We start from the raw sequence: 72,089 nt of genomic DNA, 5'->3' as shown, positions 1-72,089 counted from the left end.
CGTTCTACCATTCCTAGACCGGCAAGGGAACTTGCTGTTCCAACAGGACAATGCACGTCCGCATGTATCCCGTGCCACCCAACGTGCTCTAGAAGGTGTAAGTCAACTACCCTGGCCAGCAAGATCTCCGGATCTGTCCCCCATTGAGCATGTTTGGGACTGGATGAAGCGTCGTCTCACGCGGTCTGCACGTCCAGCACGAACGCTGGTCCAACTGAGGCGCCAGGTGGAAATGGCATGGCAAGCCGTTCCACAGGACTACATCCAGCATCTCTACGATCGTCTCCATGGGAGAATAGCAGCCTGCATTGCTGCGAAAGGTGGATATACACTGTACTAGTGCCGACATTGTGCATGCTCTGTTGCCTGTGTCTATGTGCCTGTGGTTCTGTCAGTGTGATCATGTGATGTATCTGACCCCAGGAATGTGTCAATAAAGTTTCCCCTTCCTGGGACAATGAATTCACGGTGTTCTTATTTCAATTTCCAGGAGTGTATCATCTGCAGAAGTTTAATACTTTCAGAAACTGCTTTTGCCAAATTGTTTTCGTAAAGAAGGTTCAACAGAGTCAAAGCACCTGATAAACATCAATTGAATCTAATTATTCCGGCTGTAGACCGCATTCAGTTCATGACGTAAGTTTGAATATTGTAATTTAAACAAACTGGCAAATGCTTTCAGTTCTTTTTCTGGGAAAACAATTTTGTGTTTGGAAAACCATGACGGTTCAAAGAGTTGTGTAACTGACAAGTAATCATTAAAATTGAATCAATCAGTGATCTGAGTCGTCATGCGGTCGCAGACGTCCCGTGCACACACCATTCTTGATTTAGCGAAACGTCCTCGTTTTGCAGTTGGTTCTTCCTGTTGCCAGTGATCGTCAGTGCCTAGTGGGGCCCTAACAAGCTGAACAGAAGCTGCAAAGTGAGATACGTATTCAACAGCTTTCACTGCAGCAGTATTCCTTTGCTGGAGTTGATTGAACAGAATGTCACAATGAGGCATGATCTTATGTAGCCAGAAGAGGAACTCTTAGTCTTGCAGGACACCCTTGAGTCCCAGGGCCTTCTTTATTGTCTTGCAACCATTAGCATCATCACCACTGATTTTTTTCCTTGCGCACAGCAATTTCCTTTTGGTACCTGTGTATAGATGTTACGCTCCGTGATTTGAAAGTCCATTTGGGGGACTGAGGACAGGTAGATTCCGTAGTGCATGCATTTGTGACTATTTTTGGGACCAGTCACTATTCTCAATAGCATCATTGTAGAAGCTTCTAAAAATTGTAGATGACGATTGCTTCATGTACAGTTACCCACAGTCGTTTAATGATCGAAGTAAGAGCATGTGGACTATCAGACCAATTGTGTGATTGGATTGAGGAGTTCCTAGATAACAGAACGCAGCATGTCATTCTCAATGGAGAGAAGTCTTCCAAAGTAAGAGTGATTTCAGGTGTGCCGCAGGGGAGTGTCGTAGGACCGTTGCTATTCACAATATACATAAATGACCTGGTGGATGACATCGGAAGTTCACTGAGGCTTTTTGCAGATGATGCTGTGGTGTATAGAGAGGTAGTAACAAAGGAAAATTGTACTGAAATGCAGGAGGATCTGCACCGAATTGACGCATGGTGCAGGGAATGGCAATAGAATCTCAATGTAGAAAAGTGCAACGTGCTGCGAATACATAGAAAGATAGATCCCTTATCATTTAGCTACAAAATAGCAGGTCAGCAACTGGAAGCAGTTAATTCCATAAATTATCTGGGAGTACGCATTAGGAGTGATTTAAAATGGAATGATCATATAAAGTTGATCGTCGGTAAAGCAGATGCCAGACTGAGATTCATTGGAAGAATCCTAAGGAAATGCAACCCGAAAACAAGGGAAGTAGGTTACAGTACGCTTGTTCGCCCACTGCTTGAATACTGCTCAGCAGTGCGGGATCCGTACCAGATAGGGTTGATAGAAGAGATAGAGAAGATCCAACGGAGAGCAGCGCGCTTCGTTACAGGATCATTTAGTAATCGCGAAAGCGTTACGGAGATGATAGATAAACTCCAGTGGAAGACTCCGCAGGAGAGACGCTCACTAGCTCGGTACGGGCTTTTGTTAAAGTTTCGAGAACATACCTTCACCGAAGAGTGGAGCAGTATATTGCTCCCTCCTACGTATATCTCGCGCAGAGACCATGAGGATAAAATCAGAGAGATTAGAGCCCACACAGAAGCATACCGACAATCCTTCTTTCCACGAACAATACGAGACTGGAATAGAAGGGAGAACCGATAGAGGTACTCAGGGTACCCTCCGCCACACACCGTCAGGTGGCTTGCGGAGTATGGATGTAGATGTAAAGCGACGATTACGCCTCGCATCTACATTCATCCATTCTACGAGATCGTTAGTCCGTATGCTATATCTTCATTCACTCATTCAAGCTCATGTGTTACATTTCATGGCGAATTTCAGCAATACTACGTCCCCTCGCGCTTGTAAATGTAGATCGAATTTTACAACCAGTTTGATTTGTTAAGGGGAGACGCTTATGAAATACACACACTATTTAAAAGATGCACCAAATCCACAATATTGAAGGTATGGCGATGAAATTTTGTGCCACGCTACACATGAAAGTAACACAGTTACTGTTAAGTTCTTTGGATTATATATACTTAAATTTGAGGGGAATTAAAAACTTTGTTTTCAAAGAATAATATACAAAAACTAAAGGACATATAATAAGAGTGACAACAGAGAGCATCAAAAAGAGGCCCAGAGAACTTCCCAGAGTGCCCCAGAGAGCTAAAACACTAAGAAGAATCGCTTCTCGGCTTTTGGCAAGATCAATGTGTAGCATTGTTTAATATAGAAAAAAAGTAACCCACCCACCTCCCCAGGAGTCAGAACTCCTGCAGATACAATCAATCAAATGATATAATCATCATGACTAATTAAATAAACTGCATGTTTTGTTACGGCCATGCAGCCGAGAAGCGACTCTTCTTAGTGTTTTAGCTCTCAGGGGCGCTCTGGGATGCTCTCTGGGGCACTCGGGGAGGAAGAGATTTCTGCAAAATTTTCGGTGTTTAATCTCTTTGCACGTAGTAGTCTTGGATTTTTTGGATATATCGAATAGCAGAATTTTAGTTAGAGTTTAATTATAATTCTGTTAGTATAATATAAAACTCATGCAACATTCACTCTTGAAGCACCTCTTTTTGCTTTTATAGAAATTAGTGTACAAAATTTCGTAGTTTTAGCCGTCATAGGTTCTGAGAAAACCGTACATAAGCTTTAAAAAATATAATTTTCTGGAACGAAATTCAAAATTCAAGCTAACGTTTTTTCTTCCGTCACTTGTTCAGAAGGCCCCAGACCAGTACTCAGTGTCCTCTTTCACTTCATGTTAGCAGAGTAATTTACGGGCGGTTTCTGACTGGAACATTTTATTAATATATTAAACAAGCTACATGATTTACACACATAAAGCTCAATACACGGAATAAAATGAATAATAGCGTCCGTAGTTGCCCATAGCTACACAAAAGATATTCTCACACAAGGGAGGCATAGATTCTAAAATCCCACACCCTCACTAGAATTATGCCTGCAGAAAAGACACACACACACACACGCACACACACAACAAAAAACTACTTTCTCAGTTAAAAATCTTGCAGTAGCAGATGATGGGGTGCCTTCGTCAGAGATTTTATCATCATATCTGCCAGCATTTGGTCTGAAGGTATGTGCTCCGCAGTAATTTGTGCTGACTCTGTTTTTTCCCTTATGAAGTGGTGTCTTGTATCTATATGTTTGGTTCGACTCTTATACCCACTAGTCTTAGACTGGTCAATTGCTGCCTTGTTGTCACATAACAGTTTGACAAGGTCGTTTTTGGGGTTTGGTGATATTTCATTGCGTAGCCTTTGAAGCTGTAGAGCCTCCTGACATGCTGAGGTCAGAGCCATATATTCTGCCTCAGTTGTGGATAAGGCCACTGTTGGCTGTTTCTTACACTGCCAAGATATCACTGCTCCTTGAGTTTAAAGAGATATCCAGTTGTTGGCTTTCTGTCTTCAGAATCTCCGGCCCAATCTGCATCACAGTAACCTACTATGTGGCAGTCCTCTGATTTAGAAAACAAAAGTTTCATATCCTTAGTACCTTTTAGATATCTGATGATTTCTTTGACTGCTTGCCAGTGCGGTATGCTTGGATTATTACAAAAACGGCTAACAATTCCTATCGGAAAGGCTAGGTCCGGCGTTGTTTTCAATTAAAAATGCATTAAACTACCTATTGCTTCACGATAGTGTATGTTCTTCGTAGCTTCTTGCGCTTGTTCTGTCTTCGGACACATATCATGAGTGATCATCTGATTACTGTCCAGTGATGTATATATTGGGTTACACTCTTTCATACTAAATCTGTTGAGAATGTGTTCCACATAGTGTGTCTGATCCATCAACAATTAACCTTCTTTGCGATTCCTAGTAATTCGGATGCCTAAACAGTTTGTAACTTAACCAAGATCTTTCAGGTTAAATTTTTCTCTGAGTTTCTTTTTAAAAGCATCTCTGTCTTGTGAATTGCTCCTAAAAATGAGCATATCGTCCACATAAACAGCAACTATTAAAATGTCTGAACTATGATTTTTATAACCGGGATCAGCTGTTGACCTTTTGAAGTGTAGATACTATAGTGTACATCTAATTTCAAGTTCCAGCAGCGACCACCTTGCTTCAGTACGTATACTGCCTTGTTCAGTCTTTTTACACCATTATCTTTCACTTCTTCGTTGAACCATTATCCATTATTTTTCACTGTCTTTGTAACTGGATCTACTTCTGGAACTTTCATATAAATTTCTTCATGTAAGTTATTTTGTAAGAAAGTTGTGGCAACATCTAAGTGTTCAATGTCAAGATTATATTTAGCAGCCATAGCAAATAAATACCTTAATGAGTTATATCTTATGACTGGCGCAAATATTTCATCATAGACCAGGCCTTGCTTCTGGACACAACCTTTTATTACTAGCCTTGCTTTATAGCGTACAATGAGACCTTTCATATCTTTCTTTATTTTAAATACCCATTTTGCTTGTAATGGCTTTTTATCTGAAGGTAAATCAGCAGACTCCCATGTGTGGTTCTCTTTGTGAGATTGTAATTCGTCTTGTATTGCCTTCAACCAGTTTTCAGCGTGTCTGACATCATCGCTTCTTGTAATGTCGAAGGATCGGAGTCAGTTGACTGTTTAGACTGATAAGTTACAAAGTCATGCAGTTTCTTTGGCTTTGGAATTCTCGATGACTTTGGATTTGCTGCAGTTGCTCTTTATCATTAACTGGGTCGTCTGGACTTGTTTCGTCATTGCTGCTAGTATTCATTGAACTATTACTTGATGTTACACTCTCAGGTTCAGGTTCGATTTCTTGTAATTCAGTTGTAGTTACTTCATCTAGCTTCTACTCTGTCAGTGGGAGAAGCAGTCGACTTGGTTCCTTTGACTCAGTTCGCTCTTTACACTGTTTCAAAGTATCTTTATCAAAAATCACATCTCTCGTTTTTATGATTCTCTGACAGTTAGGTTCAAAAAGTTTGTATGCTTTTGAATCTTCGCAGTATCCTACCACAATATACTCAACACTTTTTTTGTCCCATTTTCGTCTGTTGGCTCTTGGAACGTGAGCATATGCCTTACTTCCAAATATTCGAGGGTGCTTAAGATTCGGCTTCTTGTTTGTTCAAGGTTCCTCTGGGGTCTTGTTCTTTAGTGCATCAGTCGGGGACCTGTTAATTAAATAAACAGCAGTGGAGACTGCTTCTGCCCAGAATTTATTTAGCAAATTTGCTTCAAAGAGCAGGAATATTGCTTTTTCTACTATTGTACGGATGTAACGCCCAGCCACTCCGTTTTGTTCTGGTGTATATGACGCTGTAGTCTGATGTCGGATTCCGAAAGATGTTATATACTTTCCTGGAGTAGTCATCAATTAGAGTAAGGAAGTATTTGCCGGCCGTTGTGGCCGAGCGTTTCTAGGCGCTTCAGTTCGGAACCCCGCTGTTGCTACGGTTGCAGGTTCGAATCCTGCCTCGGACATGGATGTGTCTGATGTCCTTAGGTTAGTTAGGTTTAAGTAGTTCTAAGTCTAGGGCACTGATGCCCTCAGATGTTAAGTCCCATAGCGCTTAGAGCCATTTGAACCATTTTTGGAGGAAGTATTTGGCTCCTCCAATGGATCTAGTTTCCATCGGCCCACACAAATCTGAGTGAACTAGCTCGAGGATTTCTGTGGCTCTTGAGCTAGCTCGTGGAAAAGGAAGTCTTGTTTGTTTTCCCTATAAGCAAATTGCATAGGGAGTATTTATTGTTCCCTTATATGAAATTCCACTAGCCATGCCATTACAAAGTGCATCCATAGCTTCAGAATGCAGATGACCTAGTCCTTTATGCCACAAGTCTGCACTATTTGCCTGCAATACGGATTTTGCTTCAAAATTTCGATCATATGGTTGGTCTAGTCGGTACATTCCGTTTGCTAATGACGCACCAGCAACCATATTTATACATGAGTCGTAAATACGACAACCTTGTTTGTCAAATAAAATCGAATGACCTTTTTACTACAATTTTACTAACAGACAGTAGATTTTTGCTTAGTTGAGGCACGTACAGAATATCCTCTTCTTTGATTCTAGCTTTCTTGTTACCAGTGAGAATATCTACAAATGAAGATCCTATACCTTTTACGGGTAAGTTTTCATTATTTGCTATTAAAACTTGCGAGCCTGTCAATGCTTTAACACTATTTCCAAGACATGCGCACTGATGCGCCTGAATCTACGTACCATTCTGTCCGTGTACCTTTACGTGCAGCTGCTGTTGTGAGAAACGTCTGCTACCTGGCTGTCTTGGCCGAAGTTTTTTCGTCGTTTTTCTTCTTGCTGCGACAGTTTTTAGCCAGATGCCCTTACTTGTTGCAGTTACAGCACCTGGGACCCTTTTTGAATATTACACCGCTCTTTTTGTTGTTGACTCGCAGAACAGCATCGCTAATCGATTGTTTATTGCAAGCTTCATCGTTTATTTGTTGCAGTACTTTATTATTAATGGAGTTTCCTGAGATCGGCACGTTTGAATTTTCTAAGCCCATAACCATAGGCTTATATTCGTCTGGTAATCCTGCAAGCAGAATACACCCAATCCATTCTTCTTTAACTTCAAAATTCAAGCCATTTAATTTTTGTGACGCGGAAATTATCTTTGACATATATTCTTCTACTGAAGAACAATTCTCCAGTCTGGTTGACAGTAACATTTTTAATAGCCCTATCTTTCTGAAGAGACCAGAATCTTCGTAGACTTGTTTTAACTTGTCCCACGCTTCTTTTGGTTCAAATGGCTCTGAGCACTATGGGGCTTTATATCTGAGGTCACCTGTCCCCTAGAACTTAGAACTACTTAAACCTAACCAACATAAGGACATCACACACATCCATGCCAGAGGCAGAATTCGAACCTGCGACCGTAGTGGTCGCGCGGTTCCAGACTGAAGCGCCTAGAACCGCTCGGCATCACCGGCCGGCCAAGCTTCTTTTGCTGCAGATGTACACTCCTGGAAATTGAAATAAGAACACCGTGAATTCATTGTCCCAGGAAGGGGAAACTTTATTGACACATTCCTGGGGTCAGATACATCACATGATCACACTGACAGAACCACAGGCACATAGACACAGGCAACAGAGCATGCACAATGTCGGCACTAGTACAGTGTATATCCACCTTTCGCAGCAATGCAGGCTGCTATTCTCCCATGGAGACGATCGTAGAGATGCTGGATGTAGTCCTGTGGAACGGCTTGCCATGCCATTTCCACCTGGCGCCTCAGTTGGACCAGCGTTCGTGCTGGACGTGCAGACCGCGTGAGACGACGCTTCATCCAGTCCCAAACATGCTCAATGGGGGACAGATCCGGAGATCTTGCTGGCCAGGGTAGTTGACTTACACCTTCTAGAGCACGTTGGGTGGCACGGGATACATGCGGACGTGCATTGTCCTGTTGGAACAGCAAGTTCCCTTGCCGGTCTAGGAATGGTAGAACGATGGGTTCGATGACGGTTTGGATGTACCGTGCACTATTCAGTGTCCCCTCGACGATCACCAGTGGTGTACGGCCAGTGTAGGAGATCGCTCCCCACACCATGATGCCGGGTGTTGGCCCTGTGTGCCTCGGTCGTATGCAGTCCTGATTGTGGCGCTCACCTGCACGGCGCCAAACACGCATACGACCATCATTGGCACCAAGGCAGAAGCGACTCTCATCGCTGAAGACGACACGTCTCCATTCGTCCCTCCATTCACGCCTGTCGCGACACCACTGGAGGCGGGCTGCACGATGTTGGGGCGTGAGCGGAAGACGGCCTAACGGTGTGCGGGACCGTAGCCCAGCTTCATGGAGACGGTTGCGAATGGTCCTCGCCGATACCCCAGGAGCAACAGTGTCCCTAATTTGCTGGGAAGTGGCGGTGCGGTCCCCTACGGCACTGCGTAGGATCCTACGGTCTTGGCGTGCATCCGTGCGTCGCTGCGGTCCGGTCCCAGGTCGACGGGCACGTGCACCTTCCGCCGACCACTGGCGACAACATCGATGTACTGTGGAGACCTCACGCCCCACGTGTTGAGCAATTCGGCGGTACGTCCACCCGGCCTCCCGCATGCCCACTATACGCCCTCGCTCAAAGTCCGTCAACTGCACATACGGTTCACGTCCACGCTGTCGCGGCATGCTACCAGTGTTAAAGACTGCGATGGAGCTCCGTATGCCACGGCAAACTGGCTGACACTGACGGCGGCGGTGCACAAATGCTGCGCAGCTAGCGCCATTCGACGGCCAACACCGCGGTACCTGGTGTGTCCCGCTGTGCCGTGCGTGTGATCATTGCTTGTACAGCCCTCTCGCAGTGTCCGGAGCAAGTATGGTGGGTCTGACACACCGGTGTCAATGTGTTCTTTTTTCCATTTCCAGGAGTGTATATACCTATTTCTTCGCTTCATGGGCTGCCTCATGTTTATATTTTTCCGGTAAATACCTTTTTCAGTGATGGTAAGCAACTTCGAAAAAAATCTCTTCATTTCTAATGAAATCACGAAGCGAAATCTTGAAACCTAGATAAAGTGCGTTACGTCAGAGTGATAATAGTGAATACAACACTGAGAATATGGTTATTATGCATGCGTAGGCTTTACCTGTACTCAATATAAAATCGAAAATGAGATGGAGATTCAATAGAGCTAGCGAATATGTTCCTCTAGTATGTATCTCAGATCGCTGTACAGCGTTATGTCGTGTTTCTCTACCAGCAGTTCTCTGTTCAAGACCTCGACGAGTCTAGAATCCTCTATGCGATTTCCTCCGCTGTTCTCCGACAATCGCTAACAGAGTTAACGCAGCTATTTTACTTGCGTCCATTGTCGTAAAGAAACTGTGTGATTTGCTCGCCAGATGCAGCCAAGAACTGCCGCCGGTCAGCGCTGCGGTCGCAATTCACGCTAAGCAACACTTTGTGTTCCGTGAGATGTTGCAGATCGTTTCAGAGCGTGCAGCGGCCACGCCGCAAACCACGCCCCGTGTGAGAACGACTTAAGGGTTCCGTGACAGCTGCCTGAAGTGTCCCCAACGGCCGACATCCTTGCCCGTTCCAGCTGAGACGGGAAGTCCATTGCGTTCTGCTTCTCTTCTGTGCCGTGCACAAAACTAGATCGGGTGTACGAGGTGGCACGCTGGTTGGAGGCGTTCCTAGTAAACTCGCAGGGTGAGGGCTCGAGATCTCGTCCGACCATCCAGACTGAGGCCGCCCGTAGGTCCCGTAAACAGCCGAGTCCTGCATACACACTCCACAAGTCACTGTGCAGTAAGTACCTGAAGACAATTCGTGTAGTATCTGCGAGTTTCTGCCTATTCCATTTGCGTACTGCGCGGGGGAAAACGACAGTTTGTACAGTTGGTTAGAGCCCTCATTCTCTGATTTCACTGATGTGGTCTGTATGCGAGATATACGATGTGGTCAGTGGTACGGAGCGTTATTCCCTTAAGCTCCTTCCATTTTAGACCAAAATCGACTGGAGGCGCCCGATTAACCACGGAAGATCCGCTACACTTGGCAAACTGGATGTGCTTTTTAGATCCGCTTAAGCGGAGTTCAGGATGATTCTTCGCCTCACATCTACATTTACGACTGAACTCTTCAAGCCACCGTACAGTGAGTGGCGGAATCGTTCCCCGGAAGAACGATTCTTAGTAAGCTTTCCGTGTGGGTTCGAGTCTCTCTATTTCGTCGTCATGATCTGTTCGCGAGATATAAATAGGGTGAAGCAACATGTTGATTGACTCTTGTAGGAACGCATGTTCTGGGAACTTGAACCGTAAACCACACTGTGATCCAGCGTGCTTCATTTGCAGCGTCTGCCTCAGGTAAATAGCTCATGAGCAGCTGCAGTTCACACGATTCTGATACAAATGGTATACACGACATTTCTCCCAAAAAAAAGATACCTGTGGTTATAATTAAAGTGCATCTACTCACAGATGTCCACCGTTGGCTGTAATTATCACGAGGCCGCGGAACTTGGGAGATATCCTAATGCGGTAATGCGGAACCGATGTACACTGAAGAAAAAAAAAAAAAAAAAGTTCCAAATTTGGCCACCAGGTGCAGATCTGGCGCTGTGAATGCAAGATAGGCGTATACAAAGCTTCCACATCCAATAGATTAGAAACACAGAAGTGGTCAGACAAGTGAGAAAGGCATAATGTCGATTTTATTATTAACAGCCGCTTACGCAGTTCGTTCAATATTAGTACCGGAGACGTCGATCATATAATGTACACCTCCAGATTTGCTCCTGGTGTCCAAAATTGGAACTGATTTTTTTCCAGCGTTATTAGGTTCCACATTAACTCGTTGGCATATCTACCAAGTTTCGCTAACGTACGATAATTACAGCCCACACTGGACCTCCATGAGTACCTGCACTTTAATTAAAATCACTGATCAAAATGAAAGTTTTCAGCCACCAAAGGCTGGACAGGTGCAGAGGGCATATCGAAGAAGAACAAGACGACCATGATGGTGAATTTCTTTTTTCTTTATTCTGGCAAAGCTATTTTTCCTTTGTCTTCCGCCACGGATTACTTAAGAAACGTGCTTCATCGTTGTTAAGATCTTATAAATCAACGCAAATAATAATTAAATGTTTCCTTATCTGTTGCAGGTAAGATGTGGTTCATACCAGGGAACTCGCTGAGCTAGGTGCGTTCCCTTCCTTCCATCTCGCTTGTTATAGGAGGCGTGAGGTGCTGGTAAGTAACGACTTTCTTTTTATAGCAGAGAACTTAAACAGAGTGGAAGGACTACCGTAGATCCTAACTTTCAGGCTCTGTGATGGGTATGCTCCAATGGTTTAGTGTCCAGTAAATGTTGAGGATTTTCCAGCTGACAACGTGTTTGTTGCCATAGCAGTGGATAGCTCTGGATTAATGTGCTCTACTTATTACCGTACCGGTTGCTTATTGCCTGGTCGTCTTTGCTGTGGTGAGGACAGTTGTGAACATCCTGATGTCCTTAGTTGGTTGCAAAAGAGATTACGCAAGTGAAGTATCGCAACGATTTCTTTAGTCTGTAGAAGAGACCCATAAAAGAGGTAGCGCAATAACGCACATTAAAATTTGATGTTGCCGACAGCTAAGTGTTAGAGAATGAGCAAAGTTTAACTAAGAAATTATTTACCTAATTTCCTAGAGTCATTCAAAGGAAACAAGGAAACAGTAAATAACAAGTACCAAGGAGATATTTCAAAATGTTTCCTACAGACTAGGACTACAGTGGCTTGTCAGTATATCTACATCTACGTGATTACTCTGCTATTCACAATAAAGTCCCTGGCAGAGGGTTCAATGAACCATCTTCATGCTGTCTCTCTAGCGTTCCACTCTCGAACGGCACGCGGGAAAACGAGCACTTAAATTTTACTGTGCGAACCCTCATTTCTCTTATTTCATCGTGATGATCATTTCTCCCTGTGTAGGTGGGTGCCAACAGAATGTTTTCGCAATCTTGTTTCAAGAAGAAAGAAACAGAACTAAAGTTTTCCAAATTTGGACCACTATTGCTGGTGGACGAATTCTCCGTGGTTGTATATCAGAAGCCCATCAGAACTGTCACCTAGATTGTTACCATTTGACTTCAGATGATTAACAGAGCTTTGCGAGAGAGTTATGTACCACCACGAGAAGTGCAAGGAAGTGTGTTAAATGTTTGAGAGTGCATGTTTGCTGCTTCATTATTATTTTTGACTGTTCTTAATGACGCACCAATTTTATAAACTTGATACTGGAACAATGTAGTCACGAAACACCTGTTATATATCACATATTTTGGACGACAGGTGGGTGAAACCTCCGTATTTCGTAGTGCTAGAACACAGTATAAATTCTAAAACCCTACCACAAATCGATGTCAAAGCGCGAACAGCCGCCTTTTGCAGACAGAGTGTCAGAGAGGTTCTGGATGCGGGGCCAGGCCGGCTCCAGTGCACTCACCCTCTGCGCCAGGTTTCTCGGCTGAAGATACGTGGCGCCAAAAGCCCGAACCAACTGGTCGCTCAGATTATCGTTTGGGTTTAAATCCGGGGAATTTGGTAGCCACGAGGCTGCGGTAAATTCTGCCTGGTGCTCTTCGAACCACGCACGTACACTCCGATCTGTGTGACACGTCGCATTGTCCTGTTGGTAGATCCCATCGTGCCGAGGAAAAAAAAAAGCATGTAGCTGTGGGGATGGTCCCAGAGGATAGATTCGTTCTTTTGTTGATCCACGGTGCCTTCCAGAATAGCATCATCCAGGGAATGCCGTGAAAACATTCCCCAGTCCATAATGCTGCCTCCTCCAGCCTGGTCCCTCACGACGGCTGTCTGCCGGATGGAGCACGAAACGTGGTTCATGTGGAAAGACCGCCTGTCGTCAGTTAGCGGACGGCCAGTTGCGGTGTCGGCGTGCAGACTCCATCCCTCGCCGCCGATGGACGGAAGTCAGCACGGGTGCACAGACCAGGCGCCTGCTGCAGAGCACCACACGCAGCAGCGTTCGCTGAGGAGGCACTGGTTCACCTGTGCGGCCAGTTGCTCAACAGTTGCACCTCTATTCGCCCGTATTCATCTTTCTAACCGTAATTCGCCCATGTCATCTGTGGTCCACGGTGGCCGTGGGACGTGCAAATAGTTTACAAACTTAGTCGTTATGGAAATGATTCACCCTTCGCTCCAAAGCCATTAATCGTGTCCTCTTGGACGTCAGATAAATAGCTCTGTTTCCGCATCATGACAACGGCTGCAGTGTTTTTCGCGTCCCCCGAGACGCTGTATATACCCTCCACGGCTAGTGTTGCCGCCGGTCGTCTGTGTGTGGTTATTCCACGTCGAATATCCGTGGTGGTCACACGAATGTGACTAAACTATTTATTTATTATAAAAAGTGTAACGGGAACGTCACATAATGACACAAATACGGCGAAAAATCCGGCCGGAGTGGCCGAGCGGTTCTAGGCGCTACAGTCTGGAGCCGCGCGACCGCTACGGTCGCAGGTTCCTGCCTCTGGCATGGATATGTGTGATGTCCTTAGGTTACTTAGGTTTAAGTTTTTTTTTTTTTTTTTTTTTTGAACGGTGAAAAAATAGCGGTGTGGAGACAACCAGTGGAAAGTGATTGTGGACTGCAGATTATCAAGCTTTTTTATCACCTGAACGGTGGTCTTCGAAGCATATGTTCACTTCCTACTAGATACTGCCGAAAATTGGTATGCAGACATCCGCTTCCACACATTACATTCGCCGGGACTGAATTTCACCGTTTTGGTTACACAGAGAGAACACGGACGCTGTGAAATTAAAGTCCCTTAAACTGTTCTGCACTTGCGCGCTGTATCTCTACTGATTATCTGGAGGGGTTTAGCTCACCTGCCCTCTTCTATAGATGTCTCCTGGACGCCGTTTGTAGATACTGACGTCCCCACCGGATTCTTCTTCTCAGCAGGTCGCGAGTTCGTTACTCCTGTACTGAATGGTGCGAGGACGAGCAGTGGTTCAAAATAAAGCAACGGACACTGACTTAGGATGCCACAGAAGCCTCTCCAAATTTATTAAACTTTGCCGTGAATGGCCTGCAGACGCACAGAGCCAGTAAAAGTACATTTCGAAATTCGAAATATTCCCTGAACAACGTGATTAACAGTCTCTTTGCAGGCAATATGCTCTAACTTACTTTATATACTTTCCGGTAATATGACACTAAACATTTCCGTGTCACTCAGTGTCCTATCACTTACAACACACATATTTACACCTTTCAGTCTGGGTCGTGACTTTTGCAGACGCTTAACCACCGTTACGCACTTGCCTCCCCCTGCTCCCTTCTGATTGGTCGATCTCAATATCTAATAAAACGTTAAAATGTCAAACTTTTATCATAAAAATTATTAAAGTTGTTGAAATTATTGAATGATTGTTATATGTACAAGCAAGACCACCGGTACGGTTGGAAGTTAAAATTTAATAGTAATCTGCAAAAGCAAATTGTGAGCGGTGTGCGGCTTGGTGCCCCGTCCGAACGGTTACTCCCAATTGCTCCTTCATAGGGAGCCTCTCGAATGTTCCGTCTTCCCACACTACGTGACCATCTGGCGTCGCGTGGTGTGAGGTCAGCTACCGATTACCAGCTACTGATGCAGCTTCGCATAAATGCCGCAACTTGTTACACGAGACGAGACGTTGTACGAATCATGTCGAGAGCTTACGGAAGACTAGCACAACTTCTAAGGTCTAAGCGGCTCTGCTCCTGAGAGATTCTTCGTCTCTTCCTCGACGTGAATGTCGTCCGAAACTGGTGCCAGACCCCTCGCGTCCACAGGGGGCAGTGCGCGCCAGCAGGCGGCCGGCGCCGGCCACGTACCAGCCACTGGTGACTACGTGGCACAGTGATCGGCAGCCGTAGAGAAAAAGCTCTACCAAACCAGCAGCCGGCCGCGTGGAACGGTGGCGGCCGGTGACAGGACAGTCCCAGCAGTAGCAGAGTCATGGTCGAGCCAGTTGTCACGTGTTGTGAGCTCACAGTGAATGAGCTGTCTGTAGAATTTGTCAGTAAGCGAAGCCGAAATGACGAGGGAACGGTCAGGTTTCTCTTACCGAAACCTAGCGTCATTTATTTTCCACTTGTGATTAACGGCGCACAAAGTCCACATGTCAACATTCACCTCCCAATATAATCACGCCCCGTGCTTGAAACTGAAGGATCGATACTCCCAATGATGTCGCAGTGCCCACTGAAGAGGAATATCGTTTTGTAAAGATAGCTAATATCCGGTTATTGTGGCTCTTTCTTACACATCAGTCAGGACATTGTATTGTGTGGTATTGTATTGTATTGTATGTTAACCGGGGGCCTAGAAACGACGGAGAGGCTCCGTCCCCGCCGCAGCCACAGTGGTCCACAACCCCACGACGACTACCGCAGTCCACCCCTCCGCTGCCCCTCTCCGAACCACTCTTCCAGGGTTATTGTGCGGTTCGGCCCCCGGTACCCGTGGAACCCCTCCCAGGGAACGTCAAGCACCACACGAGTTTGCGTGGTAGAGTAATGGTGGTGCACGCGTACGCGGAGAAGTTGTTTGCGCAGCAGTCGCCGACATAGTGTAGCTGAGTCGGAATAAGGGGAACCAGCCTGCATTCGCCGTGGCAAATGGAAAACCGCCTAAAACCACCCACAGACTGGCCGGCTCACCGGACCTCGACACAAGTCCGCCGGGCGGATTCGTGCCGGGGACCAGGCGCTCCTTCCCAGTCCGGAAAGCCGTGCTTTAGACCGCACGGCTAAATGGATGGGCTCAGTCAGACCATACGTGTTCAGCTGCCAGCGATACTGAATGTACAAAATATTTTTGGATCTTCCAAAAATATTCTGTACATGCAATATCGGTGGCAGCTGAATATTTGCTCAAAAAATTTTCTAAAAGTAGGCCATGAGTGAAAAAAATTAAGTCAGCTGATTCTGGTTCACTATTCTCAACCACTCTCAACACGGTGGCTCATTGAATGGAAGACTACAGATTGGAAGATCTGGAGCCTGAGCCCGAATCAGTCTTAGGATTTCATATTGCTTATCGCTTGTTTGACCCCTGTCAATGGTCTTTTTATCTGAAAAATGCGAAGTTGCCTCGTGGTCCGGAGTTCATTTTAAACTGCAGTTTCTCCAGTAACTGTCTCGGTAAGTCATTTCAGACATCGGAGGAAGGTAATACTACCACGTTTTGGTAGACACTGCTCTGTTCAAACCACCTTTCGACTTGAGGACCACATTCCTTTGTTTAAGCACTTAGGAAATTTGTTTTATTCTCTGATACACTCGTTGCTTATGTGGTCAATTTCTGAAGCAGCCATTAGCGGCACGAAGGATCCTCCTCCTGCCACTTGCATCTGAGAATGCAGTTCTGCATTTTAGCTACACTACTGGCCATTAAAATTTGCTACACCACGAAGATGACGCGCCACAGGTGCGAAATTTAACCGACAGGATGAAGATGCTGTGATATGCAAATGATTACCTTTTCAGAGCATTCAAACAAGGTTGGCGCCGGTGGCGACACCTACAACGTGCTGCCATGAGGAAAGTTTCCAACCGATTTCTCATACACAAACAGCAGTTGACCGGCGTTCCCTGATGAAACGTTGTTGTGATGCCTCGTGTAAGGAGGAGAAATGCGTATCATCACGTTTCCGACTTTGATAAAGGTCGGATTGTAGCCTCTCGCGATTGCGGTTTATCGTATCGCGACATTGCTGCTCGCGTTGGTCGAGATCCAATGACTATCAGCAGAATATGGAATCGGGGGGCTCAGGGGGGTAATACGGAACGCAGTGCTGGATCCCAACGGCCTCGTATCACTAGCAGTCGAGATGACAGGCATCTTATCCGCATGGCTGTAACGGATCGTGCAGCCACGTCTCGATCCCTGAGTCAACAGATGGGGACGTTTGCAGGACAACAACCTTCTGCACGAACAGTTCGACGACGTTTGCAGCAGCATGGACTATCAGCTCGGAGACCATGGCTGCGGTTACCCTTGACGCTGCATCACAAAAGGAGCGCCTGCGATGGTGTACTCAACGACGAACCTGGGTGGGTGCACGAATGGCAAAACGTCATTTTTTCGGATGAATCCACGTTCTGTTTACAGCATCATGATGGTCGCATACGTGTCTGGCGACATCGCTGTGAACGCACATTGGAAGCGTGTATTCGTCATCGTCATACTGGCGTATCACCCGGCGTGATGGTATGGGGTGCCATTGGTTACACGTCTCGGTCACCTCTTGTTCGCACTGACGGCACTTTGAACAGTGGACGTCACATTTCAGATGTGTTACGACCCGTGGCTCTACCCTTCAGTCCGCAGCTCGTGGTCGTGCGGTAGCGTTCTCACTTCCCGCGCCCGGGTTCGATTCCCGGCGGGGTCAGAGATTTTCTCTGCCTCGTGATGACTGGGTGTTGTGTGATGTCCTTAGGTTAGTTAGATTTAAGTAGTTCTAAGTTCTAGGGGACTGATGACCTTAGATGTTAAGTCCCATAGTGCTCAGAGCCATTTGAACCATCTACCCTTCATTCGATCCCTGCGAAACCCTACATTTCAGCAGGATAATGCACGATCGCATGTTGCAGGTCCTGTACGGGCCTTTCTGGATACAGAAAATGTTCGACTGCTGCCCTGGCCAGCACATTCTCCAGCTATCTCACCAATTTAAAACGTCTGGTCAATGGTGTCCGAGCAACTGGCTCGTCACAATACGCCAGTCACTCCTCTTGATGAACTGTGGTATCGTGTTGAGGCTGTATGGGCAGCTGTACCTATACACGCCATCCAATCTGTTTTTGACTCGATGCCCAGGGGTATCAAGGCCGTTGTTACGGTCAGAGGTGGTTGTTCTGGGTACTGATTTCTCAGGATCTATGCACCCAAATTGCGTGAAAATGTAATCACATGCCAGTTCTAGTATAATATATTTGTCCAATGAATACCCGTTTATCGCTTGCATTTCTTCTTGGTGTAGCAATTTTTATTGCCAGTAGTGTACTATTAAGGGTAACTGGAACCTCTACTAGGCATGTACGTGACTTAAAATTCCAGTTATCGGAAATGTGTGCCCTATTTTCATATCAAATTAGCGATTTTAATTTTTAATGGAAATGCCGTCATTAGGTTTTCCTGTCAGTATTTTGCCGTTATATCTTTCAGAAATTTTGTTTTGCTTATGAACTGATTTATGCAGATGATCTTTGAGGCATATGAAACCTCTGCTCGCCTGTGAATAACCGGACACTTAACTTTCTTCATTATTTCACAATTATATATCCTAAAGGAACATGATATTACAGTAGAAAGTTTAGAAAAGAAGAAAATATAACGTAAAAGTAGAGCCAGATTGTCACTTAAGCTACTAATTCAAGGGGAATATAGTTTTTTTAGCAACTCTCATAAACTACCTGATCATTCATATTCAGGAATTGGAAATAGTTTTCATAGTACCTAGTAAAGGAGGATTGCTGTTTATAAACACACATGTTAAAGTGTGTGCTTACTCGAGGTCACTTCACAGTTATCATTGTGCTACCGTAAATAGTAAACACCCAATTATAGATTACCAGCAATCAATGACGAAGGAATTAACTTTTAAGATACTAGTAGTTTTGCTTCTGATTGAGTTTTTTTTCGTTTATTGATAACTGAATCACAAATAAAGTGTAACTGAAATACATTCTGCAGGAATAGGTTCTAAAAGTTTCATCTTCGTGTTCTTTTGGTGGCAGGGTGTCAGTAAATGGATCACCAAGAAAACATACATATGGAAAACACGAACCAGAAGGAGGGACAGGATGGTGTGACATGTATTAAGACGTCAGGCAATCACTTATAGGACACTACCTGTAGCCGTAGACGGGGAACATTGGAGGGAACATAGAGACTGAAGCATACAGAACGGACAATAAGAGACGTCGGGTGTAAGTGTTACTCTGAGAGAAAGAGCTTGGCGAAATTGTGGCGGGTCGCGCCACACTAGTGCTGGTCTGCTGTTGCGGTTAACTGGCGTGTAAATCAGAACATCTGACTCCTTCGGCTGACCGTCGTGGTATCATAGGAAACGTGTCATACAGAGAAGCAGGTACATTTAAGTTTAGATGAAGTCGGGAATTCTTCCAGCAAACGTACTTTATACGAGAATATTATCACGTTTCTAATCGAAAAATATTGATTTAATTATGTCTAAACTGAGATTGGATATGTAGCAGTTTTTTAAAGTGCATAGGAGCAAAATCAATGTAGCTCGCGTGGGCGGTTCTAGAAATAGTCTCCTCATCCCATGTGCGGGATTCAGAGAAAGGACTCTAAACCGAGACTACAGAGGCCGTCTGTTTGAAATTTCCTCGCTCCCTATTGAAACGGAACCAGTCGCACGCTACAACTGAAATGGAGCTAAAGCTCCTCTTCCGCGAAAACCACTCATTGACCAGCACGACATCAAACCAGTCAGAAGTCACATGACAAAAAGGAGAAAAATAAAAACAAAGAGCATGGACGCATTACTTATAAGGTGGTAGACATAACACTATTTACCTGTGTGTCCTATAAATTTGCGCGCTGTAGACTGCACGGACAGTTGAGGTGGAGGGCTGAACATGCACTCGTATGGGAAATACAGAATTTTTTGTTGTATTCCAACGGTAGAGTTGCACTGCATAAATACTACGGTTCGTTAGTTTTGGTTCACTACATAAATGAGGTAGTAAATGCTAGAATTACCTGTAGTATTGGTAGAATTGGTAAGGATAGAAACATAAATGAATACGTAACAAAAAAACCTGGGAGCCGACGCCTTCTCTTTGTGTTTTTATTTCTTTGGTTGTTTGTTTTCACACAATTAGAACCGCACATCAATCAATGTTAGTCCATTGTGTATTTTATACCCTTACAGAATGTAAATAGCATTTTATAACAATGGCTCTGAGCACTATGGGACTTAACAGCTATGGTCATCAGTCCCCTAGAACTTATAACTACTTAAACCTAACTAACCTAAGGACAGCACACAACACCCAGCCATTACGAGGCAGAGAAAATCCCTGACCCCGTCGGGAATCGAACCCGGGAACCCGGGCGTGGGAAGCGAGAACGCTACCGCACGACCACGAGATGCGGGCAGCATTTTATAAGTAACAACTAATCTGCGCTTTTCTGTAACTAAACAATTACTTTTGATGCAAGTACAGCTTACATGCAGAAACATAATATTTTTTTGTTACTTCGTACTTAGTAGTACATTTTTCATCATTATCAAAGGCAAGAGTTTCCTGTTATTAAGTTGTTTGTGAATGACATAAATATGTTTTGTATAAATGCGACGAAATTTTGAAGTGATGTATGATATATATTTTTGTTTTGCGGTTTTTTGTTTTACCTTTTTGTTGAGGAAATTGTGTTTTCTAATGCTACATGATAAATCTGTATCGTTTTCTTTATTTTTAGTCAAACATTCGTCTGTTTCACGTTACAAACCAACAATTTCCAAATAAAATTTGAGTTAAACATTGACAATTTCAGTTTTGCTGAAAATAATGTTCATTCTTAAGTAACAGTGTGGAGGATAACAATGTAGAACAGTTTTCGCTAGGTCACTGGCCTTTCATATACCCTCACTCAGTTTGTAGACGGTTCAGCGCTTCTGCTTTTTAGGGGAATCTAGTAAGACACTGTCGCATACGTAAGGAAAGCGATCGTAATGAGGTAACGACCGATAGGTATGCAGCACACCTGACGTACAGGCGTTGCGTGTAAGATCTTAACTGACCAAAGCGACAAGGAGAGCTACAGTAGTCAACGTTCGCTTGTCGTAGTCTTTGGCATCGTACACTAGTCTTATAACTAGATAGAACACCCCAGGCCGTCATTGAGAGAGTTTGTTACACTCATGGCCCAGTGTTCCATTTTGTATGTAAAACATGCGATTGTAGCAATTCAGGATCTTGTTTATTGCACAGCCTTGAACACAATATCATGGTAAATTGTTTTAATATCGCAACGAGTTTCGCAGAGACATTATTGGAATTCATAATAGCTTGTTGTGTAACAACTTTTTACAGATTTGTGATTTCTTGTAACGGAAGAGACATCCAGCGGTAGTAAGGCGAATGCGTCATCGTACGAGTGCAATACACGAGATGTGTGCGCGCTTCGAGAAACAAACGGTGTACAGGGACGGGCGTTGCTCAGGCGGCGACGGCCCCCCAGTCCTGCTTGATCATGTCGGCCCCCTTCTCGCCGATCATCACGACGGGGGCGTTGATGTTGGCAGTGACGATGGTGGGCATGACGGAGGCGTCGACGACGCGCAGCCCGCGCACGCCGTGCACGCGGAGGCGCGCGTCCACGACGGCGGCGGGGTCGGTGTGGGGGCCCATCTTGCAGGTGCCCACCGGGTGGTAGATGGTGGTGGCCAGCGTGCGCACCACGCACGCCCAGTGCTCGTCCGTCTCCCAGGCGAGGTGCTCGCACCCCGGCACTGGCTCGCGGCTCATCTGCACCTGCACAGTGCCAGCACAACACGCACTCACACAGCGGACATTTAATTAGTCATTTGTTTTTTGCAGGTATACTGTGATGACTGACGCCTTAGTATGTACCCACTTCAGTATGAAAATTGTTTTTTCTCTGCATCTGTCTGCCCACAAACACGTCACACGATTTACTACGTGATGTCTTCTGCACGGTCGTAACTGCAGCACTAAGTGGACTACACCTGCCAGTAAAGACTAACTGTTTTGGGTGCAAGTGTCCACAGTTCGACACTTGACCTGTTGCCCAGGAGAAAATAAGTGTTAATGGCTTGCTCTACCCACATATACTTGGAGATACTAACCAACCTAAAAACATTCTACAGCTATAATTATTAGCCTGCAAGTAAAGTAAATACTGATGTAATGCTACGATACTGCAGTGCCTATGTCGTTAAGAAAAACGAGGCAATGTTTCCTTCAGAAATGCACAGATATCCAAAGGAACAGCCACTGCGGCGACAACAGCCGTTCCGAAATACGTGACATGCCTTCACTGTTGCGAGTACTAGTATCCGTCAGCTGTATAAGCGAATGATGAGAGTGAAAACTTTTGCCGGACTGGGATCTGAACCCGTATTTCCGGCTTTACGAGAGCGGTCGCCTTAACCGCTTTGACTTTCAGTACATTAATCGTGGCCCAGACCTGAGCTTCAATATATCGTCGTTCCTGCGTGACAACACGTACGCTAAGTAATTCCCGCACAAAGGAGGACAGTTTAATTGAAATTCGCTACCTGGTATCAGCAGATTAACGTGATACTGATGCATATCTGAAGGAATATTGCATTGTTCTTCTTAAAAGGAAAGCGCCTGCAATATCGTTTTTACCCCCTGATACCAGGCAGCGAGCGACTTTCAATTAAAATATCCTCCCTTATACACAATTTACGTAATGTGTATACGATAACAGGTTGTAACACAAGGACGACATATGGAAGTTCGGGTCTGGCCACGAATCGTGCACGAATAGCCAAAGTTTTTAAGGTGATCTCTCTGTAAAGCGGAAATTCTGGGTCCGGGTCCTGGTCTCACACAAATTTTCGTTGCCGTCATTCCCTTATACAGCTGATGATTGTTCGTATCCGTAACAACGAGTATATCTCATGTGACGTAATGTTGTTCAGTACACCAATAAAATCATCTGCACATATACCCCTAACACCCTGTATGTCTGCAACTCTCGTACACACTGACAGAGCCGCGCAGAGTGGCCGTGCGGTCTGAGGCGCCATGTCACGGATTGCGCGGGCCCTCCCGCCGGAGGTTCCAGTCCTCCCTCGGGCATCGGTGTGTGTGTGTGTGTGTGTGTGTGTGTGTGTGTGTCTTGTTCTTAGCATAAGTTAATTTTAGTAGTGTATAAGTCTAGGGACCGATGACCCCAGCAGTTTGGTCCCTTAGGAATTCGCACACATTTGAACGTTTTGAACACACTGACATCCCCCACGCCACAGTACTGCAGCAATCCGCTACAGGAGCCAAAACAACATGGTGCAGCTCTTTCATAAAGTGGAGTTTTGTACGGTAATTTCTTTTCTACATTGAATGGTAACAATGCTGCAACAATCCATACAGTGTAGGTGGAAGTGTATGTCGACAACGTACCATCATATCACACAGCAGATGAGTGTCGCAGATCTTTCCAGAGTGGTCAAGTAAATCTGAATGATGGAGAATGAAATGGCAGAACACCCATCCGTGAACGAGGAACTGCAAGAGGAGCGCAAGCTCTGGTGAGCGAAGACCGGTGTACCACAATCGAGGCGATAGTGGAAAAAGTGAAAATCAGTCACAGATCAGTTGTAAACACCTTACACACCATTTTGAATTTGATGAAGGTCGTCAAACCTATGTAGCAGTGGAAACGTGGCAACTCTGTCATGCTAAGGACAAGTGCTGGGAGTATCGCTGTAATTCGAGGCAAAGGAGCGAAGCAAGCAGTGGACTTAGGAGTATTCACCAGTACCTGAACGGGCAATGACCCAACAGTCTTCCGAGAGAGTGAAAGATTGCTTTTTTGGGACTGGCGTGGTGGCAACAAATTATGCTCGTGAGGGCTAAGTGTGTCACCATGAGGGGTCAATATGTAGAGGACTACACCGTCACCAAGTTTAATGGAGGCAGCTTGATATTTTTGAGATGATACTTAAAGCTTCGTGACTACCTATTATATGCTTGATGTCGTGGGGAATTACACTTGTAAGGGAACTGCAAACGTGTTCACACAACTTTAAAAAATAGTTTTAGCGTTGGCCATAAGTAATCACTTTCGATCTATTTCTCATTTTCGTTCGAATAGTCATCATACAAGCTGACACTCCATGCCGAAGTGTCACGTGGAAATTATGAGATCAAGGGATTGATGACTTCAGATGTTAAGTCCCATAGTGCTCAGAGCCATTTGAACCATTTTTGAACCTTCTTGCTTCCCATAGTTGAAGGGCAAGTCGGGAATTGCGACTGCAACATTCAGCATGATCGAGCACTTTTTCATAATGCAGGCCTGTGGCGCTATGGTTACACGACAGTAACATCCCTGTAATGGACTGGCCTGCACACAGTCCTGACCTGAGTCCTATGGAACACCTTTGGGATGTTTTGGAACGCCGACTTCGTGGCAGGCCCCACCGACCGACATCGGTACCTCTCCTCCGTGCAGCACTCCGTGAAGAATGGGCTGCCATCTGCGAGAGTGGAAGCTGTCATCAAGGCTAAGGGTGGGCCAACACCATATTGAATTCCAGCATTACCGATGGAGGGCGCCACGAACTTGTAAGTCATTTGCAGCCAGGTGTCTGGATACTTTTAAACACATGTCTGGGTTCTCCTCCCAAAGCCTTTGATCAATTTCAACCAAATTTACCACATAAACACGAGACCTCACGACTATCAGCACTGTGGGGTTGATAATCTCCTGGCTCCATAAGGAGTGGAGATATGGGCAGGAACGTGCTTTCTCAGTCTGTGGTGTACAGGCTGCCCTGCACAAAAGGTGTATTGTGTGGAAACGGTATCGTCCTGTCAAATCAAAACTGCTTTGCAGTGACACCTATATGTCAGTGACAAGAAACGGTTTTCTGGGCTCTGGCATGTAGGCTGCCTTGTATGTGAGGTACTTTGTGTGGTAGTAGTATGAGCCAGCTTCATCGACCTTTGCCCTGCACATTGGCAGCAAATAAATAATTTTCAAGCCCCTGTGTGACAGGCATGTTGAGAGAGTAATATGAATGGGTATGGCTGGGGACTGGTTGGAATGGATAGAGGAGGGTATGCACAGAGTGAGGGGAGATGAAATGAATGGAGAGAGAGAGAGAGAGAGAGGGAGGGAGGAGGAGGAGGGAGGATGCAGGATGAAGGTGTAGAAGGGTAGTGGCAGGTGGAAAAGGAAGAGAGGGAGACAAATGGAAAGAGAGAGTGGGAGGAGAAAATGGTCATAGTGAGGGAGGAGGAAGCTATGGTCAGAAAGAGGTGGAGGAAGTGGACAAAGAGAGCGAGAGGAGGAGATGAAGACAAATGGTTCAAATGACTCTAAGCACTATGGGACTTAACATCTGAGGTCATCAGTCCCCTAGACTTACAACTACTTAAACCTAACTAACCGAAGGACATCACACACATCCATGCCCAAGGCAGGATTCGAACCTGCGACTGTAGCAGCAGCGCGGTTCCAGACTGAAGCGCCCAGAACCGCTCGACCACAGCGGCCGGCAGAGATGAAGACAGAGGGAGGGAGGAGGCAAGGAGGGATGGACGTGGGGAGGAAGAGGTGGTGGTGTGTATGTTGAATGCATGTAGTGGGTGGAGCCACAGGGAAAGGCATATGTATGTATGTGTGTGTGGGTGTGTGTCTGTGTGTGACAAGAAATGGATGACTGTGTGAAATAAATACCGTAACTGTAAGACATTGAGGCACTTCCAGAAATTAAGACTGGCAGTGGGACGGTGAACTCTTGGAACATTTTCAAATTATCGTGATACACATTCTAGATGAACACTTTTTGCACGTTACATGTAGTCAGATGGTGAAACCATCAGTGTATAGTTCCGAATGGGATTATCTTTCATCGTGGATGTCTTCTTAGTAGAAAACGTAGCACGTAATTTGTAGGTAGTGATTTAGCACAGGAGGCACTGACCTCGAAGTCCTTGGCGAGGGCCTTGGTCTTGGCCATGCGGGCGCTGAACTTGGCTCCCTCGACGAGCACGGCGACGTCGTGCGGGTGTGTGAGGTACCGGGGGTCGATGACGGGCGGCACCAGCGGGTCCGCCGAGCGCAGCCTGATGGAGCCCCGGCTGCGCGGCCGCTGCAGCACCGCCAGCTGCACGTAGATCTCGGACCGAGACACCGGCCGCCCGAACACCGCCTCGTGCACCTGCAACACGCCGCCACACCGTCTCGTGTGTCCCTGCATCCTGCTACTGCTCGCACACTTGCCTATAGCCATACACTGGCTGAAGAGGAATAATAGCCGCAAGTTCAGAATGTCCTCTAGCAGCAACGCTAAGGTGACATATAAAAAAGGACTAACCTACAACTTCTTCCGAAACATTGAACCATTTTCTGATGGGTCATGTAAATTTCTTATGGCGAACCAGAAGTAAAGAGAGAAACTAATTTGCCTTTGGAGAAGGCGGCTCTGCATAGTACATTTCTGGGAATGCCCATTGTGTGCTGATAGGGCTAGTGACGGGCAGCAACAACTGACTCAGCGTCGAATACCAGATGTTAAGGAGATCCTTGACACAGTGTCCTAAAAAGGCGTGGTAAGCACAACGATATTTGAACCAACATGCTCCCCTGTACAACGAGAGAAGAAGCACCGTCGAAGCAGTGGTCTGCCCATCCGACGAATCTGACAGATCTGGGTAACGCGGTCTTTATCCGGCGACCGTCGACACTGAATATAGCAACACACACCACTATCAGGGAATTGTCTGCTGCGAAGAGGAAGCACAGGAGCAAATTGTGCAGAGGAAGACTACTGTCTAAACTGAATTGGACGAAGGAATCACTTTCGATCACAAAGTCATTTGCAGTGCTCGTAGAACTGTGCTCCTTTCCGGCTTGAGCTGCATCATAGGCAGCTTATGTCCACCTAAGTAGCCCGTTGTGGGTGGCGAATTCCATTGGGTTTCCATCGATTACTGATTTCGAGAGTCAGTACTAAGCGATAAGGCTGGGCAAAATTTGCAACATACAGGCCGTTTATACCAATACCTACAGATTCCTGGACAGAGTGTTGGACAATAGGGTCGGGAATGTGTCTTATAACAGTGGTGCAGTGCGTGGTCCGCCGTCTATAAGAAAATGTCAGTTGCTGATACAGTTCCTCGATATGAGATTATGTTGCATATGGTCTTCTCAATGATCTGTCTGACCAAATCTAAAACAGTGACAGACATTATCTCTAAATTACGTAACACGGTCTGTAGAACTGAAGCTTCACGGGTTCCAAAAGCATAGTAACAACAAACTTTTCGCCAAAGTTTCGATAGCAGAAAAAGTAATTTTAGACCAGGCACCCACATTTGAGCTGCAGTGCGCGTAGCTGACTGCGACAGTCTTCGATTATTTGCTGGTAACCCATTAGTACATTCACTTCAGCATTAAAGGAATATCAGGGAATTTTTACCTCCAGTACGTATTAAATGGCGGGCACACACTAGAAGACAACTCGGTTTGAAGCCCGCTACAGATCGTGAGCCTGTCAGAAAGCTAGTTTCTTCGAGTCACCTCTGGCTCACCTCTGGACGGAAGCGCGTTACCCTGGAGACGCGCTCCACTGTCTCGAAGTCCTTGTGTGGGAACCGGATGTGCTGGTACTGCACGTCGGGGTAGTCATCCTGCGGATCTTCGTACTTTGTCTTGATGAAACCCTGTGGAGGAAGAAACACATCAATTAAGTGCCAAAAACGTTGATGTTTACTCGTATCTTGATACAATCAATGCGAAAACCAACATGTCTTTTTCTACTGGAGTGCACGATTTTCACGTTTTTCTAGTTGTTTCGCTACTTCATTTACAACTCTTGACAGCTCACGATTAATCAGTGATTCAGATGTTGAAACACTAAAATCTAAAGAAGTTAATGTTAACACAAAATTAATATGGAGCGGAGTCGCTTCTGAGATCCAAAACCCGTCGTCGGTGTTTCAGTGCATAAAAATCCTAGATAACGGTTAGTGCTATTTTACGTCATTCCTTTGGTCGAGTTGGTTGAGAGATGCTGGAGAAGGACGCATATAGCTGGATCTTATCTGTTATTTTGATAGAAACCAGACTGACTGTCCATCGAATTTCGAACCGTATTGTTTCCCTGCCGACCTCGTCAAACCAGTATTGGTCGATTCCGAAGATTTGAATGAGGCGTCATAACGAAGATACAGTCTTCTGCTGGAAACAATATTCACGCCACTGAATGAACATGGTCAGTTACAACGGTTTTATAGACCACACTTGTGACTACAGAATCCTCTGAAATCCGCGGAAGCCATTAGAAATCTTACAACATACTTACAGTTGGAAGAAAGTTGTCTGGGCTGTATATTTCCCTTTACGTTGTCCACACATAAACAAGTATAGGTTACAGTGTAAAAGCAAACGCTGTGCACTAGGTTATGTTTATCCATTTATCGGCAGTCCAAGGTATATACACCATGCGCAACGGAAATCTTTTTTATTTGCGTCAGGTTGACAAGAAGGTTGACAGTATCAACTCTAAAACAGTTGTTTACGCAGTTGCTCTTACGTATCTTTGTTGGCACTCTGGTCTTGGAACACACATGCCAATGAGTAATTTCTTTCCTGATCGCATTTCACTGACCTTGTCGCCGATGAGATCCGTACCTTCCTGTCGCGGTTTAATTCCCGGCCGCCCTGTGTGTTTCTCCTGTGGCTTTTGTGTTCGCTAGGACCTGCATCTGCGGAAAGTAGCTGTTCTCCATCTTGGAGGTGCGAGATCTCTGGAGTGGATTACTGATTCGAAAGTATTATTGATTTACGTGTGTCGGAGACTTAGTGGTCCACCGTGACCACGAAGCCAGTAAATTGTATTTGTTTCCGTGTAAACTTGAGTGTGGAAATTATGTATGACCTTTTTCTGCTGAGTTATTCCTGTTTTGTTGTTGTGAAGATGGGAGGAAGTTGCTTGTAACCTCTTAAAGGCGATGTTCAATTATGTGTGAATTCAATTATGTGTAGCAGCAGCGCGGTTCTCGACTGAAGCGCCTAGAACCTCTCGGCCACAACGGCCGGCCTTGCCGTATCTAACCGCGCGAGTAGGGGGACAACCTTCGTGCCAGCGCACGTTGAATTGATGCCAAATTTATTCAAGATGGCGGCGATGACGTCATCCAAGATGGCGGCATGTAGACTTGGCAACATCGCATGACGTCATCCAAGATGTCGGCTTTTAGCGGAAAAATAGTCCAATTGTGCTATGTCCACTAACCTAACCTCAAGAAAAAATGGCGGGAATTTTGAATTTTGGCGCGAAAATAGCCCAATTGTGTTACGTACACTAACCTAAGCCACCAGGAGAAAAAATGGCGGGAAGTTTGAATTCCAACAGGATAATGCATGCAAAGACCGTACTTGTCTTTTTATTATTATTAATTATCATTCATTAACATTTATTATTATTTATTATTATTCATTATCATTTATTATTATTTATTATTATTGACCTGCATCCTCTAGAAAATTCCCTCCAAATTCAAATTCCAACACGATAATGGCTGCAAAACCTTACTTTTGTTTATTATTATTCAATATTATTTATTAACATTCATTATCATTCATTGTCATTTATTATAATTCATTATCATTTATTATCATTCATTATCATTTATTATTATAGGCCTACCTCCACTAGAAAATAGCGCCAAATTCAAATTCCAACACGATATTCTCTCGAAAACTGTACTTCTATTTATTATTATCATTTATTATTTATTCAAGATGTCCGATTTTCTCGGTGAGAAAGCCATTTTCCTTACGTCCACAACAAAAATCTATCACAAGTTCAAATCCCAACACCGTAATTGATCACATGTACGAGCTTTCTCCGTCACTTATCTTTTTTCACTGCTAGCCTATCATAATCGCGTCAAATAATAAACTGCACTTATAGTAACGTAATTCACGCCCTTTGATTTTGCAGGGGGGAAGGGACTGAAGACTTTATTTCAAGCAGTACGATCATCACTTGTTCTCCAACACACACACATGTTTGATATCGCAGTGCAGTGACCACGACGTCCGCGCTCCAACTGAATTAGTTCAAATCCTCGCCACCCCCTGGCCAGTGCGCGGAGTCACTGCCTACGCCTGTCACGTGAGGCAGCCGGCCACTAGTGCGGGGGGCGAGCCCAGCGATCGCTCGCACGTCGTGAACATGTTTTCGCTAGACACGCTGGAACTTGCCGAGTTTGACATCACAGAGGCCCCTTGTCCGCTTACCACGTGTATTCGTCGCCTCCACACATTTCCCACCAAAATTGTCTGCCTCGGAGCTGAGTCACACAACGGTCGACTGTTCGCTGCCACACTTTTGGCGCCACATTCAAACCTGTCCATGCCGAGCACTCACAGTCCACCACGTGTCCCTGTGCGAGCGAGACGCAGTGCTACACTTTTGGCGACAAAGTTTGCTCGACAGTGGAATCCACCATGACTATATAACAGCACGTTTGCACTGCCTAATATGTTCGCTAATTGACTCGCTCTCGCGTGCACGTAATAACTGTACAATAGCTGCGGCGCCACCCCGCTGACGTCACACACCCTCCATACACGCGACGGACATAGCCTTCTGTAAATACCTGGAAAATGACTCTTTATTCCAGACATGACGGTCATGCAGGTGTGTCCCAACTGACTTCTCCATGCTCACACAGCGAAACTCCAGAGCGCAGCTGACGTACGCGTGGCCGGCTGAGCCCGCTCCAGCGGCAGCTCCCTGGCCGGCTGATGTCAAGCGACCAGCGGTGCCCGCACACCCCCACGGCCAGCGAGCCAGGTGGGCGGCGAGTGGCGCCTCAGGGTCCGACTATATAAACATCTTTCCGCGACCGAGAGCACTTAACGCCGGACACGAGGGAACCTGTCAAGACCGCGTGCCGGATAAAGGATACGTTTGGCGCCAGAGTTTGACCGACAGTGGAATCCACCATGACCGTATAACAGCGCGTTTGTTCGTCGCGAGAACGCTCGCTAATTCACTCTCACCACCCCGCTATATTAAATAATTGAATTTAAAATTTCATATACGTATGCAAATGTGTTCAACTCCCTAATTTCAACTACTTTTCGAGGACCAGACCACCACCTCCTCGTCCTAGGAACCAGCGCCAAATTTGAAATCTGCCAATGAACAAAACTCACTTACGTTTCCGCCACCAACCTAAGAAAATTGTTTCAAACCAAGCCACCAGCACTCAACCTCTTCCTACACGTTTCTGGTAAACGGACTCACCCTGCACTAGGTCCACGGATGGAGGACCCAATTTACTTTATTTAGGAATGGAGTATATGTATCACACCGACATGTCCCACATCATACAGACCTGCAAAACACTCCTACATAACTCATTTATAATGTACTAGACACACGCTTGCTAATTGTAAACAGTTAAAAATAACTGATAGCACAGCCTACAGACATGCGAACCGCTCATAAATAATGCAAAACATTCACCTCCAAATAGCCAAACAACTGCTAATTTTCGGAACTAATTTCAGTGCATAGCCTGATGGAAGGAGGAACGAGTTTATATTAATTATCTGCGACATATCTTTTTGAAACTTTTACTTCTCATAGGTTTCGATATGTAACGCTCACATAAGGCAGTTTCCGAACTCCAGTAGTGCACTACACTTGGCAACAGAACCACGCCGGCCGAAGTGGCCGTGCGGTTAAAGGCGCTGCAGTCTGGAACCGCAAGACCGCTACGGTCGCAGGTTCGAATCCTGCCTCGGGCATGGATGTTTGTGATGTCCTTAGGTTAGTTATGTTTAACTAGTTCTAAGTTCTAGGGGACTAATGACCTCAGCAGTTGAGTCCCATAGTGCTCAGAGCCATTTGAACCATTTGAACAGAACCACACCCATCAAGATATTCATTCCAATCCTGACCTGTGACTCCTCTACAGATAAATTTCTCCAGTTATTTGTCTACTCACCCACATTCTGACCAGCTTGCCGTTATTGCGCAAAAACAGCTCTGACTGCGCTGTGCGGCTCGGGGAAGTAAGGAAGGGCTGCACTCTATTTATTTGGACCCCTTTTATTTAGTCGTGGAGTATATTTGTCACAAAACACCCGCACTGGTCCGACTGTGGTCATCTGACACAGGCCACAAACACGTAAACAACTCCTAATTTCACCACACAATAGCAAACAGCTCTTAAATAATGCAGTACACAATATCAGCAGACGAGCTCTGTACTCTTAAACTCTCCAACTAAAGCACCACACAGTGCTCAGACATGCTCGCAAAATAGTTCAACAGACGCGCCCAAACACCACCAGCTGCCAAACCGACCAAAAGTCTCTGCTCGGCCTCCCCCAAACATGACCTCAACACAGTCGCATTCGCACCTATCACCGGAGAATTTGATATCGCCTATGCGCCTTAGATTCCGCTCCAAGGCAGTCCGCGCGCGCGTGCGGTCGGCGGGGAAGGAGATTCCAGAGTCTCCAGCCAAGTTCAGCTTCCGAGCGCTCGTGACAGCCGACACATGTGAAAGCTGCATTGTTCTTCTCATGTATACCGCCGGCGTCTCAGGTCTGGACCTGCCTTCACATCTGTTCTCAGAATAGCTCATAGCTCGTTGACACACTCGATTAATGCGGCCGGGAAAGATTTACTACTCGCATGCAACCGAGATGGTGACGGAAAACCAATCACTCTGATCTGCGCTGCAGGCGCGTGTAATCATTGAGAACACTCTATTTATTTATTTCGAACAACTTATTTAACCATACAGTGTATCTATCACGCTATCACAAAACACGAATCCCAGATGTGCCCTGGGCCATGTTGCACAGCCCACAGACACGCACCCAATCATAATTTCAGTGAACACTATAGCAAACTGCTAATAAATAATACATCACACAGATGTGTAGATACGCTCAGTACTCGTTAACTATCCTAATAACGCATAGCAGGGCCTGCAGATCCGCTCGCAAAATAACTCAGCAGACGTGCGCAGGTACCCCCACTTTGCACCCTGCCCACAGGATCGTGAAGTCACCCATCCGTCTGATTTCAGACCTCGCACAGCCCCTGCTCGGCTTCCGCAAGCGTGAGTTGGCGCGGTCAACGCGCTCGTCAGCGGTCAAAGCACACACATACGTCCGTCCAGGACCGCGATCCCAAGCCGCGACCACCGAACGCGGGTGAAAGTCAACTTTATATCAACGTAGCATAATTCGAAAGTGCAGCCTCCATACGCTAGACACATCATAGCAGCACATGTCTTTACCTCCTATGACACTGTAGCACACTGCACATTGCTCCTCACACGACATTACACGGCCCTTCAACTAAACATAACTACACATCCCTGCTCTTGCCTCGTCGTGTGACCAGCCATCTAAAAACCTTCTCAACATTATTCTTACTTTACAGCATTTTTTTTATAAATAAGATATAATTTACACCTCCCACCACACCTAACCTCCCACCCATCCCACCATCAACATACGCAAACGTCCTCAACCCTATCTTGACACTCATATATCACCCCACAAACCATGCCCATCAATTAATTTACCATTCTCATCCCCTCTTTTCGAATTACAAACGAAGCCTCTATCTAAACAACAATCAACTCATCTTTCTCTCACATTCAACAGTAAAATTAATTTTACACACACCCAGAAATACCAAACGCAATTAAAGAGTCAAACTTTTATATAGAGCATCACGCACATACGACAATATTCGAAGCCTGGTCCATTTTTACCGCTTCCACCTTCAATTAAATATTATTACCATTGCCGCAACATTCTGCCAGCGTTCGATTTGTACCTATTTTTCCGCTCTTAACTGTTGTCACTAGCGGTCGAATCTCACTATCTATAGATTGCATAAATTTCCACATAAAAAAAAATCTCGCCCCTCCGTTTAGAGACTCCTATATCCGAACACATAGCATCATTCAACTATCACTTGCTCTTATCTAATAACTCCTCCATCAAGTCTGGGGGCAAGGTCATCCCTTTCTTTCTTTCAGCAGCAGACAGCTACTTTTTTTACAGTGGTAGCTAAACTGCGCCATCAACTTAACATCACCATTCGCGAAACATATCTTCAAATACGTAAACACTCTTACTCAATTACACAGCGGTCCCGCTGAGGACATGACCTTCAATATTACAGTTCTTAATCCAATAACCACCGAAACAAGTACTAAATGCTCAAACTAATCCCATAGCGCCTTACAAAGCGAGCGTCCGAGCGCCGCCGGCGGCATGTCAAAGCCACATAGCTGTCCATCTAAACAGCCGTCCACTCAGCCCCAGGACCAGCATATGCTGAAGTGGGCTCTCCCTATACCTGCTCTCCAGCTATTGTCTAACGACGTACAGTGCACAAATGGATTCCTGAATAGCGCGGATCTCTATCTCCCCCTTGCATCTCCAACAGGACATGTAAATAGTGTCTCCCCCAGCCAGCGTACCCGACATCATTCACCCTTCGCTCACAATTTCCACTCGCATATATAAAACCATATTCACCGCTGCCAAAACTCACTCAATAATAAAAAAGCATTCTCCCTTTCTGAGCATAGATGAGTATGGATTTATCTTCACCCACCTTATCTCTGCAGTTTAAGTTGGAGAAAGACATATCTATTACCTTCTGCAACCTGTCTATAAACAGAACGATCTCAGTTACTACAACAGGACCTTGTTTTGACCATTCGCCGGAAATGCGTGCAATGTTCTACGCCTCAAACTAGGTACAAGTACAACAGATCCTCAACACCCTATCGTCTTTATCCTCTACCATCAAACAATGAAAAAGTCGCGAAGGCACCAATGCGATCCACCTCCAGCAGCGCGGACAAACGGAATTCACAATACTCCCCCCCCCCCCCCCCCCCCCTCGAATAACTCAGAGTCCAACCATCCAAGAATTCCTAACAGCTCACCAAATCCGACACCTCAAACTTCAGATGCCTATATGAACGAGATCATATTAAATATACACACATGCTGCGGAGACCCCTTTAAAGTTTGATCACCCATACTCTAAGCGAATGAGAAGCTGCCTCTGGCCCTTGTTCAGACAGTGTTTTCTAACACGCTTTTGCACACTGCAGAGCATTTCGTCTTTCTGCTGCGACTTCTAAGTCACTGTCTGATTCTAAACAGCGGACTGATTCACGACCTCTCACAGGAAACTATACCTTGCACCTTTAAATCATATTCTTACAGTCGATAGCATAACATTGAATGATTTTTAAATAAAGGACAGCCACAACACAAGGAAGATAGAAGAGCCTGCTGGCGTTGTAGCGACTTCCCTCGAAAGTGATTGACCACCTCTATATTGAAACTCATATGTCGCAGTGACCGAATAGTTTATAACTCTGCATTCAACTTCTAGTGATTGGTCATTATTTCACACAAGTACAGGATCACCGTTTTCGGTGCTAGCAACCCTGGAAGTTGCGATCCATCAACCAAAATTTCTCCCCTGACTCAAGCAAGCATTGTCAGTCAATCATTACATTATGTCGTACCCAATGCATAGATGTGATGGATAGGACACCACCGATCTACTCTAATATTATCCATCACAGCTGATATGGCGAAAAATTTTACGGTAAGTCCAACACTGGTCAATCACGTGACAGCTTGTTTTCTTAATTTCAGTATCATAGGTAAACCATACAACCTTTACTTTGCAAGTATCATTGCGACCATTCATAGATGACTGCTCAGCACGTCCATTCACACTTAATTCTCGAACACATAAAGACGATCAAATTATACCAACGCTACACATATTTCTAAGACCTCGCGCATAGTACTCGATCAATCTCTCTGCGTATGGCGGTCACAGAACTATCTAGTCCTCTTACGTTAAAAGACCATCCTCACCTCGGCATTGACCTACCTACCCCGCAACATCGCTACCCAATTATTCCTCAACCGAGCAGACGAATACAGCTACACTCCACCTCTCTTTACTGAATAGAGCTTTCCTAGTCCTAACCCATCCAGGTGCAACACATTTCTCGAAATGTAACCAAGTCTTGGAGCTTAGCACACCATATCGATCTATAGTAACAGATGTCAAAGTGCCTTAATTTAATAGCATGCAGTTAAGAAGAACAAGAACGGAACGATATTTATACACAACGTAGTTCGATAGATTTTTAAGCAAAGCATCCAATCTATCTTGTGTAAAGTATTGTTCTAAAGTCCATGACCGGCGCATCGAAGGTTCCGGTAGAAGAGAGAGAGAGAGAGAGAGAGAGAGAGAGAGAACATAAACACACACTCCTAAGACTAGAACGTTCAGCACTTAGAAACGGGCCATAACCTTAGATCGCTTACTTCTCCGTCCTGCCAGACGGACATCCTTCTCCCCGATCACCCTACGCTGAGCTATCTCTATCCCAATCGTAAAACGTTTCCTTTCTACGATACGAGCCCAATATAGCCCTGTGGAGACGTCTAGTGCCCAATGATCACACCAGATCACGACTCAGAAATAATACTATTACTCCATCAGGTCTATATAAAAAATGATAGTTATTAGCAGCCGGTACAACAGATACGTATAACAGCAGCGTCCAACATGTGAAAATTACAACTCATCTCGTCACCGACCCTGTGAACACCCGTCTGTTGGGTAAGTGTGTACACAATGATTACAGCCCCTCACAAATACCCACAGCTGACTTAGTTATGACGCTGAAGTCTCGATTTTACACCAAGCATGCGACAGGGTGGGTATCGCGTAAATCAAAGTGCGTTTAGAGGATTGTGTCAACTTTCATCACACATGAGATGGAAGTCCTCTGATGACCGACGGGTTCACCGTTAACGATCGCAAGTAGACAGCGCTTTAAACCACATACCGAACACGTACACGCATACGACTAGAACGCTGGCTATATCACGTGACTAAAACATTTAAATAGAATACTCGGGAAAAAAATCTATCTTCAGCAACTTGTCCTTCTCTAGAATAAATGAGTCAACGTTTGAATCCTACCTAGTTGCAGCTCTGTCTCAATCGATCATTCCGTACACCCTCTGTTATCATTTAACACAGATGTGAGTAAGTTTAGACGTGAATGATTCTCTGTCCTCCTGAAAAGCATCAAATACAGTATTCAACTCGCGTGTATCACTGCTACCTCAGTAGGCATACACTATAATACGAACTCAACGAGAAAAAATTGACTGTCTTCCTTACTCGGCTCGCTTCGAGGTCATGGTTTTTCTGCATTCCTCTTGTTGCCGCATACTTGACTTCATGTACAAATTCCTCCCTGCGAACCAGAAGATAAGCAAGTACGTTCTCATTTTCACCGCATTTCGGTGTATATTAGGATAGTTTATATGTATGCGCTAATCAGTTTTCGTATTTCTTTCGATTCTATGTCAGATCCATCCATGCGACCGCGACATAAGTTATCGTTCAGTATTCTAAAATAGTCTCTAAATGTAACCGAGGCGTATCCAGTCACCTCCACATTCGGAGAGCGCTTGCTCTGTTTTCTGTATCTCTATGAACATGCACGCCACGCAGAAGGCTCCCAGGACCGGCGGTAGAGTAGGGTTAACGTTCGAATGTGGATCCACTGCGAGTTATATGGAGAGCGGAATTCAGATGCGGATCCACAATACGCCGCGCACGGGGTGGTGTTTGAAGGTGGAGCCGCCTCGCGCGAGGTAGGAAGCTGTATTCGAACGCAGCTCCACAGTATACAATACCCGAGTTAGCATTAGAGTGTGGATCTGCTGCGTACTATATATCCGGAGCTGTGTCCGAGAGGCGGATCCACCATACGCAGCATCCGTGATAGGGTTCGCGGGTGGACCAAGCATGCGTTACGTCCGGAGAAGTACTCTATGCTCGAAGTTTGGTCCAGCAGCCGATGTGAGCGTTATATATCGAAACCTATGAGAAGAAAAAGTTTCAAAAAGATAAGTCGCAAATAAATAAAGTACACTCGCTCGCACAGGGACACATGGTGGATGGTGAGCAGTCGGCATCGACAGGTTTGAACGTGGCGCCAAAAGTGTGGCAGCGAACAGTCGACCGTTGTGTGACTCAGCTCCGAGGCAGACAATTTTGGTGGGAAACGTGTGGAGGCGACGAATACACGTGGTAAGCGGACAAGGGGCCTCGTGATGTCAAACTCGGCAAGTTCCAGTGTGTCCAGCGAAAACATGTTCACGACGTGGGAGCGATCGCTGGGCTCGCCCCCCGCACTAGTGGCCGGCCGCCTCACGTGACAGGCGTAGGCAGTGTCTCCGCACGCTGGCCAGGGGGTGGCGAGGATTTGAACTAATTCAGTTGGAGCCCGGACGTCGTGGTGACTGCACTGCGATATCAAAGATGTGTGTGTTGGAGAACAAGTGATGACCGTACTGCTTGAAATAAAGTCTTCAGTCCCTTCCCCCCTGCAAAATCAAAGGGCGTGAATTTGATAGGCTAGCAGTGAAAAAAGATAAGTGACGGACAAAGCTCATACATGTGATCAATTGTGGTGTTGGGATTTGAACTTGTGATAGATTTTTGTTATGGATGTATGGAAAATGGCTTTCTCACCGAGAAAATCGGACATCTTGAATAAATAATAAATGATAATAATAAATAGAAGTACAGTTTTCGAGAGAATATCGTGTTGGAATTTGAATTTGGCGCAATTTTCTAGTGGAGGTAGGCCTATAATAATGAATGATAATGAATGATAATAAATAATAATAAATAATAATGAATGATAATAAATAATAATAAATAATAATGAATGATAATCAATAATAATAAAAAGACAAGTACGGTCTTTGCATGCATTATCCTGTTGGAATTCAAACTTCCCGCCATTTTTTCTTCTGGAGGCTTAGGTTAGTGGGCGTAACACAATTGGGCTATTTTCGCGCCAAAATTCAAAATTCCCGCCATTTTTCCTTGAGGTTAGGTTAGTGGACATAGCACAATTGGACTATTTTCCCGCCAAAAGCCGCCATCTTGGATGACGTCATGCGATGTTGCCAAGTCTACATGCCGCCATCTTGGATGACGTCATCGCCGCCATCTTGAATAAATTTGGCAACAATGTAACGTGCGCTGGCACGAAGGTTGTCCCCCTACTCGCACGGCCACTCCACGCGGTGTTGGCGGTAATGGATGAACTCTTAGCGGTGAACGTATTTCCAGCCCAGTAAGAGGATCTTGGAATCCTCATGAGAGGAGTTAAACAGCTAAGGGCTGTAGTTATTAACTTTGGAGCATTCTAGCACCGTCATGCGTATGAATGCGGGATGGGGTCATTTATTTTAAATGGGCTTAAAAATGTGGGAGTGCAGAGAATTAATCCGTGTTCGTTAATAAACGCTTTCGAGTAAATCAGTGGAGCAATATGTCTCATAGGATTTCGCACAATGACACAACATCTACGAGAAGGAACGTTTCAGTAGCTGACAGCTTATTACAAATAACAGTGATTGTTAATGGCTTCTAAGATTCTTCCACTGCAGTGGGTAGCAAATGAAGTATTACTAGGAGTCTGTTGGCTGTAACGGTATTGCATAACCTAATTTTGTGTATAAGCCGCTAGTAAGCGTGCCACTAGTATTGGTGCATCACCTAAAATGGAACAGAGCTCTTGGCCTCATAGGAGATCAACACGACAACGTAATGATCTTCGAAGTCATATAACTGAGAACGCTTTCCCTCTATTTATCTCCCAACTCATCCCATCTTTGTTCCCATTCCTCACACATCTCTTCCCCTTCATTGCATTTCATCGCATCCCTTTGCATTCCCTCAAATTTTCCCTTTGCTTTCCCCCTCCCTTTCCCCATCCCCACACTCTCCTCCATTCCCCACTCCTCCCCTGTCCAGGCTCTTGCCCTGTCCTCCCTAATCCTGTTCCCTTCTGTCATTACTCCCACCCATCCCCCACCCCATTCCTTTCCCGCCACATTTTCTTTTGCCTTCTCCTTTACTCGTTTTCCTTTCTCCTTTTCCTTCCCTTCTGTTTTCATTTTTGCGTAAATTTCTTTCTTTTTTTGTTTTCCTTTTTATTGCTTTTTCCTTTTCGTTTCCTTTTTTCCTTTGCTGTTCTTTTCCTTTTTCTTTCCTTTATCCTTTCGTTTTTCTTTCCCTTGTTCCTTCCATTCCCACCCTGTGTCCTCTTCTAACAAGCAAAATATAACACTATTTGTACAACACATTATTTGCATGGATCAGATGAAACCAATGGAAAATTTTATCCAGGATGATATCGGCATGTTACAGTTCCACTTCGTGCTCACAACTACGAAAGAAAATAGTAATTTTTGAGAACACTTATCCTGGAGGAATAGTTGACTGGCTAAAAATACTTTAAAAATGGATTAAAACAGTCTTGACCGTAATAAAATATTTGATTACAGTGGTTGACAGTTAGCATTGTGGAGTCAATAACAGCTGCTGCGGTCACCACCACCTCCTAAACTCATAGTATAAATGGTCTGAAGACGGTCACGTTCTGACCGAAATCGGTGGCCATTGTAAATAAATATTTCGTTGCCGTCAAGACTGTTTTTAATCAATTTGAGAGTAGTAAAGAGAATGTTCGCTGTCCTATGTCAGCGATCCACGGAACTATTTACTCGGTGGATTGTGCTGGAGACGACATTGGTAGCAGTAAGTCTCTCGAAGCTTCGTTTAATATATGTAATGAAATATCGCGAGAGTATAGGTTATTTACCATGTAAACCAGAGAGGTGGAGCATCTGAAACCCAGTGCCAATAAATAACCTACACTTTTCGAAGAGCACAGAGCGGCAGCGAAGCTTAACATCCGTATCTCGGAATCGGATCACAGGGGAGAGTTTAACGTTTCCCATGGTACTGGGCGCACAGCAAGGAAGTTAGACACAATTAGCTGCCACCTCTCGTTCCGTTGCCAGTCGAATAATGGTGTCGAGAATGTCTTTCTAGATCGTACTTCGAACCAGTCACGTCTAGGTCTGACAACAAGTCACTAGAATGGCTTAACGAATCCAATTACGGAGGCGTGTTCCGACGGTAAGGTGAGATAGCATAAAGCTGTGATGTTGGTCATAACGATGCTGAGAAAACTGAGTAACAACAGAAAATATAAACGAGGGAGATACAGCGGCACGGCACGGTCGCAGTGCAGTCCAGCCTTCTGTGTGGGAAGAAACTGGCGATACCTGCTGTGCTGCTGTTGTCGTTAGTTACCTGTACTTGAAGGAGGTCCAAGCTGGCAAGTGGTCCAGTGCGGTGCGCGAAGTATTCGTAGACGTCGTCCATCCGCTGGGAGGCAGTGCGCTCCTGCGGGTGGGACCTGTTGAAGAGGTAGGTGGGCGCCACGAGCTGCATGTGGTCCTGCAGGTTCTCCCCCACTGGCAGGTCCCGCACCACGGGGATCCCCAGGGACTCCAGGTGCCGGCGCGGCCCTATCCCGGAAACCATCAGCAGCTGGGCCGACCCCACCGTGCCGGCGCTCAGCACCACCTGCGTGTTCGTAGCGAGCGCGCTTCAGTCAACTACACCTTAAATACTACTGCAGCTACTACAGCGGCTGTCACGAAAATGGGCACGTCAAAGTTATCTCACAGCTTTGCAGTTAGTGATAATTTCAGATGTTGGTAAAAATTCCGCAAAAATATTAGACATCTCTATCTTTAGTCTATAATGTGTTGGAGTACATTCCAAAAGAAAATTCCTGTTACGAAAAAATTGACGTTACAAGAAATGTTGTAAAAAATATTTTTTTTACTTCAACTTCTTGAAAAAACAGAACCAAAAAAATGGCTCTGAGCACTATGGGACTTAACATCTATGGTCATCAGTCCCCTAGAACTTAGAACTACTTAAACCTAACTAACCTAAGGACATCACACAACACCCAGCCATCACGAGGCAGAGAAAATCCATGACCCCGCCGGGAATCGAACCCGGGAACCCGGGCGTGGGAAGCGAGAACGCTACCGCACGACCACGAGATGCGGGCAAAAAACAGAACCACTGACATATTTGGACTGAAGAAGCAAATGAACATCCCGAAAGTTTATGAATTCATGCGATACGTATTTTATCGTGAAAACATACAAGTATTCCGAGGTAAAAACGAAAATGAAAAGAAAACTGTTCCGCCAGTGTAACGAAAAATGTCGTCGCTAATGAATTTGCGTTCTGTTGGATCTTTTAGAAACTTCCAGCGAGAAAGGTGTTTAGAAAACAACAAAATTAATTTCGGTAACACCTGACACATGATTATTGTATCGTGTCACCTATGAAGGCATTTCATGTGCGAGAAACTCCGTGCGCACAAGGCGATAAAACCTGCATGTTGCCGCCGGGATTTTAATTCGGACGGCTTGCCTTAATACGCCGGAGAACATTCCCTACCTCGCCAACTTTTTTTCAGCTCTTACCGACCTTTCGGCAGTGCACCCACCACCGAAATTGTCGATATAAAAAAGTACTGTAGGTACTTTCGGGCTAATAGTTGCGTTGAAATCGAGCAAAATACATTTGTGCGTATGGTTTTCTGATACGCAAGTTTTATCGAAGTATAACCTACAAGACTGTTGTGCTCAGCAAGCAGTAAAGTGCACTGAACACAAAACTTCGTTCTTGCTGCTGCGATGTGTCTGCATTCCATTAAAATTATTCGTCTATCATTGCACTTCCTGAATCAAAGACGAAGTGAGCAGAGATGACCGATAACGGAGCTCCCTGATTCCCAGTATTTAATATCTTCATCGAGATCGCTCTCTATTTTTATAGCCGTCGGATACTCTCGTCTGTCGTAGTATCTAAGTACGGTTCTGCTTACTAACTTTTTCTCAAAATCGTCCGATTTGTTTGATTTCATTTTTCATTTATACCCCTTTCTTGGAGAATGGAAACACATGTTCACATATGTAGATTATGCCTATGTTACTGCGCTGTTAATATGGTATACAGTCGATTTGTCATTTTATGAACTTGCGCAAAACTTGCATTTCCTCTAGTTTCTTCACTGTTGACCAGATAAGTAATAAAAAAAACTTCAGTGCATTCTATACCACAATTTAGAATTTCTTTTTGGCTGTTACGGACACCTTTGGAGCAAGACTACATATAGGGTCTGCATTTCGGTCACCAAACACACGTCAGTGCACTATTCCACGAAAGACTGAAACAACGTGTGAGCAGACGGTATCGCGCGTAAACACTGAACATTCAGCTGGCACCTTTAGGAATGTGTATGTGGCAATAAAGCTACGAGGCGGGCGGATCGCAGCGCTCAGCACCTGCTGCCTGCAGCCAGCGGGTCCGATCTTGGGGCGGCCACTCTAGTAATAATTACGTGTCACATTAATACTGCCATTTTGTTCGAAATTGACATTTTACTGGAAATGTACGATCCAGTAGTTGAGATGATAAGTTATCAGACCTTTTTTTGTTAATCACGTCCTGCAACAAGTGTACGTTGCTGGAAGGACACGTTGCGGTCAAGAACAGCTGCTCCTTGGTTATGTGAGGCCTGTTTCATCAAGGCAGCCATAAATTCTTCCTCATAAATAGTTCGGCAGGCAGTCATAAAATCATAGTCTTCCAACACTCCTATCTAAATACCTGCTTAATCACGCTACCCTCTGGAACCGTGGACAGTCACAGCACCAGATTCATTCCTCGTACAGCTGCGTAAGTGTTAGCAGTTACCAGGGCCTCAGTCACTGTGTTGTGCAGTGAAAGCCCAGCACACTGTTTACAAGGCTGTGCACCCCGTGTCGTGTCAGACAGAACCTATAGTAGTAAGCAGTGCAAGAGAAGCTGGGAACTGATTAGGGTGGTTTGTTTTACACGCCGAAATGAAATCTAATCAAAAATAAAAGCGGAAGAGACGCGTCGACAGACTAAGTAAGCTGGTCGAACGGTGTGCAATACATTTCAACATCAGCAGAATAATACACTACTCCTGACCAATATCATTTGGGTGTTCCAAAAGGTACTGAACAGGGAAGACTGGTCATATGGAAAGGGTTACACACATAAGAGTTTGTGTCGTGTCGTCAGGAAAGGTGATAATATGAAAAAAAAATTGAAAACATATTGCTCAAATGTTTTGTGAAATAATTTCTGTAAAAGTAAAGCATAAAATAGAGAAAGCTTTGCACACCTCATTTGCTGCACACTATTTCGACCGTCATTCGGAGGCACATCAAATGTTTTCGTAATCTATTTTACATATTTTTTTAGACAAATCATTTCACCAAACATCTGGACTGAATTTTTCATTTTTTTATTATTTTCAAGGTTTTTTTTGGGAAAGCATGAACTTCCTGACATCTTTCTTACTTTCGTAGCGTCTTCTGTTCCCGAAATATCCTGAACTTAGCATTTGATCCGAAGGACCATTTTGACCGTTAAAAATCACATCAACGTAGCTTTTTATGCAGAAAATAAATAACCCTTGAAGAGGTGAAGTTCTTAGTACTTCATTTACGTAGCTGATTGTGAAATCATATACAGTCGATGTTGCTGAGTCCTATTGACTCTCACCTTTATCTACAATGATAATGTAGGTTGGAGCAATGAATTAAATTTTGTATGAACGGCAACTCTCGTGCTTACTAGCGAGACACTCCATCCGTTGTCCCACACTGACCCTCAGAGTACCACAGCTGCACAGACAACCCTAGTACGTGCCCCTCCCCAATGCAGAGTCCTTTTCACGCATAGCCCATAACTGCTCCCCTTGTAAATTCGGATCACTACTGCCAAGGCTCTCTGTTATTGGATTAGCACGTTAGCAACGAATGAAATGGGGTTAATCCCGCTCGTACCTCAGATGTGGGTGATACAGGGTGACAATTATTAAACTATATGAAAGGAAACGTAAATTAGTTACAAACTACGGCGTGCACACAGTTTATTCAACATGCAAACGTCACTACAGATATTCGGAGTTGGGTTATGGCATGTTCGATATGGCTGCCACCATTGGCGATGATGTTGCGCAGCCTAGTAGCGAAATTCTGCACGACCCGCTGAAGTGTCGGAAAATCTATGCTGTCGACGATCTGCTGAATAGCTGTTTTCAGCTCAGCAATTACTTCGGAGTTATTGCTGTAACGTTATCTTCAATATAGCCCCACAGATCCGGAGAATATGGGGCCCAATCGGCGCCCATGCCAGTGGCCTCCGGGTTCCTCAGAGCCAGAATGCGGTCCCCAAAGTGCTCCTGCAGGACATCAAACACTCTCCTGCTTCGACAGGGTCGAGCTCCGTGTTACACGAATCACGTGTTGTCGAAATTAGCGTCACTTTGGATAATGGGGATTAAATCATCTTCCAGAACCTTCACGTACCTTTCCGTAGTCACGGTGCCATAGAGGAAAATCGCACAGTTTATTCCGTGACTGGGCCGGCCGGAGTGGCCTAGCGGTTCTAGGCGCTTCATTCTGGAATCGCGCGACCGCTACGGTCGCAGGTTCGAATCCTGCCTCGGGCATGGATGTGTGTGATGTGCTTAGGTTAGTTAGCTTTAAGTAGTTCTAAGTTTTAGGGGACTGATGACCATAGATGTTAAGTCCCGTAGTGCTCAGAGCCATTAGAACCTTTTCGTGACTGGACACTGCACACCACACAGTCAGCCGTCGAGGGTGCAGACACTTCCCGATCGCGAAATGCGGACTGTCAGTCCCCCAAACGCAATTTTGTTTATTGACGAAATTACCAAATGAAAGTGGGATTTGTCGCTAAACCAAAGCCCACTAATTCTCATCTTGCTGCGCGGCCGACCGTGCAGTTTCGACGTCCTAACGCAAACCGTTCAAAAACAGTAATTGCTACTCTGCATGTTAATCATACACAGCTGTCTCCAGAATGAGATTTTCACTCTGCAGCGGAGTGTGCGCTGATATGAAACTTCCTGGCAGATTAAAACTGTGTGCCAGACCGAGACTCGAACTCGGGACCTTTGCCTTTCGAGTCTCGGTCGGGCACACAGTTTTAATCTGCCAGGAAGTTTCATACACAGCTGTGCTTTCTGAGACACATTGAATCTCACCTTCACCTACGATAACGGTGTAGACTGAAGCAATGGAGAGAACAGCAATGGCCTGAGGCACGAATTGGAACTTGTGTCAGGGATGGAGACATACTAGGGTAGCCTGTGCAGCTGCAGCATCCAGAGTGCTAGAGTGGTACAACGGATAGCGCATCTGCCTAGTGACCAGGGGTCCTGGCCTCGGATGCTGGCAGTGGAACAAATTTTAATTCACTACTTCAGCCTACATCACTGTCGCAGATACTCGTCAAATTTTTCACTTTTTCCGCAAATAAGTAATGAAGTTTTTCTTAACTACCGTCGAAAACAACTAAATGTGTATTGCAAAATTAGACGTCACGCTGGTCGCCCTGAGACCCCATTTATCCGATTCTCATTCTCTACGAAAATTCGGACATAATCCCTCTCTCCGCTCAAATGTTTGACCAAAAAGGACGCGTGGGGAGAGAGGAAAGGTGCAGTAAAGTGGAGTGTGTGCGCGGTACCTCCTTGGCGGCACGGACGGTGTGGTTTCGGCCGGCCAGCAGGAAGCGCACGCCGGTGGCGGCGAGCGTGGCGGGGTCGACGACGACGGCGGAGGCGGCTGCGCGCCGCACCACGTGCAGGTTGCCCCTGGAGGCGGCCGGGCAGAGGTAGGCGCGCGCGGAGCTCTGGCGCACGCCGCCCGCCACGGCCACGTGCTGCAGCGTGAAGCCCGCCTGCCGGCCGCCGCTCGCGTCGCCCACGCGCAGCCCCAGCTGCCGCGCCGCGCGCAGCACGGCCCCGCTCAGCGGGCTGCGCCACGCGCTCTGCGTCAGCCGCAGCGGGCCCGACGCGCCGTGCTCCGAGGCCGAGTAGTCGCCCCACGGGTGCGGCTCCTGCGCAGCGGGCTCGCTCTCCGTCACCGTCTTACAACAATAACGGAAACTACACTACTGGCCATTGAAGTTGCTACACCGAGAAGAAATGCAGATGATAAACGGGTATTCATCGGACAAATGTATTATACTAGAACTGACATGTGATTGCATTTTCACGCAATTTGGGTGCATAGATCCTGAGAAATCAGTACCCTGAACAACCACCGCTGTCCGTAATAACGGCCTCGATACGCCTGGGCATTGAGTCAAACAGAGCTTGGACGGCGTGTACAGGTACAGCTGCCCGTGCAGCTTCAACACCATACCACAGTTCATCAAGAGCAGTGACTGGCGTATTGTGACGAGCCAGTTGCTCGGCCACCATTGACCAGACGTTTCCAATTGGTGAGAGATCTGGAGAATGTGCTGGCCAGGGTAGCAGTCGAACATTTTCTGTATCCAGAAAGGCCTGTACAAGACCTGCAACATGCGGTCTTTATCCTGCTGAAATGTAGGGTCTCGCAGGGATCGAATGAAAGGTTGAGCCACGGGTCGCAACACATCTCAAATCTAACGTCCACTGTTAAAAGTGCCGTCAGTGTGAACAAGAGGTGGCCGAGACGAATAAGCAATGGCACCCCATACCATCACGCCGGGTGATACGCCAGTATGGCGATGTCGAATACACGATTTCAAAGTGCTTTCACCGCGATGTCCCCAAACACGGATGCGACCATCGTGATGCTGTAAAATGACGTTTTGCCATTCGTGCACCCAGGTTCGTCGTCGAGTACACCATCGCAGGCGCTCCTGTCTGTAATGCAGCGTTAAGGGTAACCGCAACCATGTTCTCAGAGCTGATAGTCCATGCTGCTGCAAACGTCGTCGAACTGTTAGTCCAGATGGTTGTTGTCTTGCAAACGTCCCCATCTGTTGACTCGGGGATCGAGACGTGGCTGCACGATCCGTTACGGCCGTGCGGATAAGATGCCTGTCACCTCGACTGCTAGTGATACGGAGCCGTTGGTATCCATCACGGCGATCCGTATTACCGTCCTGAACCCACCGATTCCATATTCTGCTAACAGTCATTGGATCTCGAACAACCCGAGCAGCAATGTCGCGATACGATAAACCGCAATCGCGAGAGGCTACAATCCGACCTTTATCAAAGTCGGAAACGTGATGGTTCGCATTTCTCCTCCTTACACGAGGGATCACAACAACGTTTCACCAGGCAACGCCGGTCAACTGCTGTTTGTGTATGAGAAATCGGTTCGAAACATTCGTCATGTCAGCACGTTGTAAGTGTCGCCACCGGCGCCGACCTTGTGTGAATACTGTGAAAAGCTAATCATTTGCATATCACAACATCTTCTTCCTGTCGGTTAAATTTCGCGTTTGCAGCACGTCATCTTCGTGGTGTAGCAATTTTAATGGCCAGTATTGTAGAACCAGGAGCATACAAGCTCGACGGAACAACTGTGAGACATCGGAAAGATCTTGGGGGGCAGGGTAAAGTATTCCTAGAAATCTCTCATATAACTCTGCCGTAGGGATTTGTACGCTACTAGCAGCCCTCCAGTACACTGATACTCGTGGCAACGGCGAATACAGACATTGATAGACTAATTTTGGAATTCGTGTTAAATGTTGCCATTGAACTGCAGCTAGTCGCTGTGTCGCGTGTGTGCGTCCGTGCGTGCGTGCGTACATACGTACTTCTACGTGCCTCGTGAACAGAACAGCAAAACTGACATTATCTTGGGAATAAGTCCCATCTCGTCTACCTGCTCCTGTGTGTTTTGTAACACCGCTTTCTGCGAATAGTAACAAACGGCCAGAATAATGCGAGTAGTCAATTTATACACACGGTTCCGTAACATTAATCTGACCACCGTGTGTGTCCGACGTTAACGGGCAATAACCACTCGCAGGTGGCAGCACTAGCAGTGGAGGGTACATAAAGGGTGTCGGTGGGGGGGGGGGGGGGTGACACGGAAAACAATATATTAGTCGTCATTATGCGGAAACGGAGCGATTTATTTAACGTTCAGGAGAGCATGACCATTTTCTTTCAGGGCTAGTGTGCAAGCATATCGAGAATGGCTCGGATTTTAAACTGTTCTCCTGCCGCCGTGTGGCGCCAAGGCGACTGCGATGCTGTGCGCACCCTAAACGACAGGAGAGAACAACGGCTGCAGAGATGTGTACGGCCGAATAGACGTGCAACTATTGAGCAGATGAACCGAGGGGCTACCAACACGATTCCTCAAGACCGTTCGCACAACATTGCTGTGTATGCGCCTCTGCAGAGGACGCCTCGTTCGTGCACCGACGCTCACTGCATTTGATTGGCGACAAATGCTGGAATTTGCACGCCAATACCGCAACTGGACGTCCAGTGAGTGGCGACAGGTGGAGTTTCCAGGTGACTCACATCTGGTGCTCCACCGGAATGACGGCTGCTGGCATTATGGCGTGAAGTGTGTGAAAGGACAGGGTCCAGGCTGGCGGAGGGAGTGTAATCGTTTGAGGAATATCTTTGTAGCATTCTCTGGGTAATCTCGTGATTCAGGAAGGCACGGTGAATAAACACAAGTACGCATCCTCCCTAGGGGACCATCTCCACCCGCGCATGCAGTTAGTTTTTCCTCGGCACGGTGGTATCCACCACAGCACAATACAGCGCGTCACGCAGCACGCAGGGTATGTGCGCGGTTGGACGTGGTACAGGATGAGTTTCCCATACTCCCCTGGCCACCAAACGCGCCACGGATCCCCAATCGAGTAACCTGGACGAAATGGTCACAGCATTCTCGTCCTGCACCTCTCTCAGCAATCCGCCCTGCAAGAGGTGACTATCCAGGCTTTTAACGAGTGATCACTGGACAGTGTGTAAGACGACAGAAGGCCTTGCAGCTCAATATACTCTTCCGCGTTGTCCTCACACCCGCATGTGACAGTGTTGGCGACATGACAGACGTGCGACAGCCCGCCAGTGCTGTCGGGCGGCGCTCGCGCTGAACTGCTGCCGCAGTGCTGCAAAGTAGGCTAGAACTGTGCAGCAGCCAGGAGTGTAGGAGCCGCTACTGACTCCCCTTGCTAGCTCGTCTAGCCTGGGGAGGTCCGAGGTGTGGTACAGGGTGGTAGTTACCTCGGTACATTTCCAGTTCTAACACGGTGTAGCGTAAGTTGTTACTGTCGATGTCATGTATTATATGTAGTCTAATACGGGGGACGAGGATGTTCATCGATGGCTAGTGGCAGTGGGCCACCTCAAGTCGGCTGGGATGTGCAGCAATCTGCGAACAGCCCAGAGAGTGTAAACCGCGTAATACCTGTACAGCTGTCCACCTTGGTAGCTGCGCGGTCAGCAAGGCAGATTGCTAACTAAAGGGGCCCGCTTTCGATTCCCGCCCAGGTTACAGATTTTCTCCCTTATGGGACTGGCTATTGTGTTGTCCTTGCTTTCGTATCGCTGTAAGTGACTAGAAAATTGTCCCCAATACGCTGTCCTATCGTCTTTCCATTACAAATGGCTGAATGGGCACGACCCGAAAACAATAAACTAAAAAATTAAAAAGACTGTATAGTCATAAACATTTTAGTATGTGTGTATGTGTATGTGTGTGTGTGTAGTTACATCTATTTCCTATGGAAGTACATTAGTTTTGCCTATTTTAGTAGATCAGCAAAAGTAGTTTTGTCCAGTTGTAGCACAGCTCACTGAAATCTTTAGGTAGGGAGATTTTATGCACTAATAAATGCGTATAACAACTCAAACTCACAGGCTGATGGGACACTGATGTTGAATACACATTTCGAACGAAGACATTAATAAGTTTGAAATGAAATTCATTTTACTATTTATTTAGCCACGTTAGGGTCTGGCTCGTCTGATACACGGGTCAGGGCGACTCTTGAATTTCATCGTGGCGTCAGAGAAGTAGATTTTACACGGCTACCAACTATTACGGTTGTTGTGTTGTTGTTGTGGTCTTCAGTCCTGAGACTGGTTTGAAGCAGCTCTCCATGCTACCCTATCCTGTGCAAGCTTCCTCATCTCCCAGTACCTACTGCAACCTACATCCTTCTGAATCTGCTTAGTGTATTCATCTCTTGGTCTCCCTCTACGATTTTTACCCTCCACGCTACCCTCTAATACTAAATTGGTGATCCCTTGATGCCTCAGAACATGTCCTACCAACTGATCCCTTCTTCTTGTCAAGTTGTGCCACAAACTTCTCTTCTCCCCAATCCTATTCAGTACCTCCTCATTAGTTATGTGATATACCCATCTAATCTTCAGCATTCTTCTGTAGCACCACATTTCGAAAGCTTCTATTCTCTTCTTGTCCAAGCTATTTATCGTCCATGTTTCACTTCCATACATGGCTACACTCCACACAAATACTTTCAGAAACGACTTCCTGACACTTAAATCTATACTCGATGTTAACAAATTTCTCTTCTTCAGAAACGCTTTCCTTGCCATTGCCAGTATACATTTTATATCTTCTCTACTTCGACCTTCATCAGTTATTTTGCTCCCCAAATAGCAAAACTCATTTACTACTTTAAATGTCTCATTTCCTAACCTAATTCCCTCAGCATCACTCGTCTTAATTCGACTACATTCCATTATCCTCGTTTTGCTTTTGTTAATGTTCATCTTATATCCTCCTTTCAAGACACTGTCCATTCCGTTCAACTGCTCTTCCAAGTCCTTTGCTGTACCTGACAGAATTACAATGTCATCGGCGAACCTCAAAGTTTTTACTTCTTCTCCATGGATTTTAATGCCTACTCCGAACTTTTCTCTTGTTTCCCTTACTGCTTGCTCAATATACAGATTGAATAACATCGGGGAGAGGCTACAACCCTGTCTCACTCCCTTCCCAACCACTGCTTCCCTTTCGTGCCCCTCGACTCTTATAACTGCCATCTGGTTTCTGTACAAATTGTAAATAGCCTTTTGCTCCCTGTATTTTACCCCTGCCACCTTTAGAATGTGAAAGAGAGTATTCCAGTCAACATCGTCAAAAGCTTTCTCCAAGTCTACAAATGCTACAAACGTAGGTTTGCCTTTCCTTAATCTTTCTTCTAAGATAAGTCGTAAGGTCAGTATTGTCCGTAATTGCTACGGAGTTATGGGAAGTTATTAAAAATTACAGAAAGACATACAATTTGATGTTTTAAAAAAAATTCGGAAAAGATGCTATTTGCGTTTCACTAATCATATGCTGCTAAAATGTTTAATACACTGAAGCGCCAAAGAAACTGGTACAGTCATGCGTATCCAAATACAGAGATACGTCCTGTATACCTATTGGACAACAAGAGTCTGGCGCAGTTGTTAGATCGGGTACTGCTGCTACAATGGCAAGTTATCAAGATTTATGTGAGTTTCAAGGTGATGTTACAGTCGGCGCATGAGCGATGGGACACAGCATCTCCGAGGTAGCGATGAAGTGGGGATTTTCCCGTAAGACCATTTCACGAGTGTACTGTGAATATCAGGAATCAGTTAAAAGACCAGACATACGACAACGCTGCGACTGGTAAAAGATCCCTCAAGAACGGGACCAACGACGACTGAAGAGAATCGTTCAACAAGACAGAAGCGCAATCGTTCCGCAAATTGCTGCAAATTTCAATGCTTTGCCATCAACAAGTGTCACCGTGCGAACTATTCAACGAAACATCATCGATATGGGCTTTCAGAGCCGAAGGGGATCGACACGACGTCACAAATCCGTGGACCCTGCATGTCAGGAGGGGCCTGTTAAAGCTGTTGGAGGCTCTGTAATGATGTGGGCGTATGCAGTTGGACTGATATGGGACCTCTGATTCGTCTAGATACGACTCTGACAGGCGACACGTACGTAAGCATCCTGTCTGATCATCTGCATCCGTTCATGTCCATTGTGTATTCCGACAGACTTGGGCAATTCCAGCTGGGCAGTGCGACACCCGACACGTCCAGAATTGCCACAGAGTGCCTCCGGGAAAACTCTTGTGAATTTAAACACCTCCGCTGGCCACCAAACTCCACGGACGTGAACATTGTTGAGCATATCAGGAATACCTTGCCACTTGCTGTTCAGAAGGGATCTCCACCCCCTTGCACTCTTACGGATTTTACGGACAGCCCTGCAGGATTCATGGCGTCATTTCCCTGCAGCACTACTTCAGACATTAGTCGAGTCCATGCCACGTCGTGTTGCAGCACTTCTGCTTGCTACACGATATTAGGCAAGTGTACCAGATTCTTTCACTCTTCAGTGTACATTGTAATGATTTCGGTCCTGAGTATGGTATGAACCTTCTACGAATATTTCGTCACTACCGCTTACTTTTAACCTGGTATGTGTTCAGTAATAAGGCCCCAACTATTTTTTTTCTATGAATTCTAGAGGGCTTGGTTTCTGCCCCTTTATTAATACGTGCGTGTGTAACTACACTCGTAGTCATGTTTTGTTTAGTTCCATGGGTTGTTTGGGGGAAGATACCAAACTGCGACGTCATCGGCTTAGGGGAGGATGAGGAAAGAAGTCGGCCGTGGCCTTTCAAAGGAACCATCGTGGCATTTGCCAGGAGTGATTTAGGGAAGTCGCGGAAGACCTAAATCAGGATGGCCCCACGCGGGATTGGACCATCGTCCTCCCGAATGCGAGTCCAGTGTGCGAACCACTGCACCACCTCCATCGGTGTTTAGTCCCATGATTGAGGGGTTAAAGATCATTTATGATTTGATTATCTGTTGAACTTCAACATCCTTTCTCTGCAGCCTCAGGTGCTTCTCGCGACATTGTACCTGTCTTGGCTCTTTTTAAATTTCTGTGTTTTTGAAATGTGTGAATCCTTTTTGGGAACTGAATGTAGATTTTAATGTCATTGCGTTAGTAAGTTTTAATTCCTTTGGTTAGTAATGTTGTGGAACATTCTGTGATAACAAGCAATTGTAAATCAGTAAACAGGCTGTCAGAAAATATGACAAGGTGAATTGGCAAATTGTTTGTGACTCAAATTCTTCGTGTTGTAGTTATGATTTTGAAGCATAGATATTGTATTAAATTTTTGCATCGTTCTTCTGTCACATACGCTTCTACCAAAAAATATCTGTGTCCTCATAGTTACACGGTGTCTCGTTACAGGAAGTGAAACTTAAGCGATTAATTCTCAAAGAACTGCAACAAATTTCTTCGCCTCTGTGATGTCGAGTGTTGAAAGTATTTGCTTCCATAACTGTGATAGTTAAGTGCAAAGTTCATTTCTCGCCTTTGAACATAGATATGTTCATAATCACTTATATCATTTTGGATTTCTTATGTTTTAACACTACACTGCGGGTCAGTGTAACAGTGTATTAAAGTCTTACTTGAAAACAAAGTAAACATTGCAGCTCATGTTCAGGGATGTGCGCATTTATGAAATTTGATCACCTTTGACACTTTTTGTTATTGTTCTTAACATGTTTTCTATTAACTGTTGAAAACTTGCAAGTAAATTTTTCTTAATTGCTTTGATTCTACTTTTAAGCATACTTTGTTCAATAAATATTTTGGTCGCGAATGATGTTCAGTCCTTACTTGGGCCTATTCCTCCTCCTCCAAGTCAACCCTAGGCAGTAACTGTGTTCCGTTTTGGTGTGCTGAAAATTTGTGCTGGACGGGTATTAATTTGATTTTCAATAACAATTAATTCATTAATTTCAATGCCGTAATGCCAACACCGTCAGAAAAATTTCCCTGACTATTGATATTCACGGCCGCTGAATCATAACAGCGTATTGTCTCTCTTCTGTAGGACAGGTCCGACAGAACAGACATCACGAATATTCTGTGTTCAGAAACTTTTAGTAAATGGACAAGTTGAATTTTATACGCTACAGGTGCTCTGTCAGTTCTTGAAAGACAAAATAGTCTGGGAGGAGGGGAGAGGGGTGGTGAGATCTGGTGAAACCGAAGTACATTAAGAAGTTGAGACTTCTTTACAACTAGTAACTAGCTATGTTTGGTGCCGAATGAGTCTGGTGCTGCCGGGTAGGAAACTGAACGTAAAGACAGAGGGTGAAAAGGTCCGCGAACCCGTTGGACTAAAGCTGGAGTCTTTATTTGATATTCTCCCAAAAGGTGAACCTTTTGCGGATTTCAAACTGAACTTTTGAAAGAGCACTTCATTTCGATCTTGGAAATATTTCATAAACACATTCGGAACTCTCGCGTCTTATTTAAGGTTTGTAAGCCATATATTAAGTCTCTGTAGCAATAATATTCTTGTATAAAAAAGTGTCGACTGGTTATTCGTGGATAATGAATGCCAAAAAGCGTGTGTCGTAAATAAGACTGTGTACAGTCGCCATAACTACTATACTAACAGGAAATTACGTAGCTACTGGTTGTGGTTGTAACTGAAGTTGAGTTAGCCACAGAGGTTCATCGTGGGTTGTAGTTATACATGCCTGCCAAACCTGTTAGATATTTTAATGCATTAATGCGGAACCGAATTACGCGGGAAAATTGGCTCCAGTTTTGACTTCCGAGTGCAATCTGGCACTGTGAATGCAAAAAAGAAGTGTGGAAATGTTTCCATATGTATTGGATTAGGAACAGGACGTGGCAGAAAAGTTCAGACAAGTGAGAAAGGCATAATATTGATTTTACTATTAACCGCCGCTTACACAATGTGTTCAATACGAGCATCGGGACCGTCGACGAGACGCTTTACTGCGCCAGATTTGCACCTGGTGGCCAAAATTGGAAATAATTTTTTGCCAGCGTAAATAGGTTCCGCATTATCGCATTAACACATGTGCCAAGTTTGGCTCCCATACGATAATTACAGCCGACAGTCGACCTCTGTGAGTGAACTTTAGTTAACAACCAGCCGCGCTTTGGGCTCGGTAGGATGAGAGCTGGCTTCACCTGCGGCATCTCGAAGCTCTCGGCTTTGATGAAGTAGGGCCTGACGTGGCGGTACGCCCAGCCCGGGTTGCCGGCCGCCTCCCACGCGTCGTAGTCGCGCGGGTTGCCGCGCACGTGCAGCATGGCGTTGAGCACGCTGGAGCCGCCCAGCACCTTGCCGCGCGGCCAGTAGCAGCGCCGGCCCTCCATCCCGAGGCAGGCCGCCTCCTGCGGCTCCGTCTCGTAGCCCCAGTCTATCTCCGACTCCTGCACACAGTGGGGGGCAGCCCCGTAGCAGTCGGCCGCATACTCCGCCCACCTGCCGACGTCGCCACGACATGTGGCTATAAAGTAATAGGATTGATGCTGTCACAGGTGTCAAGTGTGAAGCCGAACACGGCGTCTCTGGCGCCTGTACACAAATCAGTGTGGCCGTGACCTTCGTTTATGTAAGAGTTGTTAGTTTTTGCCGGAAAAAATGATAAGTGTAATAAGAGAGCAACGAATTGGAAAAACTCATGCCGAAACCTGTGTTTCAATTAAAGAAGTGTATAGCGCTAAATGTTTACCACGTACGCGCGTTTTTGAGTGTTTCGAGCGTTTCCATGATGCCCGAGAAGACTTTGAGGGTGACTCACGCCCAGGACGACCTCCAACACCAAAAACACATGAAAATATCAAAAAGTTTCTGATTCGATCTGATGGTCGGCTGAGAATTCAATCGACTGCTGAAACTGTAGGAATTGCGTAAGGCAAATTTTACTTAACCATTTTAACATGAGAAAAGTGTGTGCGAAACTCGTGTAAAAAAATCTCGAAAAAAGGTTCAAATGGCTCTGAGCACTATGGGACTTAACATTTGAGGTCATCTGTCCCATCGACTTAGAACTACTTAAATCTAACTAACCAAAGGACATCACACACACATCCATGTCCGAGGCAGGATTCGAACCTGCGACCGTAGCACGCTCGTGGTTCCGGACTGAAGCGGCTAGAACCGCTCGGCCACAGCGGCCGGCTGAAAAATCTCACTTTCGAACAAAAAGAGGTTGGGAAAACGTTTGTATTGACACTTTGACACCATTTAAAATGATCCTAATTTTTTGGAAAGGGTGATAACATGTGCAGAAACTTTGTTTTTCACTTAGGATCCACAAAATAAGCGCCGGTCCAAGCAACTCAAGGATCAAAGCGATGAGGGTTTTTTTTCTATATTCATGGAATTGTGTATGTTCACTGGGTACCTGAAGGTCTAACTATTAATCAGAATTGCTACCTGTAGGTTCTATCTCAACTCTATGAGAAAATAATAAAAAATTACCCGAATTGAGGAAGGAGACGTCATGGGTTCCGCATCGAGACAAGACACCGTCTCATACCGCATTGTCTGTTAAGAGGTTTCTATCGAAGTAGCATCCTAGTATTAGATCACGTGCCTTATTCGCGTCACGTAGCACAGTGTGACATATTTATACCCGAAGGTCAAGTCTCCATTAAAAGAAACAAGATTTCAGTCCGTTGAAGCACCCAAAGGAAAAACGTTGTAGGGGTAGGGGAGGGGAGTATACTGAGGGTGACAATAACCAAATATATATTTTTCTGAAATAAAACGTTTTGTAGCACTAGTCCCGTTATTTTATAGCCACACCATGACGACACTGCGTTGGTACACCAAAACAAACTGCCAGAAGCCACACAGCGCCGACTGCAGCCTGTACCGTCGTTGCACGCCCTCAGCAGGCTGACGCGTCGGTTTCAACGCAGCTAAGAGCCAAGCGATGATCCTGGCCAAGAGGCAGAGCCACAAAAACAGGGAGCACCACGCTTTTTCGTACTCCGATACCGTGGACACCAACAGTCAAATACTCAGAAGTCAGACTGAACCGCCAGCTGTTGCGGAAACACGACGTAAAGGAGATCTACAAGAAGACGAGCAACACCCTGGGCGCCGTCGGTCCGGTCATCAAAGAGTCACCAGCCCTCTCTGCAGACGACGGGCGTCCTGTGTCAGACCTGTTACGGATTACTTCTGCCCTGTCTGGAGGATGGCAACAGCTCCAGAATGAGGCACCGTGGTCGATCTTCCGTGCACTCACGAAATTCCCTGTGGAATACCTTCACAATGCAGCAGACGAAAAGCGTGCCCTGGACAGCTTTAAGTAACAGCAAAGCGACGAATTCTGAATATTCCTTTATTCGTCGCCTCGGTCAGCGCAATGAAATTTCAGGCGCTACAAGCCGTGTGTGTTTCTACTTGAAATGTAGTAGGGCCCCCAGCGGCTGAGCGCAAAGTGATAAAATAAGACCCAGCGCCTCGACAGGAAATAAATAAACAGCTCCACATAGAGTACCAGGCAAAACCAACGTGATAAATACTACATCTTATGTACAGGGAAATCGTCCCGCACGAAATGAAATGATCGTGTGGTACTGATGGCCGGGATTCCGCACCTGGGGAAGTTCGGCCGTCGAGTCGGAAGTCCTATCAGTTGATGCTACACTGGGCGACTAGCGTGTCGACGACGATGAAATTTATGGTGACAGCGCAACACCCAGTCCCCGAGCGGAGAAAATCTCCGATCCGGACGGGAATCGAACCCGTGCCCGCTGCATGGCAGTCAGAGGCGCTGATACTCAGCTGAGGAGGCGAATATCATCCCGTAGAGAAGATGCTACAGTGTCTGGGCAAGATGCGTGACCTGAGCGCATTTTATCGCGGTCAGATTCGAGATTGTGCGAACACTTGCATCAGTCCCTTCATCTCCCAAGCCATGCAGGCACTGGCCATTTTACGTGCCAGGATCTTCACCATAGGGACTGTGAATGTCCTCTGTAAGAACTATTGTGGCCATAGAATGTCACGAAAACCCTGCTTCCAACAGCTTATGTGCCTCCAGTAGTTGTCTCACTGTGTCCGTCCTTCGTTCTTTCTTTTTCGATAGACCAATGCACTTCCGTCCAACAAAAACAGAAATGTGCTGTTTGGCCCCTCCACCCACCGTCCGCTCTTTTAAACCAACCAACCAGAAACTGGCTCACAGATACTGATGAAGCCATTTTCTCCTCCTCTGCCAACTTGCTTTCATTGCTCAAGATGCACTGAGCGTACTTAAAATTTGGAGTTCTATGCGAAATCAAGTTTGGGAAACACATCTGATAGTCCACGGTGGCGTTGTGGGAGTGAAACACAAAACAATAAATTCGAGACTCGGTTCATCTTCGGATTTGTAGTTTCGCTTCCGCTGTAAGCTGCAAACTCCATGCGAGTCTTTGCTAGTGCCCAGTTCTACTTTGTTTTGTTAATTACTGTGACAGTTGGCTGTCGGTGACTATTTAGGTTTCTTTGGTATTCCTTTACTTTGCCTTCTCTCCTGAGTTCTTAATATTTGCATCGTATAAGGGGCAGTCAAATGGAAACGAGACAGATGGAAAAAAGTAAACTCTTTATTATTTCAAAAGCAATCACCGTAATTGTTATAAATTTATCCCACTGTGAAGCAGTGCCTGAACGGAAAAATGTTTGCGGTTGCCTACGGAACCGCGATTGTACCCAGGCGTGCATCTCTTCGTCCGAAACTAACCGACGGCCACGGATATCTGTCTTCAAGGCTCCAAAAATATGAAAATCGCATAGCAACATGTGGGCGGGCATTATCAATTATGCCGTCCGTCAATATTACTGGGCATTTAGACTTTGCAGTGCGCTTCAATTTTTGCAAAATGCCGACGATCAAATGTGTTAATTGTGGCGTTGTGTTCCAGAAAGACAATGATCAACGGGCCCTCGCAGTAGAAAACGAAGTATCAGGACTTCCCCGCAGATGGCTTTCACGGCTTGAAATTTTGTTCGCTGGGGTGACTCCATATGGTTCGTTTGTTGGCTCTGACGCTCGCTAGCCCGGCTCAAAGTGATGACACCATATTTCATCCCCCGCGACTGTACGGGACAGGGACTTGTTGTCTTTACCGTGACACTGTTCCAAGTGCTGTTGTGATGTCGATAATTCTGCTCCGCCATCAGCCTGTAGGGAACGCTCTGCGCGCAGATCTTCCGGAACTTGAGATACTGTGGCGTGACCGATGCCCAACATGAGCCGAGTGTCTTCCACCGTGCATCGTCGGCAATTTCAGGCGGCTGCACCCACCGCAACAATGACGAAAGGAGTAACGACACGATGAGCTTCTCCTGGCCGACTGCTGTGTTTCAGTCACACCCGACCTTCCAGAAGTCCTTAATTCCACAAAATCCCAATCGCGCATGACATACTGTGCTCGCCTTACACGGCAGACACTCTAGCATAAATTTCGCTTCCTGCCACTCCTGCCACGATACCTCGCTGTCCTCTTTCTCGGCCTACATAATGAAGTCTGACGCGCACACAAATGGCGGACAGCACGTCGAGCACGTCTAACAGACAAATGAGGCAGCGGTCAACGTCCGCTCTGTTCCTCTCTCATTCCCAATATTTTACGCATACACCTACCTGCGTTACCAACGCCCGTGCCAGCTTGTTATACTGTACAGTATCTCCTTTACACCTGAGTGCTCCTTGTACATTCGCCATCGAGCTCCGTGCCACAGTAGTAAGACACTGGACTTCAATTCTGTGCGGCCATCCAGTTGTAGTTTTCCGTAAATCGACTACGTCACCTAAGGTGAATGCTGGAATGGTTCCTTTGAAAGAGCATGGCAGCATTCCGCATCCTTCGCCAGTGCCAGCTGGTACTCCGTTTATAAAAACGAGACGTTAAACCATTTTCCTCCCTTTCCGCCCTCTTTTTCTATGTATTAGGGCTTTCAGTGGGAAGATAAGTTTATATACAATAATGTTGAGGGAATAATTCTCGGAGTACTGTCGCATCTTCGAGGACAACGGTGCCATCAACACCGGGCGAAACTGAATAACTAGAATCATACTTTTTTTTTTTCTTTACTCATAAACTGCATGGTGGTGTCCACTTCCGCTTGACAGTGATGCTAACATTGGAACTGGTCAGTAGCAAATGAATTGGAATGAATTTAGTGGCCATAATTGGTGTATTTACACACCACCTGACAAAATGGAGCACCAAGAAGACATAGTCGTATGTGGGTGTAACGCTCGACGCATGCGCACAATCGGTGGGAATGCAAATGATTGGAGTTGTACCTCTCTGTGACAGATAGAGCGGCCACCAGAGAGCATAGGTGTTCTTCGTGTTTAGTGTAGCTGCCAGGCCTTGTAGGGTATGTAAGAGGCGTGAAAAGTCAGATGCTGGGTGATCACGGGCACGAAGATGTCGCATACTCGTGTGAGACAGCAGTATCGGCGCCTAACAGAGTTTGAAAGGCGCTTCATTGTTGCTCTCCAATTGGTCGGCTGGTCGAGTACTGCAATATCCAGATTCGTGGAGCGTACGGTTGTGACAGTGGCCCGATGGCGGTCGACCACATCTGACCACCGCAAGGGAGGATGGCCGTGTTGTGCACAGAGCACATCGCAGTGCCTTCTCATCTGCGCCTACCGTTCGAGAACAAGTGATGGACATCCCTCACCACTTGTCAGAGACTGACAGCAGCCGTGTTAGGGAATTAACCGTCCCACGGGTAGGCAGCCATTAACACCACAACATAAACGGCTGTGTTGGAGCAGTTTCATTACAGTGAAACATGGACTGCTGATGAATATTGTCCTACTACTCTCAGCAATGAATCGCAGTTCTACATTAGCCCGGGCGGGTGTCGTTAGCGAGCATGGCGGCGACCTAGGGAGACGTCCCACTCATCTAATGTTTTGGGGAGTCACAGCGGTTGCTGTGGTGTGGGGTGCCGTCGACTATGTGATGGAGGGAGCACAGTGGTACTCCACAGACGCCCCACGTCCTCACGTTTTACCTCTGTTGCGACAGTACCGTGGTACTGTTCTGCAACAGGACAATGCTCGTCCATACATGACACGGATCCTTGTGGATTTTGTGCGTGAAGTTCAGGTACTATCTGTACCAGATAGAACATGGGGTGGCTCAACTGGGCCGTCAGCTCCGTCCCAGGTTATCAGGTCCTGTTACAACGGTTGTGGGCTCGCCAACATGAGGAGAGAATATGACGAGCTTATGACAAGCTTCTCAGCCGGATAAATGCATGTATCCAGGTCAGAGATGGTGCCACGCCATGTTCATAAGTAGACATATCCTGCAAATTTCTTGTCAGTTGGATTCTGTTTTGAAATTACCGAAATAATATCACATACCCTCTCAATCCGTTAATTTCCATTTCGTTTACTCCTCTCCTTCTGGGTGCTTCACTTTTTTTTTTGGCCAGTATGTTCATCGAGGATGTAAGAAAGAGCGTGATTGGAAGGGTTGGGCGGCGCTCAGGCCGTTAACGAAGAAGTGGGCACCACCTGCAGTAGAGGCAAGGCTCGTAATGCACTGTGCCACTGAAATTTCTGGTTGGTGGCTGCTTTACCTCCCAATTCATTATAAGTAACCAACATCATTCAAAGCTGTTTCATTTCGTCACTGACTATAGTTTGCAACGAAGTTTTTTTTTTTTACCATCTTGGTCCCAAAGATAAATCCTTCGTTTAAAACAATATTCTGCAATTGTAGTGCCTCAGTCATACGATCTGACTATGCAGCTGTTACGGAATCCATTGAGATATCTTGTTTTGTCAGCCCTGTACATACACTGAAGTGACGAAACTCATGGGATAGCGATATGGGCATATACAGATGATGGTAGTATCGTATATAGAAGGCATGAAAGGGCAGTGCAGTGGCGAAGCTGATATTTGCGCTCAGGTGATTCATCTGAAAAGGTTTCCAACTTAATTGTGGACGCACGACGGGAATTAAGAGTTTGGCGCAGGCCCTTGGAAGCCATGCACGCGGGTTGTCAAAGAGGCACTGCGCAAGGTGGTGGTGGTGGCTGCATAATGGTGTGGGCCGTGTTTACATGGAATGGACGAGGTCCTCTGTTCCAACTGAACCGACCGTTGACTGGAAATACGTATGTTCGGCTACTTCATTTTCAGCCATTCACGGACTTCATGTTCCCAACAATGGTGGAAAATTTATGGATGGCAATGCGCCGTGTCATCGGTCCGTAGTTGTTCGCGACTGATTTGAAGAACACTCTGTACGATTCGAGCGAGTGGTTTGGGCACTCAGATCGTCCGACGCGAATCCCATCGAACATTTACGGAAATAATCTAGAGGTCAGTCCGTGCAAAAAACCCTTAGTGGCAACACTCCCGCAGTTAGGGACGGTTATAGAGGCAGCACGGCTCTATGTTTCTGCAAGGGACTTCCGACGACTCGATTTCTGCAGTGCGCCGTTTAAAAGGAGTTCCGACAGGATATTAGGAGGGGCACCTGCAGGCTGTGGAAGAGCGGCGGGATGTCTGCGGTGAGCGGCGGGTCGGCCCCCGCCTCGAGCAGCAGCACGCGCCACTCGGCCACCTCGGCGAGCCGCGCGGCCACCGCGGACCCGGCGCTGCCGCCGCCCACCACCACGAAGTCGTACTCGGGCAGCAGGCGCTCGGCCGCGTCCGGCGGGTAGCCCGCCTCAGTGCGCATGCGCGCCGGCGCCCCCGCCAGCGTCGTCAGCAGCGTGGCCAGCAGCGCGGCCCCCAGCCCGCCGCCCCCGGCCGCCGCCCCCGCCTCCACCGCCGACCACGAAGCATTGGTCGGGCAGCTCTCCATCGCGTCGGCGTCGGCGTCGTCGTCACCCTATACTGAGTGCCAAAACGCGTTAGTCCGTAGACGTTATGTGGGATGAACAAAAAGTTCGTTAACATTTGAAAATGCACTAATTCCCGGAATAATGGCCGGCCGGTGTGGCCGTGCGGTTAAAGGCGCTTCAGTCTGGAACCGCGTGACCGCTACGGTCGCAGGTTCGAATCCTGCCTCGGGCATGGATGTGTGTGATGTCCTTAGGTTAGTTAGGTTTAATTAGTTCTAAGTTCTAGGCGACTGATGACCTCAGAAGTTAAGTCGCATAGTGCTCAGAGCCATTTGAACCATTTGAACCGGAATAACGTAGGCGCAGAGAGAAACCTTAACACACCTGCCTGAACTGCGATTAGGTTGTGTCGCAACCAAAGGCGAGTGCAAAAACCGGCCAACAGACGGCACTGGACAGCAACACGTCAGTAACGCCGCGCGAGAATCGTATATAAACTGAGCTGTAATGAGAGATGGTGTCGCATCTGCCAGCAGTCGCGGAGTGTTGACTTTACCAGGAAAACTACTGCCACTGAAGCTCTAGTGTCAGAAAGGAGAACCCGCTACTGAAGCTTTAAGATCCTATCGCCCTAAGAAGGGTACTATAATGGGTAAAGGTCCTCTGGCAAGTATCACTCTCTGGAAAGTGATAGCCAAGTTCGAAGACAAAATTCTACTGTTACTCGGACAGTTCAGGTAGAAATGGAGACTTGAGCGGGTTCATCTTCGCATGGTGAACTCAGCACAGGTGAAGTCGCATGTCACAGCGACATTCCACGCACAGCTGTTTGGAGGACGCTGAGGTCTACACTCCAATCATATCTGCACCCTTATCGTGATCGTGAATTATTGGGCACCGATTTTGTGACGCGGACAGCATTTGCGGTGTGGGTACTTCAGAAAATGGGGGAAGAAGACAACTTGTTCTCTAACAACTTGTGGACCGACGAAGCCCATTCCACAACCAGATGGTCTGTCAACACACACAGCTGAAGAATTTCGGCTACCGAAAATCCTACAACTCTCGTGGAAACCCCACCGCAATACGATACGGTCACGGTTTGATGTGGATTTACCGCATCAGTCATAACCGGCCCCTTTTCTTCGAAGAAATGCGGAGTGGCGCCTTTCAAACTTATCAGCGTGACAGGTGCGAGGTACGCCGATACGTTACGTAATCGCATCATCCCTGCCCTGTCCTAATACACAGCTGTTGGAAGGTACGATTTTTATGCAGGATGCCGGCCGAAGTGGCCGTGCGGTTAAAGGCGCTGCAGTCCGGAACCGCGGGACCGCTACGGTCGCAGGTTCGAATCCTGCCTCGGGCATGGATGTTTGTGATGTCCTTAGGTTAGTTAGGTTTAACTAGTTCTAAGTTCTAGGGGACTAATGACCTCAGCAGTTGAGTCCCATAGTGCTCAGAGCCATTTTATGCAGGATGGAGCTCCAACCCGTATTGGTACACATGTTAAAGATTTTTGTGCTCTTTGTTTGGTGAGGACCACATGCTTGACCTCCTAGGTCCCTAGCCCTCAATCTGTGTGATTACTGGTTGTGTGATTATCTGAAGTCTCAAGTCTACCGCAATCGTCCGAAGTCATTATACATGCTAAGAGACGACATCGGACGGCAATTTCTCACCATATGTGCTGATAAGCTGTATAGAACTGTTCACAACATTGTTCATCGGCTGTAGGTATTGTCGGTGAATGATGGCCGACATGTGGAGGGTGTGTTATAAAGAACATTGTCGTTCCTAAAAATCAGTTGTTACTCTAAATATTGCTTTTGTTTCATATGAAGCGCACCGAGCGAGGTGGCGCAGTGGTTAGCACACTGGACTCGCATTCGGGAGGACGACGGTTCAATCCCGTCTCCGGCCATCCTGATTTAGGTTTTCCGTGATTTCCCTAAATCGCTTCAGGCAAATGCCGGGATAGTTCCTTTGAGAGGGCACGGCCGACTTCCTTCCCCATCCTTCCCTTACCCGAGCTTGCGCTCCGTCTCTAATGACCTCGTTGTCGACGGGACGTTAAACACTAATCTCCTCCTCCTCATATGAAGCGCAAGTCTTGATCATTTTCCGTACCATTTTTTGGTTTCAGTAGAACACTACGTCATTTCAAGCATGTATGTCACTTTATTCATCCCTACGTGCATTATTCCGTGAAGTACTGTATTTTCAAGTGTTAACATATTTTAAGCGTCACCCGCTACACAGCACGTGACGTCTTTACATTGAAACCAAACGTCTCGATGAGTTGTGTAGTGGCAGCATTTAGTCGCAGGTGACTTCTACAATAGTGTTCAGTCTTAGTTGTAGTATTTTTGGTAAAGGTTTCTTTATTAGAATGATGAAATCGTGTGCAGCGCTTCGTTGCACCAAAAGTTATGTTAAGGGAAGTAATATTCCACAGTAAAATTTGTTTTAAAAAACAAAAAAAAAACAGCGGTTACAAATTTGGAGATTCGATGACTTTAGGCGATGAAACTAAAGAGTGATATCGTTATCAATCAGATGTGAATGACCGTTTATTTGATAGTATTTGTTTAATGTCTAGATAATACGAATTGAATGATAAGAGTCATTAAATATCTGTCTCGTAATCTATGAAATAGATTAGGCGACACTGTATCCAGGTCAGAGAACGGTAGCTGTACAAAACCCCGAAGTATCAGTGTAAGTTCGAAAGAAGAGCCTCCCATAGGCGAGAGTATTAAAATCCTAATGGTTAACTGCTGAAGCATTCTTATCGAAGTGCCAGAGTTTGAAGCGCTCCTGAAAAGCAGTGAAGGTTACGTAATATTAGGTACAGAAAGCTGGTTGAAACTTGAAATTCATAGCAGTGATATTTTTGGGAATAATAAAAGTTGATATCGAAAGCATAGGGAAATGGAAGTGGAGGTAGTGTATTTGTCACAGTAGATAAGAAACTCAGATCCACCAAGGTAGAAACTGAAGTGCATGTGAGACTGACTGGGCAAGACTCAGAATCAGGGGTGGGCATAAAATGATAATTGGATCCTTCTGTCGGCCACCTGACACATCTCCTGGTATAACCGAAAACTTTAGAGAAAACCTCAGTTCACTTGTACGTATGTTCCCAATCATACTGTAATCATCGGTCGAGACTTTAATCATCCAACAAATATTTGTTAAAATTAGTTTCGCTAGAGGTGAGCGTGATAAGACATCCTGTGAAACATTACTAAATGCCTTCTCTGAAAACTGCATAGAAAAACACTCGTGATGGAAATATGTTGAATCTAATGGCAACATATAGACCTGACATCTTTTAGGATGTCCACATGGAAACTGGTATCAGTGACCACGACGCGGTTGCGGCAACAGTGGTTAACAAAATACAAAGGAGAATTAAACAGACAGAAAGATATGTATGTTCACTAAACTAGATAAAAAATCTGTGGTATCGTACCTCGTTGAGGAACTTGAACCTTTTAGCAGGGGAGGAGCATGTAGAGGAAGTATGGCCGAGTTTAAAAGGAGGAGGAGCAGCAGCAGATTAGTGTTTAACGTCCCGTCGATAACAAGGTCATTAGAGACGGAGCACAAGCTCGGATTAGGGAAGGACTGGGAATAAATTGGCCCTGAGCTTTCGAAGGAACCATCCTAGCATTTTCCTGAACCAGTTTAAGGAAATCACGGAAAAGCTAAATCAAGATGGCCGGAGGCGGGTTTGAACCGTCGTCCTCACGAATGCGAGTTCAGGGTGCTAACCACTGCACCACGTTGTTCGATGAAGTTTAAGAGAATAGTTGACCATGCACTGGATAGATACGTACATGGTATATATCCAGCAGAACAGTCCGTAATGGGAAGGACCCTCCTTGATATACAGTTACTGTAAAGAACCTTCTAAAGAAACAGAATTTACTGCATAACAGGTGTAAAAAAAAGTGTGGGGCTAGAGACAGAGAGGTGGTGAAAGAAACGCATTTGGCTGTCAAGACAGCAATGCTTGATGTCTTCATTGACTACCGCAGCAGACTATCGTCAAATGATACTTCACAAAACCCAAAGAAATTCTTGTCGCATGTAAAAGTTGTTAGTGGCACCTTAGATAGTGTCCAGTCCCTGGTGAATGACACAGGAGCTGAAATTGAGGGTAGCAAAGCAAAAAGTTAAAATGCTTAACTCCGTTTTCAAATGTTCCTTTAAAAAGGAAAACCCTGAAGAATTTCCCCTGTTTAATCCTCGTACCACTGAAAAGATGAATGAAATAAGTGCCAGTGTCAGTTGTGTCGAGAAGCAGCTGAAATCGTTAAAATGAATAAACTTTCCGGGCCCGATGGAATCTCTGTCAGATTCTGTACTGAATTTCCGGCTGAGCTATCTCCTATTCTAACTATAATCTGTCGCAGGTCCCTCGGACAAAAAACTGCCCAGTTCTCGGAAAAAGGTACAGTTCTCACCCGCCTACAGGAAGGGTAGTGGAAGTGATCCACAGAGCTACGATTTGTTGCACAATCTTAGAACACGTTCTGAGCTTAAACATAATGACGTATCTTAAACAGAATGACCTCCTCAGTGTCGAGCAGCATGGATTTCGGAAACATCGATCATGTGAAACCCAGCTGAAAGCTCTGGATAAAAGCAACCAGGCAGATGCAGTGTTTCTTGATTTCCAAAAAGCAGTTGACTCAGTACCGCACCTACGCTTATTGTCAAAAAAGTGCGAGCACATTGGGAATCAACTGAAATGTGTGATTGGACTGATAACTTGTTGGTACGGAAGACGCAGCGCGTTGTCTTGGATGCAGAGTCATCGTCAGATTCAGAAGTAACTTCAGGTGTGCCCCAGGAAAGTGTGTCGGAACCCTTTCTGTTTGTGTTTTTGTATCAATGACCTTGCAAACAATATTAATAGTAACCTCAAACTTTTTGCAGGTGACGTAGTTATCTGTGATGAAGTAAAGTGAAAGAAGCAGCATAAATATTCAGTCAGATCTTTATAAGGTTTTAACACAGTGCAGAGACTGGCAACTTGCTCTAAATGTTCAGAAATGTAAAACTGTGCACTTCACAAAATGAACGAACATAGTGCCCTATGACAGTAACATCGATGAGTCACTGCTGGAATCGGCCAACTCACAAAAATATTTGGGTGTACAGTTTGTAGGGAGATGAAATGGAATGATCCTATAGGGTCAATTGCGGGTATGGCAGGTGGTAGACTTGGCTTTATTTGTAGAATACAGGGGAAGTGCAATCAGTCAAGAAAGCAGATTGCTTACAAATGGCTGGTGCAACTTGTTCTAGAGTATTGCTCAAGTGTGTGGGACCCATACCAAGTTGGATTAACAGGGATACTGAACATACACACAGAGGGGCACCACTAATAGTCACAGGTTTGTTTGATCTGTAGGAGAGTGTCATAGAGAAACTGAAGAAACTGAACTAGGAGACTCTTGAAGGTAGACATAAAGTATCCAGAGAAAGTCTGTTAACGAAGTTTCAAGATGACTCTGGGAGCCGACCGGTGTGGCCGAACGGTTCTAGGTGCTTCAGTCTGGAACCGCGCGACCGCTAAGGTCGCAGGTTCGAATACTGCCTCGGGCATGGATGTGTGTGATGTCCTTAGGTTAGGTTAGTTCTAAGTTCTAGGGGACTGATGACCTCAGATGTTATGTCCCATAGTGCTCAGAGCCATTTAAACCATTTTTGACTCTGGGAACAAACTACAACCTCCTACATATCGCTAACATGGGAACCGTGAGGATAGGATTAGAATAATTACTGCACGCACAGAGGCATTCAGACAATCACTTTTCCCGCTCTCGATACGTGAATGGAACGGGCAGAAATGCTGAAAACTGGTACTGTGGGATATACAGCCTGCTATGTAACTCACGGTGGTTGGCAGAGTATGGAATGGAATTTAGATTTAGATGTAGATGAAATACTAGCTGTTACCGACGGCTATGCCCACGTATTAGTATTGTTCCTATGAGAAGAGAGTTATTAAGTAAGCCACTGTATGAACAAAACGCCAGTTTTCCTCACGTATCTGTTTGGGTAAGCACAGCACGTGTTGTGCTGCCTGCTCTCCCGCCATCCTAAGCTGTCCCAATGCACGATGTATTGCACAGTGATATAATTTCGAAGTATATTCAGTGGTATATCTACACACTGTCTGAAAGATGTGACAAATACAAGTAGTAGTAAAGAACTAATAAATTAAAATGCCATGCCTGAAGCGAAAATGAAATTCAAAAATGTAGTAAGTGATAAACGTTTTTCCTTTCCTCATTATGTGTGTGTGGGGGGAGGGGGGTGGGAGGTGGGGGAAGGGGGGACGGTGAGCGAGAAAATGTTTCGTTAAGGTTTGAAATTATATGTAAAGTTTATTGCAAGTCACTAAGTGCTCCCTTTCTCAAATACTGAGTGAATAAAATCCGTGTATTCGCGTGTAGTGGCCTACACTTCTTTTTCACCCCTACCCCCACCCCTTTGATGAGCAGATTGTTCTTACCCCCACAGCGTTTCCTTCCAGACAATAAATAGTATGTGTATCAAGTTTTGTTGAAATCGGTCCAGTGGTTTTGGAGGAGATGCGGAACATACATACATATATTTTTATAATATTTATGAATATATTTTTTTCCGTGATCCGATTTTGGCGAAATTTAGCCTATATAGTGCCCCTAACTGCTCTGAAATACCAGTGAAAACCCCATAAAAACCTGTTTAGTAGTTGAGATTACCGTGTACAAAGACATGGCAATTTTACAGAATTATTGTTAGTATAGACATAAGTAGATTAATTGCAAGGTCCTTATTTTTTTGTGTTCACTTTCAAGCCTTGTTTTTACGTAATCTCAATACTGATTACAGTTTTTCCGCTGACTAAACAGGAAAATGTTTGAGCCCTTACTTTCAAGAAGAAGAATTTTTAACCAAACGATTACACAAAGCTATATCGTAAACTTAGTTCGGAATACTTATGGAGATCTCTCCACGAGTTAAAAGTGTGTGTGCTGATTCTCATATCTGTATCTCAGTGAATGGCGAAGATTTTGATACATCAGAATAACTCGCTAGTTGAAGGAATTCGATGCCGATTCCGGATAAAATAAAACACTGAATGCCCTCCCACATCGCTTCCTCCTTTCCCCCTCTGCTCATCGCTGAACTTCCCCCACCATAGCATGGGTTAGGAAAGGAACGGGAGGGGAAGGGGTGTGGCTTAGGGACGGGAGGGGGGACATGCGGTGATAGGAAAGGACTTTCGGGGAGAAGAGTGAGTTCAGGGCGAGAACGGCACTGCAGTCCTACTGCCACTACTAGAGTTTTTTTATGTAGGCAAGGTTTTGTAGAATATTATGCTTCTTATCTTGATATTGTTTAAGTATCGGTACTGGATTCAGCAAAAGTCATAAAAACTAAACGCTTATTTCCTGGAAAAAAGAACACACGTTGCGAATAGAAGTGTCCGCCTCCATAGCTGAGAGGTCAGCGCAGCTGACTGCCATGCAGAGGACCCAGGTTCGATTGCCAGTACTGCCAAGGATGAGTCTTAAGCCGGAGGGTTGGAACGGGGTGCGTCCAGCCTCGTGAGACCATTTGAGGAGCTGCTTGACCAAGTAGTAGCGGCTCCAGGCTACCGAAACAGACAACGGTCAGGAGAGTGGTTTGCTAAACCCGTGCTCCTCCGTGGCGGAACCGATGGCGCCGTTGGCAGAGGATGACGTGGCGGTCGGTAGGTACGACAGGCCCACCAGAGCCTGTGGAAGGTGTTTGCGTACGGATAGAAATGAATGTCTTTTCTTTTAAAAACATAGTAAAACTTTTTACAGGTATTGTTAAGAAATCGTCAGAAAAGTAAAGGCTTGCTGCCAAACTGAAATTTAGTATTTTACTCCTGCAGAAGTGGTGAACCCGAGACTCGTAGTGTAACGGAAAGAGGAATTCACTGAACGACTGTAATCCTGTCGTTTGCATAAAGAAAGAATTGACAATACAGTGTTCCAAGCTGTTCGTTACACTGTCACATGACCAAATGTAACAATGATAACTGTCGCATTAATATTGAAGAAAATATGTGAACTGTTATACTATATGTATAATGACATAATGACAGAAACTCGGCTTTTTGCCCTCCGTCACTTGACTTGAATGTTGATTTCGAACCTTAACACGGAGAGATAGCGAAATGCGTGCTCTATACGTATCAGTGGTCTAAGCACAACGCTGCTACCGCGTGCCACAGGCATAGCGTGATTCGCCACTGCAGCGGCGCCGACCTTTACATCACCTCACGCATCGCTTAGCACTAATTACAGAAGTGTGTGGCTTGCGGGGACCTGATCGACGAGTGTAACCCATTAACTCCCTACGCAGTCATTGTGCTAGCTTGACTGCAGGTAGCATTTTCGCGCTCACGAGCGATTCCTTCCGCTGATTTCATGTGATTTTTTACGACCACCTCCGGCAGTGGCCGACGGTGCCTCAGTACGTGAGGTCTGCCTGGTCACGGTTCGATTGTGCTTGTCCGTTCGTGGTTCCACGTCACCAACAGTCGATTAATTCAGAAACGAGAAGAGGCGCTCAAAAAGGTTTCGTTCGAAGGCCGAAGGCCATTCAGGCAAAATCGCCCCGTGTGCATCCCA

The 72,089-nt window shown here is 45.8% G+C and overlaps 1 protein-coding gene across 2 annotated transcripts; it reads right to left on the bottom strand.

The window, feature by feature from the left end:
- Positions 1 to 20,613: 20,613 nt before the first annotated feature.
- LOC126203044 (glucose dehydrogenase [FAD, quinone]-like) lies at positions 20,614 to 63,363 on the bottom strand. Of its 2 annotated transcripts, none has more exons than XM_049937284.1 (7): positions 63,108 to 63,363; positions 55,773 to 56,018; positions 46,489 to 46,890; positions 41,179 to 41,454; positions 27,473 to 27,604; positions 25,864 to 26,100; positions 20,614 to 21,697 (listed from the first exon to the last, which is right to left on the bottom strand). In XM_049937284.1, the coding sequence occupies exons 1-7, from the start codon at positions 63,309 to 63,311 to the stop codon at positions 21,383 to 21,385; spliced, it is 1,812 nt and encodes a 603-aa protein (XP_049793241.1). In that variant the 5' UTR covers positions 63,312 to 63,363; the 3' UTR covers positions 20,614 to 21,382. The 2 variants fall into 2 exon arrangements, with proteins under 2 accessions (XP_049793241.1, XP_049793242.1); XM_049937285.1 differs by having other exon boundaries at positions 46,489 to 46,860.
- Positions 63,364 to 72,089: the final 8,726 nt, after the last annotated feature.

This window comes from Schistocerca nitens, chromosome 9 (assembly GCF_023898315.1).
Source record: "Schistocerca nitens isolate TAMUIC-IGC-003100 chromosome 9, iqSchNite1.1, whole genome shotgun sequence".
In the NCBI taxonomy this organism is placed as follows: domain Eukaryota; kingdom Metazoa; phylum Arthropoda; class Insecta; order Orthoptera; family Acrididae; genus Schistocerca; species Schistocerca nitens.
The sequence above is the reverse complement of the archived record's forward strand: the minus strand, read 5'-3'. Positions and strand labels throughout refer to the sequence as shown.

Excerpts from the sequence above, each read along its gene's own strand:
- LOC126203044 (XM_049937284.1), bottom strand. The coding sequence starts at position 63,311 with ATGCGCACTGAGGCGGGCTACCCGCCGGACGCGGCCGAGCGCCTGCTG. Across the intron at positions 46,891-55,772 it reads AGAGCTTCGAGATGCCGCAG|ACGGTGACGGAGAGCGAGCC; the intron begins GTGAAGCCAGCT and ends TATTGTTGTAAG. Across the intron at positions 21,698-25,863 it reads CCCTCGCCAAGGACTTCGAG|GTGCAGATGAGCCGCGAGCC; the intron begins GTCAGTGCCTCC and ends GGCACTGTGCAG.